Source organism: Dufourea novaeangliae, unplaced genomic scaffold (genome assembly GCF_001272555.1).
Source record: "Dufourea novaeangliae isolate 0120121106 unplaced genomic scaffold, ASM127255v1 scaffold199, whole genome shotgun sequence".
NCBI classification, from domain to species: Eukaryota; Metazoa; Arthropoda; class Insecta; order Hymenoptera; family Halictidae; genus Dufourea; species Dufourea novaeangliae.
This window is the reverse complement of record NW_015374073.1, coordinates 165,315-227,427: the sequence shown is the minus strand read 5'-3', so window position 1 is coordinate 227,427 and position 62,113 is coordinate 165,315. Positions and strand designations below refer to the sequence as shown.

The window sequence follows — 62,113 nt, the reverse complement described above, 5'->3', positions numbered from 1 at the left end:
CCCTGTCTGTCCTTGTTATTTTTTTAATATCCTCGAGGGCTGATTTCCGGGCACGTTCCAGGCAGGGGGCAAAGCAGGTTGCTACGTCATTTCCGGAAGTACTCGTTTCCACCTCGGCAATCAACGGGGGAACGTTGTAACCGCTTTTCTAACTGTTCATTTTATTCACCATAGACAGTTGTACATAATTTTACAAGATACTTTCGGATCGATTCAGATACGACTGCTTGGAATTTGTATTCCGATCGAGTTCATAATTTAGGCAGTTATTTTGCGAAGCTTCTGTTTTTTCCTAAAAGCAATAAGTGGTGTCGGGTGTATAGGCGTATGTTTCAGAGAAATCACCGATACCTGCCGCCGTTTTCCTTTTCAATTATTATACTCTACTATCAATTCTTCAAAGGAATTATAAGGTATCTATATAAGTTAACTATATGGTTTTTTAAAAATTGTATTAAGGCAGGTAAATATAAATAGATAATTACATGATGACTCCTAAGATTTTCATTCTTACATAATGAGTACTGTAATGGAGTTTGTGATGGCTTTTTAGCACCTGGACTGGTCCAATCGCGTCCAATATGTTTATTAGTAGATAGATTGTAATGATGTAGGTAGACTGATAGCATCAATTAACTATATTAATATCGATTTTAATAATTTACTTGGGTATTTCTTGTCACATTTTGCAATTTCTTTGTTGATACAGGTTTTCGTTTAATGTATTATTGATTATGAATGGTGCTATTTTCAAATAGAAGGTGACAAACCAAATGTCATAACTCGTAATAGTTCAGGAATAGCATTGTTTGATTACGATTTGTTCAAACATTGTAAAATTACTTATACAACAGAACATTTCAAATTTATAAAATTATTTTTAGCTCGAATCATGATATTTCTATAAGGATACGATCTACAAACACGTGGAGCCTTGAGACTACAAGAGAGAGTGTACTTATTGACTGACTAATTTAATTTTCACAAAAAAGTTATATTGATATCTAATATAAGAAAAACGCAAAAAATATTCTGTTGAAAACAATGTAATTGATTTATTCTGTTCTGGGCGTCAATAAAAATTTGTAAAGCAAATATTTCACAGCAAAAGATAAGGTCATCGTATAATTAATTTAAAAGAATGAGAGGTTTTATTTTTCATGCATCCGTACTGAATCGTCAGTATATCGATGCATGTATAATCGAGAATATAAAAGGTGCCGTTGCTTCGACGGTTCTTGTTTACAGATTTTAGTACACGCGTAGCTCAGACCGCGAAGAGGTATTTAGTGTACGGAGATATTTACGGTATTGACTACGTACGTTTGTAGAAATCTCGATTTCACGTCGATTTCTATTTTTCATCTATTAAAGGGGTTTACCATGTTACAAGTACTAATATGATAAACACTGTTGGGCTTGTTTGTTAATCTTTTTGCATATTCGTAGATTGCTTAAATTACATAAAATTCGTAACCTAATAATCAGCATTGCATCGTTGTGATTAATGTACACAAACAATTAATTTCAAGTAAATTTCAACCAATCTTTCATCTACTACAGAATTCATGATGATTTGGTACCATTGTAATTCGAAAATTTTGTTTCTAACAGAACTTAATGTACAATAAATTAAACTAGAGTGGTGTTCATTCTTCAGTGGGTACTCTAAGCAGTGATTAAATAAACGGAATTGTTAAGAATTTAATTACTATGTAATTTCATACTTTCACTGTTTTTTTATTTTTAATTTAACATTGTAATCCTTGGAGGGGTAGAATTTAACATGGAGACGGCAGTGGTGACAACTTCTTACTGGCAAACAGCTGTCTTCTATTCACTCGTTGCAATCACTACGATCTTGTTCAGCATTTATTTTTACATCGAAAGTTTACGAGTAGTTCGCATGGGAAATAAGTTACCAGGCACGTAATAATAATTTAATTTAATAAATCAAACAAAAGGCATAAAGTAGAATAATTGTTTTTCACAAGTGAACGTCCTTTGATACTTTTTTTGCAGGTCCGAAAACATTCCCAATACTAGGAAATGCTTTATTAACATTTGGTATCCATCCAAATCACGTTCTAGAAAAACTACTCGAATACGATGTGTTTGGACCTGTGGCTCGTGCATTTTTAGGAAACAAATTAGTGATTTTCATGTATCATCCTCGAGACGTTGAAATTATTCTTAGTAGTACGGTTCATATCGACAAATCGTCCGAATACAGGTAATTGGACACTGTGTAATGTGAAGTGATTTAAACCGATTGGTCACACAATGCCCTCGATATCAATAAAATATATTTATATTTATTGTAATAACGCTTTTTTTACGTGTATGCAAAAATATGTCGTGGAATTATTTCTTTGACAGAAAAATATCAGAAAGTTATAGGAAATAACGAAAACTACTAAAAAGCGGCAATTATTATTGTATAATACACTTAATAACTTGTTCGATAATTCTGTTGCTGTATAATGCAGGTTTTAATGATAAAACAGAGCATTTTTGTGCAAAAGACAGCGACAGACTAACAGATATATGAAATGCTATTATACAAAATAAGTGCTTAATATTTGAGATTAATGTTAAAGAATCAAATAAGAGAGACAAAAAAATACTCTTTCGCAGATTTATTTTTACTCGTTCTAGAATGTATCGTTTAAAATAATTATAGTACTTTAATCAGTTTGATTTTTCCATAAAATTGATACTGTTCATTATCATCTCCTAACACATACTAATTTCTACAGTTTTCAGGATATTTTGTACTGTACATACATACTTTCAACTGTATTTAATTTAGCTTAAACTAACTTAATTTTCTACTCTTTATTTTTGTACCTGCAATGAAAAATCAAATTACAGCGGTCACGTTACAGATACTTTAAACCGTGGCTGGGAAACGGATTGCTCATCAGCACAGGTGAAAAATGGAGAACACATAGAAAGATCATAGCGCCAACATTCCATCTTAACGTATTAAAAACTTTCGTTCCATTATTTTACGAAAACAGTAGAGATTTGGTAATACGGCTGCGTGATCAAGTGGGAAAAGAATTCGATTGCCACGATTACCTGTCCGCAGTGACTGTTGATATTTTATTGGAAACAGCGATGGGTCTGAGGGAATCCGAAAAACATGGAAATGGATACGAATACGCCATGGCTGTAATGGAGTAAGCTTTTCAATTCTACTAAGTTCATGTTTTTTTAAATTCTCTTTCTTCAAAATGAATATTTTGCAAATTGGTTTAGTAAATTTATATTTAATTTATATTTTATATTTATATTTAATTTATATTTAATTTATGTTTAATTTTATATTTAATTTATATTCACTGAAATTTTATGGAACTTTTCTTTTTCTAAAAGCTCCTACTTTAGAATATCACTTTTCTTTTACAGCAATATTTTCAAAATTTCTTTCATACATAAACAGATAAAAACAATTTTTATATTCTTTCCTGTATCTAAAATATCCGAGCATAATAATCGATGTTCTCTGAATTGTTTATCTCACAAATTTTCCTTAGACTAAATCGATACTTTTTTTAGAATTCTGTTGTTACGCATTCTGTTTAAATAAATAAGTAAATGTATTATCCATTCTAATTGAAGGATAATTCTCTGATTGAATATCTGAATTTTAATAAGATATCGATAAACCATTCGATGTACAATTGAATCGAACCAGTTTTTATAGTTTTGTGAAAAATAAAGGTTTGACATCAAAGATAAAGAATTCATATCCTATTTCTTGTTAATAGGAGAAAAATAATTCACTGATTGAGCGATTTGTAGCTGTCGTAAATTAAAGACCTTATACGTTTAACATTTGAATTTTTGTTCGTTAACAGTATGTGCGACATAATTCACCGACGCCAGTACAACGTAAATCTACGGTTCGATTTTCTCTTCAAGTTTTCGCGTTACGCAAAGAAACAAGAGAGGCTGCTCAATATCATTCACAGTTTAACGTCGAAAGTGATTCGAAAGAAGAAGGCAGAATCGTACAAGAATATCTGCTCAAATATTGGAGATGTAAGGAAGTCGAAGCAAGTGGCAGACTCGGTTCAGTCTGACGAAAGCAATGAATCCAGTAATAAAGAACGGGATGAAACCGCAAAAATGCATTATGTCAGAGACGATCTCGATGACATCGATGACAATGATGTCGGCGAGAAGAAGAGACTCGCCTTCTTGGATCTTTTATTGGAAATTTCGAAGAACGGCGCTCAACTTACCGATGAAGAAATCAAAGAGGAAGTTGACACTATAATGTTCGAGGTAAGTTAATTTCGATTAAGGAAGTAAAAATCGATTAATTCTAAACACGCACTAAAGAATCTTTGAGAAACATTGTTAACGCAATATTGATATGGGGAAAAATGTAACAGCTGTAGAATTTTATTTAACTCTCTCAATGCAGCGGGTGCTTATACAGGGTGTACGGCTACTCTGCCCTCCTTACTTAACCCTTTGCACTTCATTGTCCCTTCTCAGGGGATAAAATGTATGGGAAATTTGGAAATTCCGAGTGAAAACGGTTAAAATGTTCAATCTAACATATTATTGTTTTTCAAGATTTTTCGAAATATTTAAAGCCCCATATGCGTTTCACTTTTTAGTTAAAGCTAGAATATCCTGTGTGATTTTTAGGGCTCCAGAAAAAACCTAACTTATTTGGCCTAACTGGTTTTGAAAAGGTTCTACTAGTTTATATTGTTCTATCTAACATCTGCTAATTCAGATAGTTCTAAGTTCAAGATACATATAAAAAAATTATATAAATATGATTTGAACCGTTTCTTATATGAAAATAGCCTACAATGAAAAACAAAGATGACATAAAGAAAATGATAAAACCTCATTTTTATCGGATGTCCGAATAAATCAGTTAGGACAATTAAGGTAAGGAGGGCAGTACTGAGGTCTGATACTTTGAGGATGGAAAATTTCAATAAATATGTGCAACAGTCAATAAACAAGTTATAGATGCCGCCTAAAAAAAAATATGAACGAAGATAAAAGAAATTTCATTACCAATATAAACTGATAGCCAGCTACTACTTCTTAACATAAGAAGAAGGAGATAAATCAACTTGTTCGTAAAAGCTTTCATTTTGACTTTTAACAACAATTATCTTTTTAATACAAAAAATCACGTAACTTCGACATGGACGTAGCCATATCAAAATTATTCTTATTTAATTCACATTCAAAATCGATTTTTTAAAAATTTTATTCGATTACTGTGTAATTTATTAATGAAGGAGAGGAATTTGTTAATTATTGAGATATCTGCAAATATAAAAAACAAGCGACGAATTGAACCGTTATTACTGATGCATGCGGTCCTTCAATCAGAATGAATAATATATTCAACAAGAATTGAAATAATTTATTTCGTAGTACAGACGTTTTCTTGTTGCAAAATATTTGTGGAATTAGTTATACTAATTGTAGATATTTTAACATGAAATTTGATAGTTTAGCGTTAGGTCTAGCCTTGCAAATAGTGTGGTGTTATTCCCAACAATCAAATGTGATTAAATTTACTATGCATAATTGATTTGTTGATACTTAGGGACATGATACCACGGCTGCAGGTTCCAGTTTCGTTCTCTGTGTACTCGGTATTCATCAAGATATCCAGGTAAGTACAATAACCTATTCTTCCTTCTGTCAAATAGATAATATTTTCATACTATTTTATCACATTCACTTATATAAATTCGATTACCAACGAATATATACGCTTTAATGCACTTGGCATAGCAACAAACGCAAGTAACATTTAAAATTTTATACAATAATTGAATCATGCGAACTTACAGGTGAAAAACATACTCATTAGTTCTGAAAAAACAGTTTATTTACAAAATACATAAAGTACACTCTGAAAGTAATAGGACTCGCTGTAGAAAAATTTTTATTCAAGTCTCTTGTCGCACTAATTATTCTCTACATTGGAAATAAATAAACATATTTATTTTAAGTAGAGTTAATCCTTAGGTTTCGTGGCCTTTGTGTACATCATAAGTAGGCTACACTTTTATTATGTATCTAAATAAATTTATTACATCATAGTCATATCAATTATTGATTAAATACTTTCTGCCAAGAGTATTAATCAAAAGTTGACATTTTAATCTTATTATTCTAATGCTATAATATTACTATGTATTATTATTGTAATATATTTTCGACACTGTGCAAAATATTTCACATGAAAAATGCATTTATTTTAATGTTGATAAGTAAGCTATTATATCTTTCCGGGCTTCGGGTTTCTTAATGCCATTGAACACCATTCTTGTACCTGGTATATACTTCATAGGGTATTCCAAATATTCGTCTAATGTGTGCTCGTCCCATGTAATGCCTTTGGATTTCATAGAATCGGTGTACTTGAAACCGGGAGTAGCTAAAGTTATTAAAATGATTATTCTAGGATTAACTAAGCGATAGTTAGCTTCTTAAGAACATAATGTAATAGTTTCATAAGATACAGAACTCTTATTGAACTTATTTAACACCAACTTTTATAAATTATTTATCCACAAAAATCGATTTATTAGAAAATTGTACTACACGGGCTAATTTCATTGTGTGCAAAAAAATGGTGGAATTATAAAATTCATTGAGCTATTAGCATACTAATGTAATACTTCTAGAATTTTTCGATTGACCAAATGTTTCTGAAGACAATATTAGTTCTAATATTCATATAAAATTATTAATATTTTTGATATAATATGATTTATATATCGTTGATTAAGATTTGTTAAATACGTACTACCACAGGTTTTTCCAACAATTCCATACAGATTCGGGCCTACTTTGTGACTACCATCTTTGGTAATTGTATGACACATTGCGCACATTTTTACGAACAAATTTTTCCCATTAGCCGAGTCTCCCATTTTTGAAAAGTAATTCAATATTCCTAAAATCGAAGGTTATGTTAACTACATATTAGTACAATTTCAGCCATTCGATGCATATCGATTTCTACATTCATTGAAGTTTTTCGATAAACGATAACTTTTTTCGATCATGTTACTGTACTATACTCAGTAGTATATGTTTTACTAACGTTAACACAATTAATCACTGTTCATAAATGCCTAATTTCATTAAAATCATAATTAATTTATTATGTATGTAGTTATTTCTTTTCAATTAATTCACTTCAAAATTAATTCTATGTGAAATATTAATAATAAATTTGTTTTATTTCAATAAACATAGTTAATTATTACATAGTAGCGGCAAAGGCAAACTAATATGTCATCAATAACGTATTGGCTAGACAATTACTGATAATAGATATTAACAATACTTTTAAAACACATATATACATGTATACATTTAACACATGATATATTCACAATACCTCACTTGTTTCAATTCAACTGATTAAAGAAAATATTACATTGACATATGTACAGTGTTATAAATACCATAGAGTTGATGTTTAGACTGCAAGTTTTATATCTTTATACTGTAAGAGAATTAACTTACGGAAAGAAAATTTTGACTTCAATTTTAACCTAATAGAATTTCCAATGAAGGGAGTAAATATTTATTGTTTTATTTTATTTATGTAAAACGCGATACCTGTATTTTTATGAATCAGAAATAATGGAAATAATTCGTTTATTGGAAACTGTTCTAGTAATTCCAACAGAAAATTGTACATATATGAACATTTATACAATTTTGTCCTACAAAACATGAAATCCAACTTAATTACGACATTTGTACTTTAGGACCGGGTGTATCATACTTTACGACTTTTCCCGCCAGTGCCCGCCATTGCTAGGTTACTCAAAGAAGACGTCAAATTAGGTAAATTATAATATTGTAAAACATATAAAATAACTAAATAAGGTATTTACTAACTCAAATAGATACCACACTGATTATTGTTATTATTACTTGATTGGTGGGAACAAAATGGTAGTTTGAAACATGTCTATATAATTGTACAATATAAACTGATGCTTTCTGTAAATTTTCATAGAAAAACTAGATTTTGAAAAAGTTAATTAAGTGTAGAGAACGTTATTTTTACGTAATAATCTAATACTTAAGGATAGATAAATACAACCAGTTCATGCATAATCAGAGATTTGAGGCTTTCACGGCCCGGCATCCTACAGTTCTCACTGTACGGCTTACACCCGAAAGCCTCAACAGTCAGTTCGTGCATGTTTGTATTTTTGGGAAACATGAATGCGCAGAATGCGATATGATAAAAACTTCTATAAGCTTAAATTAGTTTGTATACTTCTTTTAAGTATCACATATAATGAGTAATAGAAGTGTTGCACTATTATCATTAGTATTATTTTTAGTATTCTATAAAACTGTAATTTTTATTTCTTAATGAATGGTACATATATTTTAGTTTACTATTATTATTATTAACTTCTTTTCAGCCACTAATGGTTACGTATTACCAAAAGGTTGTACAGTATTAATCGCACCGTTTAAGGTACACCGGTTAGAAGAATTCTATCCGAATCCCGAAGAATTCAATCCCGACAACTTTTTACCTGAACGAATGCAAAGTAGGCATTATTATTCCTTCATTCCCTTCAGTGCTGGACCGAGGTAAGTCTAAAAAAATATATAATTTTTTCTTGACTTCTTAGGATATAAAAAAAGGTCTAAGTAGTAATGGGTTCTGAAACGACTACTTTATGGAGCATTATTAAAAATGTGCAACATTTTGTTTTGCAAAAAAGTTTTTACTCCCCCATTATGGCCACTGAAGACGCCTGCAGGAGAGCAACCATCCTGCAGCGTTGCACTTCGTTCGGCCTAACTTCAACAACCGTCAAGACTTAAAATGTCTTTTCTCTTTTTTCCTCTGTATAAAACAATATAGCAGTACATAAAAGCTAAAATACAACATTATACAGCATCCCAGCAATGCAAAGACACATTAATATAAAAGAGAAAAGATAAAAATAGTCATATAATAAAAAAAGTAATATGTTATATTTAGCTAATCCAATAAATAGTCCAAATTTTAGGGCACCAATAAAATTGAATTCAAAGTAGCTTTCTGATATTATTTGAAAAAATTCTATAAAATATTACTTTATAAATTTCTCAATTTTTGCTTTCGGTCATGAAATAAATAAAACTTTTAATCATATGACAAAATAACAGGCAACATGAATGAGTAGACATATTTTCAAGTAATTGTTTAATCGAATATATATAATGATCCCCTCCTTAGACGTCCTGCTTAATAATCATTTGTATTCGAATTAAATTCTACTCATTTTTATTTACAATGACAGTGAATAATGTCGAAATAATAATGATAACCATGAAATTACCTCAAACCCACTGATGTTCCTTAATAACTATAAGACTATGTTAACATATTTAAAAACATATCACAAGACTTCTCATTTTATGTTCATCTTATTTATTCACTGATAACTCGTTAAATTTAAAGCAATCTGTTTTAGTAGATAAATTAATGATCAAACTGAACTCTAGAATATCTTCTGCAAAATAAACACGGAAACAAATGTAAACAAAAAGGCAAAAGAAAATAATAATAATTAAATTATTTTTTCGAACATACAAAATTGGATAACAAGAGTGCCATATGAAATGTACTAATATGAATGTTCAGTAACACAGAAATTACAATATCTACAACCTATTGTGAATTAAATATTTTATATTCATTTTATTGTACAAATTTGCTTTCTACAATTCTACTATGCATTTATGAACCATCGCGTGTAACAATATATTTTAAGGACATCAGTTTTATCAATGTTCAATTATTCTCCGTAAGCGGACACTCAAAAGTGTCTCCCTGTTTCAAAGTAGAATTTTACGAAGCTTAAGGCGATTAAATTCCGTCTTTTTTTTGTAGGTCTTGCGTGGGAAGGAAATACGCGATATTAAAGTTGAAGGTTTTATTGTCGACGATCCTGCGGAACTACAGGATCCTGTCGGATCTCACAGAAAAGGACTTCCGGCTGAAGGTTGATATTATTCTAAAGAGAGTGGACGGCTTCCGAATAAAAATCGAGCCGCGAAACAAAAGCAGTTCAGAAGTTTTTGTTTGAAATGGAGTTTTTGTAAGTGATACCTACGTTCGCAGATTGACTGCTACACGAATGTCCATAAATTTTCCCATCAAATACTTTGCATAACGATGTGGAAACCGTATGAATCAGGATTCACAGTTTCACTTACTTTTTATTGTATTATCGAGCTCTAGATGACCTAATTTTGTCCATTGAATATTTTTAAAAAGTACGTAAAAAATATTTTTCAATTAATATCTTTTGATATTACACTATCCGTGAGGGGTATAAAATATAGTATATATTTTTAAAACATATCTGTATAAATAGCTTCATATGCGTTACTTTCAGATTGTAGAACAAGTTGCAATTGTAATGTTCACAAAAACGAAATTAATAAAACTATTTAAAATATAAATTTTTGTGAGTTTATGAGTTCATGATAGACTTTTGAAAGATCATATGTCAGCTGTTAAATATTACTTCACATATTTATCGAAAGTTGCAGATTATTGGCTACAATCAATATGTAGCTTAGGTTAATTACATTTCACATCATTTCGTATTCTTTGTATCTTATTTTAATATACTTATTATTAAATTATGAAGCCTATGCATTTCCGTAATTCAATTAACTTTACACGGTATTTTATAAAAAAAATAGAAAAAGTTGAAAAGAAGAACGAATTTAAGAATTTTTTCAATTTTATCTGTAACCAAATGAGATCCTTGCATAGGCATCATCGTCTATTTAATTTCATTTTTTGTAAATTGATCTACAGAAGTGTTCAATTTGCATATGAATAAGAGTTAATAGTAAAAAATAAATCAAAATGTTCTACAATTTCCTGACATTGAACCATTCGAAGTAATAAAATACTTAACCACGTTCCATATCCATTCGTCTTTTTCTTTATTTTCACGTTTCACAGTCTATGACAATTCTGAAATAAAATATATATTTCCAATTTCATTCTTACATAATATCGGCCTAAGTGTACACCTACAACGAATTACAATATGTCACTGATAGTATCAACATAAATTAACAAAGTAACGACTTTAAAATATTTAGTCTCACAATCAGCAGAAGTCTTCTAAAGTATATTCTACAGGAAGGCTGTGTCAAATGAACTTGAAATCTAATAAAAAAGTCTTGTACGTTCTAAAATATCGCACAAATATTGTATAATATTACGGTTTGAAGGAATGTTTCTGTACAAAATCCTACTTTCCAGTAGACATTTCGTGTTTCACGCGTTTACGAGTTCTTTTTTTCTCCCCTGTTTCGCTGTATGTCTTCATTTGCATCATCAATTCGCCGAGAGACCGGAAGTTTCGGCAGCCACTTTGTCCGCTTGTTCCTTCCTCCTCTTTGGTAAGTCCACTGAAAGGAACTGTATTGCCCACGGAATAACGAACAGGACGTTCATTGCTATAAGCGCAAGCTGGCAGACCACGAAACTGTTGGTCCAGTCTTTCAGCAGCCCTAAAACCATTCATTAGCATCTGAAAATCCGGCCGAACATTAAGTCAACTACTATGTGGAATTCCTACATAGATTTACGTCAACAGTGTTGTTAGGTTGCAGATGTTTACACTAATTAAATTCGTATTTTCTAAGATTATTTTGTAAAAACTAGAATTACAGAATAATGAACTATTTATTAACTGCTTACTTTACACATTACCATAACGAGCTTAACCATTTTCTTAGGCTTTAATAAACAAATAATATAAATTTGTCATGTCTATGTGTTGATTTTAATTGTTTTCTGACCTTTTAGATTTCGTATAGAATGGAAATTTGATTAATTTTCTACACTTCTACAACTACTAATGCATAAATTCCGCAATCTAAGTATTAGACTTCAGATTTTATGCATTCATAACCTACAGGGCTCTGTGAAATACAATTAAAAAGAAAACTTTCATCAGAGGCAACGAATTTTCCATTTTGTTTTATCCCAATAAGATACCTAAGGGACGAAAGGAATTTCTATTTTTATTTTTGTCTTTATGAATTGCATTATAAAATGTTATTTTAAATACAAATCCACAGTCTACTAATTACGTACTACAATGAGACATCACATTACCAACATGGTATTCATATGCAGGGTGTCTATGAAAAAAGGATGGGATTAGATGTTCATATCTTCTACAATTCCGTTAGCACTATTAAAACCCATCCGCCACCATCATAGGAATCATATCATTAGGGACACCCTGTATAACTTGCGTAATATCTGCTCAATGAAAACTCACCAACAATTGGGCCAAATAGAATAGAAATGACACCGCTAATGGCGCCATAAATTCCATACGCAGACGCGAACTTTTCAATACTGATGTCTTCTATCACTACCAATGGCTGAGGAACTAACAACCATGATCTAACTACTCCGATCACTGCTATCATGATAAATGCACCACTTAACGTACTGCTGTAGAACAAGTAACCTGAAAACACCGATAAATATTCGCGTATGAATGCTAGACGACAAAATCAGGTGATTCTTCTTACATGTGTTCATTCATATATTAAATAAAACATATACAATGTGTTTTATATACAAAAAAAATGAAAACAGTTTATACAAATATGTGTCCAATTTGATTTTGTTCCAGAATTATTAATATTTTACAATGATAATCATTCTTACATTAACACGTTAAGTGTCGAGCTGATACAAGCAATGCTGTACTTGTGTACAAATATTAGAAAATTTTCAAATGCTAGAAACATTACTACAATTGTAATTGTAAAAAACAAGGTATCATTTTTTACTTTTCATACTGATTCATCACTCAATGGAAAATCTACTCTTGGTCTCCGATGAGCGACACGGCATTTAACGTGTTAATAATAACCTGAGCTATTATAATCGATTATACTAAGTAGCTAGTTATATGAAATGCCCAAAACACCTTCCTTTTAAGTTTTCGAAAGATCCTAGAACTCTCCATGACACAATTATGGCTACTTTTGTCCTGGAGTCAAAAAGTATCATTCTGTGCTTTTCCTGAAGGGGTAAGCTGCTGTACGTTACTGGTATATGTACCAAAGTAGCTATAACTCGAAGACAAAGTCAAATAGAACACAGCTTTATATAAATACGAAGTCTGTCACAAAAGTAACGGAACTGATAACGCAGAATTTTGTATGGTCAAGTTATTTACAAATCAACATTATCCCTTTCAAGATGGTTCCCTTGGAACGCTCCAAACCGCTAAAGACTGTTTCCAGTTGGTCTGTCACAATTTATTGGATGTAGTCCACAGTTCTAAGATGATGACCTCGAAGTTGGTGTTTCACTTTTGAGAAAAGAAAATAGTCACACGGATTCAGATCATGGGAATAAGGATTCTGTGCTACAAGAATATCCGTTTTGGTAAAAAATTCGTTTAAGGATAGTTTTCTTGGATGTTTTAAGATAACAACGCTTGTTGTCACACTCTTTGCGAACAAGTTTCTTGCCAATTAGGGTATTCATGTCGTCCCACAGCCCCTTACTCTCCTGATCTGAGACGGTCTGATTTCCTCCTGGTCCCAAAAATCAAAACCCACCTTGCGGGTCGTCATCTTAGAACTGTGGACAACGTCCAATAGATTGTGGCAGGCCAACTGAAAGCAGTTCAAGTTGCAGATTACCAACACTGTTTCAAAAACTGGGAACAACGTCTCCAGCGGTTTATGTGTTATCAAGAGAACCAGATTTCGAAGCAGATAATGTTGATTTCTAGATAATTTGACAAAACAAATTTCTACGCTATCGTACTTTTCTGACAGACCTCGTATATTTCCTTGTCTCTATGCTCCTTCTTCATTGCTGAAATGTGACACTTCATGAAGCACCCTGTAATTATCTATGCCCAGAAAAGAATTTCCGTGAAAATACATAACATACGATAGCATATAATACACAGATTCGTTGAACACAAAGTCAGAAGAGAAATAAATGACCAGTCAAAGAGAATGTTAATTTGAAAATGTTTACAAATTCATACTTTCACCCCTAAACGAAGAATAATTGTATTCGGGGGTATGTTTTATAAAATTGTTTATATAATGTCTGTATTACTAACCAAGTTTTGCAAACGCCATGGCAATCATAGCTGCGAAGAATATGTACCTCGATTTTACATCCACTACTAAAGTGAAAATCGCGAGCAGAATCTTGGACGCCAGTTCCGCGGAGGCGCTAATCGTAACTGCTAAGGAAGCCTGACTTTTCGAGAAGCCAGAATTCGTCATTATCAACGGTAGAAGGCAAGAGAACGTGAAGTCGCTCGAAAACATGAAACTCAGGCCCAGACACATGTTTAAGAAACAACAGTTCTTCAACAATGACATTTCCAGTAGATCGTCCAAGATTTCTCTGTAAGCATTGTCAATAACATTATTTTAAAAAGAATCTAGACACTGAAATATGATAAATACTTTATTACAGTTTGAAATAACACTTTGTACACACTAAAATTTTCTGACATTTATTTTCCTCTGATTACGTATCGAAATAATTTATTTTCATTATTTTTCGCTTGTGAAAAATATTTATGTATTTATTGAGGCAATAGATGTGACAGATGAATAGTGTAATATTGATCATTCACTTATAAGTTCATTATAAGAATAGTAAATGTTTCTATGCCTAAGTGATTCTTTAATTGATTGGTTGAAATTATATATAAATTTTTGAAACATCACTGATGTGACTATTAATAACAATAGTTTAATTTAATTACGTAAACACTTCTGTGTACGTTGTTCTAGTTTGCCTTATTAATTTGAAATCATAATTCATATATGTATACGAAAAAAGACAGCGAGTTCTTTCTAAACATTTTGCATAAACTGGAACTTTCTTACTTTTTTGTTACAAGGAATATTAAATTCCACGATCTTATTAATGTAAATTCTTAGTACTAATTGTAAGAAATATGAAGAGTTATCCATTTATTCTTACTTCTTGTAAAGTATTTATGTAAGCGGTTTTTTATATTAATGTAAATGTGTCGATATATATATATATATATATATATATATATATGTTTTTGTTTTACGGGCAGTCCTTTCAGTATTCAAATAAAAAACATCACCTTAGCTGAGGGTTCTACTGTTTCTGATTCTAAATAAATGTCGTTTGAAACGAGTAAACTATAATGCCGTTCATAAAGCATAATACGATTCTCAAATACATGAAACGTAAAAACAAACTTTTTTTTGTTAGAAGTTATATTTATATTATAACATCATAATCATAAGTGACAAAAAAATAAACTATGTACAAATTGGAATAAGAATTGCAAATATTCCGTATAAAGATATTTTTCAATGTACTGCTTTAACCTTTCGGAAAATAATGTGCACATAACATACTTAAATGCACCTTTCTCGATATTTTCGTCTCCAATGGAAACTTGGACTCCTTTCTCATTTTTCTTCTCCTTATTTTTCTCAAAATGCTTTATGTCTCCGGGGACTCCAATGCTTGTCACCAAGTTCGTCACACTAGATGACGAAAGCGTCGATATTCGCCTCGTCAACAGTTCACGCATCGACCCTGACTTCTTTTTGCAATAAATCTTACCCTCGAGCTCCGAAATCGAAGCCACTCTTTTTGCAGGCTCCTATGTCAACAAGAAGAAACAGTTAACATCTTAAAATCATAGTAAACCACTGATCATTGAGGACCTAAGGACACTCAAAAGACGTTTCGATCCTTCATGAACAAATATGAAATATGAAATATTCACTGAACTCGATTAGCCTGACGATATCATGATGAAAAGTAACTTTCTTCCTGGACATTAAAAACAATTTTTGTTGTTGCTCCATTTAAACCCTTATTACCGATGTTCACCAATATTAAAAAAAAGTATAATATTAAATATCTGTATTTAACTAGAAAGAAGGTCACATTTGCGAGCGCAGTAATTATATATTTGTGTCCGTCCATAAAGTATTAAACAACGTCTAAACTTACAAAATAGAATATTTTTAAGAAGTTCTGATTCAAAAGTACCGAGTCCAAGGACAGTCTTCTAGAGGATATTCTTAGGCTCTAATTCGCTTTATCATGCGACCTTCATGTATACGCATAATGGTCCCCATTTTGGTCGGTTAAATGATACACATTTCAACACATATTATGAGTTTACAATTCCTATTTACGATTACCAGTACATTTCGTGCTCAGTAAGCCGTCACTGTCTTACCAAGGGACAGACAGAATAAATCGTAAAGGAACTTACTTTTAATGTTTCTATTAAAAGCGGAATTTGTTTTCCGCCATCGCCCTTCAGACTCGTCAAGCTACTCCATCGTGTTTTCGTGGGCATAGCGAAATGGGCAATGTCGATGGAACGGCGATTCGTTGATGTTATTCCACACAATTTCCGTTCTTCCCTCTCGCGTGCTCTTTCCGCTCGAACATCTTCCGGTTTTCTTGTATGCCACTCGACTGGATGCATCATCGTCATTCCAACGATGCAATTTGTGCTCATGGCCCCTATTATTAATGCGGTACCTGCCGAAACGTAAGAATAACGTTTTGTGGGATACAGAAATAATTTAACGTTTGCATGCATTAGGTCATTGTATATGAAATAAGCGATTTTACTGATAGGTATATTTGACGTTACTCTTATGAATGAACATGATTAATATGGCTTCTTTCATTATTACAAAATTACACAGTGTACTTTGCACGTTTCAAAGTACTATAATATAACATAATAGTAAAAACAATTATGCTTAAACACTGAAGTTAGTTAAGGTAGAGAAACAGTCTCAGTTCAATTCGGCCATTTTTTCTACGTACATTAAAAGATGGGCACCGAAGCCAAATTCATAAATAAACCTTATTAAGATGTATGTAAGTTGCTCCTGAAACATACTATTTAGCGATGACAACATTCGGCGGAAAGATGGCAGTTATAAGTGTCTTTGAAGATTCAATCTTCAAAGTCAGTGTAATAATTATGTAATGAATATGACATGAATGTAGTTCAATGTAAAATGTGTATAGACTCCATTTAATCTTACTTTGTCTAACGAAGTTCGCATAATGTTCAATATAATGTTAAGTGTCGGTAACAAAAGTCATTTTATGTGCAACAGTCGTAAACGAAATAATATTAAAAATGTTATAGTTCAATCTTATGAAATATTCAATTTTATGTAGGTGGTATATATAAAGTATTACAATACGTTTGCTCAAGTTCGTTTTAATTATGCATCAATTGAATCAATGTATATTACTCCCGAAGGTAGCAAAGGTATCAAACTATACACAAGACAATACAGAAATTGTATGAACAGATAGAAATTACTGTACACAAATAATAATCTGTACGTATTAAATGCTGTAAGATATTAAAATGAACATGGAATTAGTTAAAAAAAATATGTACTTTCATGACTAGACTGCGAATTTTATACAATTATAGCCAATAGAACTCTGTCAAATACAATAAAAGACAAAACTTTCATTGGATACAAGGAGTTTTCTATTTTATTTCGAACTCAATAAAGTACTTAAGAGCAGAAAGAAATTCCTATGTTTGGTCTTATCTTTATAAATTACGTTAGAAAATGTCATTTTGCATAAAGATCCGCAGTCTATTCATGAGTATACGTATACGTTTTAAACAGTTATTTACTATTCCTTTTACATGATTTTGTGTCTTCCCATCAATTTTGCAATAATAAAGACGATTAAGTAACTTACCGCGAAATCCGTATATTTTCATTAATTTCTCGATGACTATTGGATACACGATACCACCTAAGCCAATGATAACTTGGGCCGCGCTCATTACCTGGAAGGCAAGAGTTTTTTCTAAAAAATTAAGAATATAAGTATCTCAGGGGGCGCAGGTCATTGGCCTCGCATTTACGTACTGGTGCTCGTTTCTTCACGAAGTAAGCGTTGAAATTCGTGTTACATATCGTGACGATTAAGCCGAGACCGACTCCTTGAAATAAATTCAGAAATGCCATTTCGTAGAAGTTTGTCACGAAAGCCATAGCGATGTTCAATATCGAGAAAAGGGCAGCACCGAAAACACCTACCGTCCTCATAGTACACCTCTTCAGCAACATGTTGGTCATTAAACCTGTTACAAATTTGTTAATCATTCATTTTTAATATTATATATTTTTGGTCGTATTTATCGAGCATACTGCTCTGTAACATACCGATTTACACGGATTTACTTTCGTGGAATAGGTATTATTGTATACAGGGTATTCATATTAGTATTAGCCAGCGTTTTCTCCGAAGTGGTAAGTATTAGACAAAAATTACGGAGGGAAATGTTTCGCAGCTTTCTATGGCCAACATTCATATTAATACTCAATTATTTATATTCGTAATATTTGTCGAGGAATAGAGGTGACCTTTAATTTTTTTAATGGAACGCTGCATATCTTTTTATGTCACATGAAAACGTGTGTCAAGACGAATTCAACCATGTGCTATAGTGACTTTCAAAGTCATACAAGGTCCGAAATGAAAGAAATATTTTATGAACACAAATATTGTGTCCACACGTAGGATAAGCCTATCTAATATCGCCTAGTACGTCATATCGTCACTCGTAATATCTCATGAAGAAAGTGCTGAAATCTATTGGTAATGAATTAAATTGGTGGTCAAGGCAGTGGTAGGAAAACATACTATGGCTGCAACGTCTCATGAGCAAAGTGTAGCAAATTAAGAAGTGTTTCAGTGAATCTTGATAGTTTCAAAATTTATCGAACAGTGACAATTTTACATCAGACTGGGTGAAGGCACGTTTAAAAATTCTATGAATGCATGAATATTTACTTGGAGTGTCTAATTAATGACATGCTTTAGCAATCTAATCGATTCCAACATTTTTGTTACCGGAAACAGCTTTTTTGTGTCTTGACCAGCGTGCAGTCTCTGATCATTACGGAGAATAGCAGTTTCAGTGTGCTATTTGTTACGAATGGGAACACGAAATTTGTAAAGCTGCACATGTGAACTTCGTTTACCCAGCATGTAAACGTGATCATCTCAAAAAATAATAAATAGTAATATAAATATTTGGAAATTATATTTTTTATTTTTATAAGAGACATTTTTTATAGAAACACAAAGTTCATAAATACACGAATTAATCGATATTATTCAAGCAGGCGATATTATGTGCACTTTTTCATTACCCTGATTTTTACTTGTCTTGCTTTTTTCCAGACGTGATTGAAAATCTTTTGATATTAATAGCTCTAACCTGTCATACACGAGACACGAACAATTTTTTTTTTATTTGAGCTTAACTGAATGCAAAAGTATCAATTACTCTTCAATTTAATAGAGTTTGAATTTGGGTAAACGTAATTAGATAGTTATTCTACATGTGTTTACCTGAATATCATATATTCGTATAACAATACTTCACAGTCGGCACAACAGAAGCACACCAACCATAAAAAAATATTATTGCGTATTGCAAGTATTGCAAGAAATCAGATAACATTTTTGCTATGTCACGTTATAACCTTTGAAAGAAATGTTTGTATATGTGTTTTTCCAAACCGAGACAGCACTGGTCTGTCATTCTTATCTGGCGCCCACGGATCTACGAGACATTCACACTAATATGTAACTATTCATGAATTAGTGCTGCGTTATCGGTAATCTTTCCGGCATCTGACAGTTGAAAATATGTATATGACTGTATCAGTCTGTGCAGTATTTGACTGCGTCTTGATTACGTCGGGAGTTGTAACATTGCTGAAGTGTTTGATCACATTACGATGACATCATTAAGCATTAACGGTTTTCAACGTGTAACTACTATCGAAATGTTAGCTTTTCATGTAAAATACTCAAAACCTCAGAAATGACTACTTACGTTTTACATTTTGAATGAAAAGTAATAGCTTCAAATTGTATCTTGAATTCACTTAATGAATGAAAGAGTAATTATTAAATGTTTGTAAAACTAAAAGCATCGAGTAGTTTTTGCTGGTTTTGTATTACATAATTATCAATTTCCTGTAATATTTATTAAACACAGAATAGGTGAAAAGTGTTACATGCTTTTTGCAAATACTTTGTTTATATTCTATGCATATATTTCATTCACAGATGTCTACTTTATTTATAATTGTTATTGGTAATATAATAATTATAAACCGTTTTTCAATAGAAGTGAAATCTAAAAGTTAAACCACAAAAAGGTATTCTCATCTCTGTGCCAATGTCGGCATAGCTATTAATATCGCTAAATGAAATCATTAAAAAGTGACTGTCTTCACTATCATTATCATCAAACACGTGTTATCAGTACTAAATGAGATGTACATACGGTAGCTTGTGCAAAGATGCACGAAAACGGCCAGGAACGTGGAATTAAATTATTCAATGGCACGTTAATGCTATTATAGTTGTCTTGAAGATATACGCAGACAAATATATACGTGATGTTTTATAATTACAACACAAAACCTTATCAGTATCTTGTCTGAGTGAAAATAAGTTGAGAAGTCGTAGCAATAAACTATTGAACTCGTATTTAATATTTTTGCATGTTTTACTACTTACAGATTGATATAAGTTAGACACACGACTTTAAACATTTATAATAGTAATGTAATTTTTAACAAACAAATTAGATAAATATCGTCGATCGTTTTGTGCATCCTGATATACCTACTATGAGTTTGTTATTGTCTGTACATTGAATACTTTTGTTATAACTTCTTAATAAAGTGTTTCCCAATTAAAATTTGTACAATACTTTCCTTTTTACTCTAAGAACATAGTGGCAAAATCTGAGATTGTTTAAGTGAAACATATCCTGTATAGTTACAACAGCAATGTAAAAGGTTAAAATTTGTACACAGATATGTATACATTTAATAGAATTAAGTAATGATCGACTTATTAATTTTAATTTTAATAGTTTTATATTTATTGATGTTTTTATTATGAATCCTTCAGTCGATTTCACGTTGATAAAGTACTTCTAAAATCAATTTCCACTAAAATCAACTATAAGCATCGCTAAGTTGCATACTTTCAAATGGTAAATATTGCCTATTATGCCAACATGATATCGATAATATTAGTTTTGATTAAGTGGCTGTCATATCAATAAAATTTGATAATTTTTGTTTCGGAAATTCAGTAGTCACCTTAAAAATATTAAATTTAGAGTAAACAAAAAAAACGTAATTCAGAGCTTGTTCTAAAAAAGGAAAAAGAGTGTCTATTTACCAGCAATGGAGTATGTAATCATAAAAATGGAATTAAACAGCGTCATGGCGGTACCAGCCTGACCAGTCGCTTCCAGGAAGTCGCCATATACAATTGCAAAGGACGAAGATGGCCCAAACGCTGTAACCTAAAAACATAATAATACAGAAATTTTAACAAAGTGTGTGTGTGAAAAAACAAAGACGGTATTTTATTTTGAATCTTTTTCATAACGTATTTTTTGTGTTATGAATTGCTACCGTAAGTTTATTGAATTGCAACATAAGATCAATTAGGGTCGTTAACTTATAAGCAATATCAGAAATCTATCCTACCAAACGAAGGAAAGTACTGATGGATTAAAAGATGGTCTGAAAGATAATCCTAAATATCTTCAAAATTTGCTTTAGGGATTAAAGTAGTAGGAAGACGAATCTGTTCCAAAACGCATTTTCTAATAATACAATCGACCTAGAAACACAGAACTTGCAAATGTGTAATAAAATAATGAACAAAAAAGAGATACACATTTATTTCTAAGACCTTTCGTGGGTAAATTGGGGGCACTTTCACTTCTTTCTATAAGTTTCCATACAATAATATTTAACTTTTCTTGCAATTCTAGTTCCATTTCTTTCATTTTGATGCCATTAATTAATATTAGATTAGGTTTATTTGTCGCCTGATATCTATACTCCAATGTTGTTTGTACTATTTACAACTAAAAGTTTCGTTAGTTATTTAATTAATTTAATCATTGTGAATACTAACGAATACTAATATCATGGCGAACATCACCATCCAGCCCCAGCCACCATCGGGAGCCAAATCTTCCAATGTAATCTCATCCTCTTCATTTTCTTTGTCTTCAGGAAGCAGTGAACTATTTTGAAGTTGCTTCTTCTCTTCGGTGACCGTCTCCTTCGTTGTTGTCATCGCTGTTGTGCCGTTCTTAGTTATCATCTTGTTTTTGTAGAGTCTACACACATTTCACAGAAACAATTTCATACAGGAATAGAATACTTGTTTTTATTTCTTGCTCGTTTTTATACAACAACTGCATTCAATTTCTTTCTGTAATATGAACGAACTTTGTAATCTAAACGAACAGATCATTCACTTCGTAATCACAGTGTCCCTGAATATCATACTTCTTACGATTTTTAACGTCAAATCAACAGTATCAAAACATCATAGTTCAAATTGTGTAAAGCGTTTCGAAAATTATTCAAAGAACTGAAAAAACTGAGTTGGTCAGCCATTTATAGTAATTAATCTTTGAAATATAAGCTTTTCAAAAAAGTACTAATTACTACCATACGCATATATGTATTCAGATTTCCTGCAGCATTCTTGCCCAGTATGACTGGTTCTGTTTCTTTTACATATTGAAAAGCTCACCTCAATATCACCTGTTATATCACCTGTTATACAAATCACTATCATTTGTGACACATCGTTGAACTTTTATGAATAAATCCGTTAATCACTGTAACTAATACGAAACTAAACTCTATTCAGGAGCAAGCGTGTGTAAGAATTTGTTACCTGCCTGTTTTACAAGTTTTGATCGGAAAATATGAAAATAATATATATTCTTTTTAAAATCTTACCGGTGTGAAACAAAACTGTAACGTGGTCGAAACAGTGCAGTAAGGTGGCCACTTTAATTAACTAATTCTCCATTGTGTACGACAGTCAGCTGGGTTGTTTTTGACTGAACAGAGGAAGACAGATACGAATTCGAAGACTCTCTTATCTATGTACACAATGTCAAGATCCTAAATGCTTGTCCTTAAGAAGAATGAAATATGGCTACGGTAGCATATGGAATTAGAAAATAAATGGAAAAAAGGAAGATTGGTTCGTACACAGAATTTTACAACCTTTCCATGAACCGCAACTTCGATACGTAAATGATATAAAGACTGAGAAACATTGAATATTTATTCAACACTACTGATTTGGTTCTTGTAATTACTTGGAAATTTCACAAAGTCTCTTTTCACTTCCTGTACGTATATGTGTTGATCTGAATTTTTCATTATTCATATTTACCATGAATTTTATATTTATATATCTTATGACATTTTTATTTTTACTCAATCCCGACCAGTAAACGTAACTATATAAATATACAAGATGTGTCATTTAATGACTTTAGGGAGAGAATAATTTAATCTGAATAATTTCTTTGTAGGTAAACATACAGAGGTAATACAAAGGTTAAATTTTTTTTTTATATGAAATCATATTTTGTGTTGTATTAGACGATATTGCTAGTCATACCCTAGGAAAATAGTGTTAAACTATTTATACTGAAAAACCATTTGTTTAGGAGATATTTTAATTTCAAAATTGCCCGCGATACTATTAATTAACTATGCGCAACATGTAAGGATTACTTCCGAACATTAACATTAACACAGTAAACATGGTATTATTTCTATAACTGCCCAATTTTAAAATAACATTTCTCCTAAAGTAATGGTTTTTCGAAATAACTTCAAAAAAAAGAATTTTCAACTTCACATGTCCTCTATGCGTACATTTCCAGAAAATCTACTTTCATCGAATTGTTTCCTCTCCGAAAACATTCAACTCTTATTTCAAACATTATTCGGCATGATCAACGATTTCAAAGATATTCGAGGGAATTGATTTAAATGACTCATCCGATATATCATCAAATTAAGGTTTCATTAAGTATTACACAAAAAATTTGTTGGTAAATAGATTAATTATAGAAGAAATAAGAAAGTATTTAAATATTTATGTTTCTGTGGATAAATATTCGAATGAACATCATATTACATAATATCTACGCCACGAGCGTTTATTTTGCCACAAAGTCGATAATTGAAAATTGTTATGTCTGTGTAGTTAATAGATATTATCACGGGTCATATCAAAACAAGAATCATGAAGATTCTACGAGTATCTATTAATAAAGCACGATAAGTTCTTAAACACACGTCGCTGTTTATATTGCCCCTGAAATATGCAACACTATATTCAGTTCAGTTGCGTGACTGCAGCTCTTAAGGCATGAATGCACTGGAAAGCCAAAAGCTTCTGAGATTGAAAATGTGCATTTATAAAAAAAGTTGTCGTTTGTAATCAGTGAATAGCCGTCCACGTTATCATTGTAGTAAATCAGTTTGATTTACTTTTAACTTTGAATTTTATTTTTTCCTTCCTGCTCAACTTTCATTATTACTTGCAAATGATTTGTATTTAATGTATACAGTTTTAAGTAGTTAAGTTAGTAAAATGTATTGTTTAGGGAAGGAAATTGTGGTTTACATATAATTTAAATAACAGTTAATTGTAAATTTCTATATTTAAAATGTGTGTAATTTATTTTAGAAGTTAATAGTTTCCTTTCTTTTTCATTCAATTTGCGTGTATCAAACTTAAAGGAATTGGAAAAAAAAATTAGAATAGTGCCAGTTTTACAAGTTAATAAATTTGACTAATATTATATCATTTTAATTTTCAGTTCGTATTAAATTTTATTTCTTTAAATACGATATCAATTCCTAAATAATAACAATAATATTTTGAAATATATCAGATTAATCAGTTAAACTAATTCATTAATACTCATAAAAAAATTGGATTTTAATTTGTAAATCAAGTACAAAGTTTTCAAAGCATCATCATTACTGAATTAATTGGTGTTTCAGGCCTTTCCTATTTCTTGAAATTTCACATTTAAACATCATACATGAAAATTATTTCATTGAAATGTAAATTTTAGCTGAATAATAAAGTTCTGTGTTATGCCGTTAATAAAACTGCATTTCTCGACGGTTTTAGCAATACAGTTCACGCGTTCTGAATACGTCTATCATGTTTCGATGTGATAAAATACAATACATATGACTCGAACACGTGATAAATCTCCTTTAGTGGAAATATAAATTGTTCATTGAAATTATTGAGCCGTTTATACGTTTACAAACAATTACTTTGCATTTTTCACATTGTAACAAATTAAGATTAAACGGTACTTGTAGTTTTCTTAGCTCGATAATTCGATTTATCAATGTTTTTGTGCCTCCTCGTGTTTTGGTTTCTTTTTGTGAATGCAATTAATTTTTCCACTTATCAAATAGACGTATGAATTTGCTTCTTTACGCGGCGGAAGTAATTCTTGAAGCAAATAATGAGTATGGTGTTATACCAGTTACTGTTGGTGCCACGGATCATTAAAATGCGTCTAGAAAATGGGTCTAGAATTACTGATTGTCATCAGAGTACATACATTCACGCGGCAAAAATAAATTTCCAAACCGCAGCTACTTCATACCGCAAGTAATTTAAACCATTAGTAACAAATATTCTCGGTGTTCGTGTTAATTTTCATGCAACAATCTAAACGCCGTTTTCTCGAAACCATGTGTTCTGAAGTGATCAAACAGATATCTTTTGAATAAATAAATTCTTGGACACGAATCCTTAACTTTTCAAAGTGTGAACACTTTTTGATTTGGAAGATGAATGACTTATTCTTTTATTCTGAACTGCAAGTGAACCTGCACTTCACTCAACTTTACGCAGAGGTTTGAAATTAAATTTTGTTTTATTTTATTAAATATATCTTATATTAATTTTAAACACTATTCTCATATTGAAAATGAATATCATTTTATAGAAACATTTAAAAGACGCTTTACTTTGCTTAATCGACTGGATTACTGTCAACACAGGAGTAAAAAAAATAATTTGATAGACATTATACGTATAGAATACATGTATTATATTGAGTTACGGTATTGAAGAAGTGCAACGTGTGCAGTGGGTTGTACATGATATGACATGATAAGAATAATAAATAAAAAAAGAGATAGCGAAGAAATTCTTGAAATTAGGTTAGTACTTTCATTCTTCCATATGGTGTAATAATATACATATACCTACTTTTTATGACATCAACGAAGAAAGTAGCGACTTTCAGAAGAAGAATATTACGTGATTATACTGTAACGTTCTATTTTTATTCACTAATATACTTTACAGAGTTATGCATTCGTTATTAAGTATCATTTATCTATGCAAAAGCTACCTTATGTAGAGAAGCAAGCCAATTATGTTGCAAAGTAAATAACGATATATGAATACTGGTTTCATTTTTTGTTTGACAATAATTTAGCATTTTATTATTAACACAGTTAACATGTATATTTAATATTGGTATGACATTTGGTTGCAAGATTACTCGATCACTAGATCATAATATACTGGTAACATCATATAAATTCTTAAACCGATTTAATCCATGCAGAAACGTACGCGTTTCGTTACATCACAAAACTTTCGACGAACACTTCGATTGTCACAAATATCAATAATCAAACTTTAACAATTGATAATAGATTTATGAGAATATTAGAACCGATTATATCTCATAATAATGGAAATTATCGTGTAAATTTAAACTCAGCAACAGAGTCAAACTTACTTCACTGAATCTCTGAAGACTGTCCGTTACAGACTCAAATTGAAGTAGTTCTAATAAAGAAGAGAAATTAGAGTAACACTGATAGCGGTAATAATGTCAACAACGAAGGTGATAACGGAATCTGTTATATTATAATTACTTAATTTCAGACTCCCACATTAATTACAATTTAATATTCACTATTTAAAATTGATCATTTCAACATTATCGAGCACCATGCAACGTCTACACTCGAAAATACATCAAACATTTTTCATCTTTCTCATTTCTTCTTATTAAACTTGAAACAAAAAAGTTACGAATTACTAACAAAACTCTTCTTCGTTCTCTCTCTTTCTTCTCATTTATATTAAAATAACGCCAAGAAAAGTGACCCATTTCATCTAAAAATTTGAACTCCAATTATTTCCTTTTACTTCTCATGCATGTCACGTGTAGAAAAATATAAAGAAACCGTAAATCATTACTAACAAAAGCATTGCCATCGTTACCTCGATGGAAAAGAGTGCAAAGTATCTCTTTATTTCATCCTCGATCGGTTCGGTTCTTGATCAATGTTTCTACGAGAGTGAACGACCGCCACGAACCGTCTATCCGTTAAACGAACATCGCAAAAACGCACATCGACATTGACACGAATGTTACCATCAGCCTTTGTCGTTGGCATTAACATATTATTATCACGGCGAGAATGTACGGGGCACACGGCGCGAATCGTTACCGAACCGCGTTCACTGTCACACAGAGGTACGGGAGAACATTGGCGACGAACGCATATGAATATCGGAAGTCCATAATAAAGTTACTAATTTCCAGAATGATCGATTGGCCGCGTTTCGGCAAGAAAACGATCGACGAACGGAAACTCGGCTTAAATCGGTCGCGTCCGCTCTCTCGGTATTAAACGCGCGCGACAATGGCGATCGCTGTCGAACCAGTGACCAGAGATATCGGCAATATCTGTCGTCTCTCGTTTTCAAGCTTTCCTTTCTTCCTTCTGGTCGAACGATTTTCCTACGGATAACAACAAACAGTTGCATTGCCATTTCCATGATTGACATTCAACCAGGGACTTCTACCGAAAGGTAAAATATCGGTATTATACCGGTATTTTCGGTTGTACCTTCGCCCTATATAACCCTATATAAGCCCTACCCTTGTAGAAAACGAAAAAATACCGGTATTTATTTCGGTTTTTGGTAATATATCGGTGTCGGTGTAGCTTTGATGACATAATACCGGTATCAAAATCATACCGGTTTCAGTCCCTGCATTCAACTATTCCGGTCAGCTGATTTCTTCTTTTCGCTGGAACATTTCAAAGATTGATGGTTTATATCGTTTTGTTACAAGTGTATTTAGACAGATTTCTTTTGTTTTGTTTCATTTTAAGTGGTAAGTCTTTTTGTCGTTTTGGAGTTGATTTAATGAAGGATCTAATGTAACTGCTACAAGTTGGTGTTTCTTTGTAAAATGGATCTTTGACCTTTACTTTGCTGGATCGGTAAGAAAATACGGAGAATACAAGTTTTCGAGAGGACGTCGACCTGTTCGTTAATCACTTTTTTTCAGAGTTTACATGAATATTTTCAGCAGAATGGCAGTGGACTGATAACCACAACGCTGATAGTGAAATATCGACTGGTTGCGGTAGTACGCAAGCTTTTTCGAAGTCGAGTGTGTAGTTACCGACGTAAAACCGGCCTGTGTTGATCGCTACCGTTACCAGTCATTGTAAGTAAACATCTGTGGACTTGCTTGACACGTCAAATTACAGTGGGTGATCGAATTATTAAAGCTACGGTAAGAGAAGTATATTTTTTTTGTGTTTGAGTAGAAATAAAATCGTAATATCAAGGTTTTTCCACGGGATAATGTTTAATTAACAATTGTCCATTAAACATTCACGAAGAATTAAACATAGCTCGTGTAATTATGAAAGATACAGGTAAGTTGCAAAATCGGTAATTTATACAAGTAGCGCTAATAATTTGATCACCCACTGTAGAACTTACAGTTACTCATAAAACTGTCCGCCCACTTTGTACGTACGTTAAATATGTTCTACATATTTAATCAACGTTAAACTTCGAAAAACTGTTAGTATTAGTATAAAACTTGGTTAATGTACTTTCGATTAGGATGGATTTAATTTAGAAATTACACTTAATTTCTAGAGAAAAGTAGGTATTGCTATCAATGGAAATAGCAAAAGAATACACACCAAGGTATGTGCGTAAAGTCAATATTTATTTTATGCAAATGTGTCCACAATAAATTAATTCTCTATCAGATATTCTTGTGATGTTTTTCCAAGTTTTAATCTGTTATACATATGTACATGGGACTATTTAGTGCTCTTGTGATCATCGGTATGTGCACTTTCCTGTAACTTTAAAAAATAATAATACATTTGTATACATATAAACTGTATATAATTTCTCAGTTGAATACACACTGGTCTAAACTGCGTTGATAAGGGTTTGTTTTAATATAAATAATAATTGTTAATTCTGACTTTAACATTAATTAAATGATTAAAGTATGTTATACTTATAGAGTGGGCGTATATGTATGAACTCTCGTGAATAACGGCATTTTAGTTTTTAAATTATTTTCCAACTTCAAAGGATAGAATTCGAAGATTTCATCGATGAATGTTTTAAAAGAAGAAATCGGATAATTAATTACAAAGATTTTTCTTGACAGCTATTATGATTAGTACAGAATAATCGTCTAAAATGTCCGTGAAAACAATATTCTTGTATTCATATTTCATTATCTAATATGATAAATATGATTCGCAATACAAGCAGTTAGTAGAAATACGCGTTAGACTGAGGCGTTGTTGAGACCGAAATAAAACAGAGTATGAAAATATTCGTTTTCATTTGTGCTTCTCTGTTTTCGTGTAGAACCACCCCCTTTGGGGTTAGGTATTTTATACTAATACAATGGCACGTTGTACATAGCAAGAGTATTAACTACTTAAAAACTTTTGCAATCTTGAGTCCAATATAAAATATGCGATTAATATAAATTTTGATCTGTATATTCATAGCAATAGGTGTATCAGAATTAAATAGAATTTTAAGATTAAAAATGTTGTATTTAGAAATGATTTTTTAATCTTATAAATACTGAAGATAAATGATTTGTATTCATCTTAGTAGTATTTATGTTAAATAATCAAAGATGAAACATGTTCTCTTAGACCTTACATGTTCAAACAATTAGCAAATTATTCATATTGTCAGCATTATAATCAGTAACCTTGAACTATCTCAAATTACTTTACAGTGCCGTACTACACTTAAATATTATCTGCCTATTATCTTAAGTTGGTACTTATCATCTCTGTACATTATGCTTGTTTACAAATTATACACCTGCAATACTTTGAAAACATACGAAATACTTGAAACTACACCTGTGTTGTCATTAGGCAGAAAACAGTACATTTTTCGGAATGTTTCATCCTTTTTTGTACATGTTTTAATGGCACAACAAGGAATTTTTATACAGAAAGCATTAACGAACTGATAAAAAGTTGAATTATTAGAAGAAGTGCAGCATATTTGAAATACCGATTTGTTTAATATAAATAAAAAATTACGTTAGAGGATGGGATCAAATAAAACTGCATGGTATCGTAAGGAAACTAATAAACTTTTATATTTCAAATTTCCAGTAATAATGAAAAACGAAAAGTAACTATAACTTTGGTCTAAGTAAAAAAATACATAAAGTAACGGTTTTGTTACGGTGCAGGTAATTTGGAATAGCGGTATTCCAATTTACCATCACTTTATAAAATTAATATCATAACATATCATCGAAACTTAAAATTTCATGCCACGTTTTGTATTCTCAAAATATTCGCAAAATTGACACGAAACCATAGAATTAACATGCAAATGAATAGATTAGATGATTTACCTCAAAGTTTTAATATATTTTAACCATGTTTATAACGATTGAATACTTGTTGAAATACTTTCGCCAATTGCCGTTTTACTCCTCTACAGATTGAGTCAAAAATGTTAAATTTTTGGTTTGTCTATGAATGTCATTAGTTAACACATCATCTGTTTGATATAGTTCCTATTATTTACAGTATTACAAATTAGTTGACATTAGTAGTTTTTTAGATACTTCGGTATTCCAAATTACTAACAGAATTGTAACTATTCTGCATTTTCTCTACTGATCGTTTTACCCCTTTAAGGCTTGAATTGTGATATCGTTAATTCTTGATGCAATTTTTGTTCCATATATTTCAAAACTGTTTAAATACGGTCTTTTTAATTTTTTTATTTATATAGATAAATGTGATGTCTCTGAGTGCCAGCACCATTTTAAAATATCTCAGAGGACTCCAAAGAAGTAGGTAGTAAATATTTAGAAGTGTTAACCGGGTTCTAGGCACATTTGTTCATGACAGCCTTTTATTGCAATACATATAAGTGGTAGTACGACGAACCGTTACGACATAAAGGGTTAAACAAGTGAATTAAAGAGACCGCAATAGATGACAGGATGTTCTAACGGTCTCAATGTCCTAATACGTTTTCAACAAATGCATCATGCAGTAATGATTTTATGCAAAATTGAATTATATAGAAAATATTGCTGGTCATATCCCACCTTTAATATTGATTTATTTATTCAACCAAGTCGAACTTCTTTTTGTACGAATAATAGAATGTAGTACAATGAGATGGTATACAGTCACGAATGTGATGTGAAAGTGCAAATATGTAATTTGATTGCAACTGAAGAATTGTTATTTGCAATTACATATTTTCGATAATGTTAATCCTCTTTAGTAAATTTAAGAAAATTGTATACCGCGGAGTGTTCTGGTTAGACAAACAATCAAATTACATGTCAGGTGAGATAGGTATGAAATTCTAATCTAAAATGTTATCAGCTTAGTCACGCCTCACAATGCGTACAGTTTTTTACGATATTACAGAATCTAAATATTAATCGTTAATGAAATATTTACTAAATGATATTACAGTATCAACGGTTCCTAAGAACTCATTATTACACAATATCAGATAAAAATTTCCAAATAATGATTATTTCAATAACGATACAAAATTATAGTGATTGCAAGAAAAAGTTAAAGAAAGCGAACGTAACTATTACTACATATTTAACGGTTACTTAATAGAAAAGAAGAATTTTAAACTTGCAATTTCCAAATGAACGTTTGGCCATCGATTTTTTTCAACCTTTCTTAAATTTATCTTACGCTTATGTGGCGTTACCAGATCGGTCATTTATGCTGATACAGGTTTTAGCTGCATGAGCTAATGAAAGAGCTATAAAGTCTCGTTTAACGTTCCATTTCGTTTTCTATCGTGAATAACATAGTAGTTATTATCTATTTGAGTCACGTGATTTGTAATGACCGATGGTTCATCGTGAAGTAAATTATATGTAACAGGTGTTTCATATTTTGCAGTATACTTCATTACTGAATGATAATGAACATAGAAATGCGTTCACACCATATCGCATATATCTGGATAAATTTGAAATAAATGTATTGAAAATATTACTCTAAATAATAGATGTTAATGTAATTGCCATGTAATATGATGAAAACGTGAGGTAAATCAACATGACTTTATTTTTATATTTCTTTTCTCTCATTCTTGTACGTCGTATGAACTAGAAAAGGTTATCCAAGATATTTGTTTGCATAATGAATTTCAGATATTTTAGATTGATTTATGATATATTCTTAGATTTGTATTCTTATATTTTTAGATTGATATTTTTAACGTCAAACTGATTTAAATGTGCAAATTATTTCATGAATATATAAATCTAGAAAGTAACAAATAAATAATTGAACTTTTATAAAAAACTTTTATAAATTGGGTTTATGTGAATTAATATCTATCTTAATATCTACTTTTTTTACCTTGTCACACATTGCTTTATCGAAAATGTGACGTCTTATTGTCAAAACTCTCGTGACAAATGACGTCTACTGATACAACTATTTACACGTGATAATTACGCACGATCGAAGCTATCATTGTGTCATTGTCAAGATCGAAATTTTTGCATGTTCCTGGCACGATAAATGGGATTAGTTTCTTCTTTTATCCTAATTGTTCTACCTTTTTTAATGATCTGTGGAAGTAACAACGTAGCACTTTTCCATTAATGAGAAGGATAACGAGTAATTCTAAGAAAGTTATTAATCTGAAAAACCGCAATGGAGGAAAGATTAAATTGCTACAGTTACACGAACAGTTATGAGTTTGCGAAACACTGATCATTCTAGTGTATCATTTGTTATCCGAAAATTTGCGAAATTCCTGCATTTGTTGATAACGGTCACTAGTAAGTGTTAAATATCAACAATTACTACTTAAGGCTCTCTTTGTAAACGTCTAACATTGCATTCTACGGTAATCTCCCGTTTACAAGAGCTAATAATATTCAATCTTACAATCTGTGGAGTATGTTACGCACTTTCAGTAAAAATCTACGAATGCTTGTAGAAACGAGACACGCAATCTTTTAAATTGATTGTTCGGATATTTACGTACGATTCTCTATCAAAAACGTGCTTCGGCTTAGTTGATAAGTGATATATCTCCTGATGATACCCTGCCTTTAGATATGTGAATCTTATATATTAATTTGAATATACGAATACATACCTAATATATGTATTTTATACTAGAAACAAATTGGAACGGACAAAATATAAAGTTCCAAATTTAAAACAATGTACTTGTCCACTGTGCATTAAAAAATTGTACAAATATTACGTTAGTCTGAAAGAAAATTGCATATGTAGCAATAGATATGAATTGAATGCATACAAACGAAGGAAAAAATGAGATATGTAGGCAGTATTCATAACATTGCAACTAAACACAATCAGCTTATAATTGCCCATGTGCGTTCTTGCTTAATGTTTTTAGTGTTTTACATAAACTTCGAATATGTTCGTAGAATCTAGATAATCTTTTGTTTCAAGACAGATGTATACTGAACATTATAGTAAATTGTTGCTACAAGCATTACACGTCGCGACTGAAAATGAAGGTATGAAAGACTGAATGTTACAAATATGATTGCAAGGCCTATACCAGAATCATATTGAAATATACAACATTTTTAGAACATATACGAAATAAAGAGTAAAGTAAAGGAGGCATGATAAAATGAAAACAAAAAAATGTTTTTCTTAAAATGTGCAGCTGATATGTTTAATTTTTTGCCGTGTACATTCAATTAAATAAAATGTTTTGTATAGCAGTTTATTCTGTAGATATAAAATATTATATTAAGAATTCTACAATCACTCCATATAATTTTAACCGAACATTTCAATTAGATCAACTTTCATTGTTCAATGGTCCATGATTTAAAAAAAGATCAAAATCACTGCTTTATTAAATCCTAAGATCAGACATGGACTCTTGATTTGAATAATGAACATCTGTAACATGTCGCATGATTGATTTAAAATAATTAATTATTCATGGAAACAATAAGTAACAAAATTATGCAGTCTGTATTTTATTTAGAAAAAATTCAAAATACTGTCCTACTTCGAATTGTCACACTTTAAAACTCTTCTTAATAATTAACGTTACTACAGTAATAATGTAACTTACTCTTTCAATGCAAGTCAAATTATTTTGCATCGTATTAACAATAAAGTAATCTAAATACTACAATTTTGTATATTCGGTAATAGTATTAAAAACAATTCATTAAATAATTCGCATATTAATTTCGCTAAATTTTAACGAAGGTAGAGCCTTTATTTTCGGAGCACACTGTACATTGCTACGCAACAGCATAAATATAAGGAAACATTCTTTCAGCGTTACATGGAGTGCCGAAAAGGACAAAACACGATGCATGTATTGTATTTCTTGAGCAAACAACATCTAATTCTTGTTCCTCGTTAACGCATTCCTTGCCAAGCCAGTTTTATGCGATTTATTCTCCATCCTTGACTCACCCAGTATGTTCATTATATTTGTTAAGTAAATTGTGTTCCATGATGGTTACAAAATTACAACAATCTTTGGTTCTTATTACAAATAAAATATCACACGGCCTGGACGGTAAGTCCCGGCGTAAGTCACCGGTGACCGATGCGGCACAGAATATTAAGCAAATATAATATATACAGCAATCGTCTGAATTAGATAGTCAGTGTTTATTAGTAAGAAGTAAAATAAAGTCACGTGGTTGCGATGTTTTCATTAAATCTGCATTTAAACGGAATATCCTCCTGTTCAGTCATTTAACATCAGAGAGCGAATTATGCTAATTTGAGTAAAGATTTCAAATCGAGGTCTGTTAAAAAAAAACGTTATCGTTACGTTGGTATCGAAAAGGCCTTTTTACACGAGCCATTGCAACGAAAGTCATTAGAAATCATAAAAATATGGCAAAAAACCTCTGATAAATTAACTGACAATTAAACTAATTGTACGCGATAAGATATACAGCATCATGCCGAAGCTGAAGTACCAAGATTGGATACCATTTTACCAATAAAATAATTATGAAAATTGCAGGGATTAAATGGTTTGTAAATAATTACAGCAGCGTAGTTTTCCATGGGCTCGAAGAGTAAAGAGGGGCAGGCGAAGAATGAATCGCTTCGTCGTTGATGTGACAGTGCTTCATCGACCAGAACCGAAGCAGGGAGCGAGGGAAGCCAAACCAGTCTATCGGAAATATGTATCGGTTCGTTAAGCAGTGAATGAAACGTTAGTAATTAAACTATATCTCGCGATATATGATAGCGATAGCGAAATACGTTCACGGACAGACAACTTCCCTCCTGAGGTTTCGATAAATCTTCGATCGTGCTCGATCGTATGTGGAACGTCAGTGTGAAAAAAGGATGACGAACGTGCGGGACGTTAAGAAGAAAGCACCTGACGGTGGCTGGGGATGGTTCGTTTGCCTTGGCAGCAGTTTAATATCGGTGATTATATTTTTCTTTAATGATCCTTTTTTTTTGTATTCAAACGACTGGTGTCATGGTCGTTTGGAAAATGTGTCTATAACTCATACACACTTTGGACATAACTACACCTCGAAAAACGTAGTCATACTCAATACAACTAGAAAACTTTTATTATTGGATAATGATTAGATTCTGAAATGAATATGAAAAAATAATCGTTATTTCGTTAATTGCAAATTTGTTGACAAATTTGAATTTTAAAGTAGCTATTCAATGTTAGACTTGCAACACAATAAACTTTATTTGTATCAGCTGACAAATATCAAATTTTATTCAATGGATAAGCATTTTCGTCTTCAATGCAATTGATTTGGAAATGTCCTGATTAAACCTGTACAAGAGGCAGGGTTTTTCAGAAACGACTTAAGTAAAGTAACTGGTTCTTATGTCAAAACAAAACAGATTATTTAAGAAATAATTCTTTATAGACGAATAATTATAATAATGAAAACATTGCTCGTTAAAATTTTTATTCTCTTGACTAAGAACCTTCTAAGCAGTGTATAAAATTTAATTTCAATATTATGAAAGTATAAATTACTTAAAAATATGAAGAAAAAAATAATATTTTCATTATTAATTATTTTAAATACGTTGTCTCATATGTTTAAACAAAACATACAAAAAGTAAGTTTATTTTTGGTTGTAGCAGAATGAATTATTTCAAAACAATTGTCCACTGAAAATATTACATGTACGAGAAAGAGTTCATGTGGTTTTGTACTACAAACTTTAGACAATTCTTTTGGTGACACCTGAAAGTAGCGTAAGGTCGATTATTATCGTTCAGTATCAGCATCCGTTCTCGATTACATAAAATCAGTTTAGTTTGTATCAGCTTTAATTACACTGTATCTATTTTCATACAATATACAGGTGATTCCACGTAGAAAAATAATTATGAAATGTTGAATAAATTTTTTTCATACGAATGTTTTTTCCAGCAAATTGAACACACAAAATTCGTCGAATACGCCAATATTTGAGTACCACTATAGGTTGTGTATCTGCTGATTATTAGTCATTTCTACTTTGGTTCGTGTTTATGAAGAATGAGAGTGGAATTTCACAATAACTCGATATATGTATATATTAACCCCTTGAATTGGAGTATCGCCTCCCTGGTGTTCGCATACTCTCAAAGACTATGATACAGATAGTATCGTATTCTTTGTATTGTTTGACTTGTTAAATCGTACTTGTGTCGCGAATAAAAACTGAAATTTCTTTTCCATTCAAAGTTATAGCTATAAACTCAATTAGAATAATATTTTTCGTTCAATACAAAAATGTACCTGTAAACACAATTACGATCATTTTATGCATTACCTTTAGCTTACACTAAGATCTCTGGATCCTTCGTTTGGTCTCCTTTTTCACGACCCTTTGATGGAGCTTGAAATAGATTCCACAGGAACGTCGTTGATAACGGGTATCCTCGATGCCATCGTCAATTTTTCAGGTATAACATCATGTTTCTTAACATTCTTGAGTCCAACGTTAAGGTTTCTATATCCTTTAGCGCTTTAGAAATTTGATGAAGTTATTCGATGTTCATTTATATCTGTATGTAAATACAAGTGAATCTGATGATAAATATAAATCTAATACATTTATATGTAAAAATAAATTTTATCAATAGCTTTTGATACTGATTGATATTTATACACGGAATTTCTAATGTTTTACTTAACATGGCACGTACAACGTGACTTACTTATGCTCACTACTTTGAATATAATTGAGCAAAAACTTTTCAATATTATCTCGATTAGTACAAAATATACGACGAGAAAGTTATCTGTGTTAGTACACAAGGTAAATTGTTTTATCCGCATATAAAGTACCTGTCAAATAAATTATTATTGTTGTCGCTTTACTAGGTAGTTTAACAGTCTACATAACATATTTGAATACAACGTTTTTTAACATCTGCATAAAAGGCGAGACATAGTTGTACAACTATTAATGAAAATTAATCTACACTTTAAATTCATATAATATATTAATATTAATATTTTCGTACGTGTATTTACATTACTCAGAATAAATGGAACACATTTTATAGAACTGTAAAACCACTTTTCCTTTCTAATCAACGTCACTATAAACATTTTGTTCAGACATTGCAATAGTTCTATCGTCCCAATTCATTCGCAGAAATTGTGTTTTAAACTAATGTCCTTTCTTCTTCGACGCAGGTCTTCTCATAGGACCTTTGTTGAAGAGATTTTCTTACAGAAAAGTGGCCTTCTTCGGGTCGCTTTTAAGTTGCATTGGATTGATACTCACATCGTTCGCCAACAGCATAATGCATATTATTTGCACTTACAGTATTTTAGGAGGTACGAAACAATAAATAAATATTTTAATTATGTACATTTATTACTTCAAATATGAAATTATCAATATAACGTTTCTATGAACTACGTTCTGTTTAATATCTACAATATGTTCTAATTAAAATGATCACTCAGAATACGTCTGTTGTATAAAAAAACTCTAGTAATTATGTACTTTAATTCATAACTTATTTGTACTCGACATACATAAGTCAATGGTCTTTGGCATTCAAGGGATGAAAAATTCTTTTACTGTTTACGTGCTGTCTTTAACACGCTGGCTGTTTAAATTTTTACTATTTGGACGCTACCGAGAAAAATACGTCTATTTAAGTTTTTCCTGTGAACAATATGAATATTTACATGCTGACTTGTGGACTCATTATTTTGATCGTTACTCTCTATTACTACTAATATTTACAAGACTGTCAATATTACTGTTCAGAAATAGAAAATCTTTTATAATTTAAAAGTATTAGCGCATATATTACCAGCATATTTTTCTCACCATAAATCTATTAAATGATTTAGTATCTATGAATAAGCAACGGAAATACATTAGGTAGCCGTATTAATTGAAACAAATATGTATCCGTAATACGTGTATATATGATGTATGTATATGTACATGTCATTTATCTTCGTATATTTTTATAGGTTTAGGAACTGGACTGTCGCTAGCGTCATCATTTGTCGCATTAAACACGTTTTTCGATAAAAAACGGGGTCAAGCAGTTGGCTTTTCCATGGCAGGGACAACATTAGCCATGATGCTAGTACCACAAGTATGAAATCAAATTCGAAAAACATCTATCAGTATCTATGAATATTCTTAAGATTCATATTAATATCATTATATTGTTAGTTCTACTTTTGTCTATGTTTTTGATTAATTTTGTATATTTCAAATTATGTTTAGTTATTTTAAAAAGATATTCTTCATTCATGCTTGTCATATATTTAAAAAACGATTCAATGACATTCATGCGTAATATTTAAATTTCTCAACAGTTCATACACGTTCTTCTGGATGCTTATGGATTCCGAGGAGCCATGTTAATCATTGGTGGATGGGCGCTCCATTCTGTAGTCGGTGCTTGTTTACTGAGACCACTAAAAACTGATAATACAAAAGTTACTGAAAAGGTGATTAGAACGAATGTTTGAATTTTTCCATAACACGATAAATAAACCTTACGTGTGATCAGAGTATTATAGACTAATCCTCATAAAACGGAAATCAAACCAAAAATGTATTCTGTATTAACGATTATATTATGTTAAAAATGCTACAATTTATTCACGACTTTATTTTATTGCAATTTATACATACTAACATAAGTATATAACATATGCTGTCTAGTGGCAAGTAACTTTATTAACTTGTTAGAAGAATTACGTTGAAAATTAATTATTGCAGACGCATTTTTTACAGAATCCTAATAAGACGACAGAAATCGAATCATTACTTCAGAAAGATAGCAACGGTGTGGCAAAAAAAATAGGAAATGCCACATTATGTTCAAAGGACAACGAATTGATGAAGGACGAAGCAAAAAAGCAACAAAATGATTCGTCATTTCTTGGAAAGATAATGGAAACCTTTGATTTGGACCTTCTGAAAAATGGTGTCTATGTAAATGTTATTATCGGTTTGAGTCTTTATTATGTTGCCGAATCAAACTTTAAACTAATGACTCCATTCTTCCTATCTTCTATAGGTAAGTAAAATTTCTTGATTGAAAAAATCAGTACCGTAGCGAAGGATATTAGTGAAATATAATGAGATTCTTACGAAATCCTAATAAAAGTGCTTAATTGTATTTATATCGGTGAAGAATAATAATTCTATACCGGGTATCTCCCTTCGCTGGACCAACATAAAAAGTAAATTGAAATATTAGTATTAAGTTGTCTGTATTGATATCAATAAATTTTTCTTGAGGATATCATAAGTAGACATGACAACTGAGAGATCCTGCATATTAGCATCAATTATGAACACTTATTTCCTTCTATTTATATGTTCATAATAACAGATAGATAAATAAAATATTTTCTATTCTATAATCAAGAAACTCATATCGTTCATCTGACAACCTCGCTACGGCACACAGTGGAACGAAACTCGAAAAAACGCGACAAAATGGTCAAAAATCGATTGTAAAATTTTCTTGTATAATCATCTAGTAATTTACACCTTCTTGTAGTATAAATTCTGCAATTAAAAGGCATATGGCGTGTATTTTATACATTCATCAGGTATGGAACATGTGATGAGAAATTTAACACTTTTCTAGAGCATTCCATTACATTAAAATGTTTTAACAGTTCGGTCAAACTAATATTATTGTGATAATATTAAAGAAATAGAAATGTTGAGGTTTCTTATTGTATAACATAATTATTAAACATCTCAGATTCCAATTTTAAGTTGAATCACACGCCAGATATTTCAAGCATTTTATAAAAAGCGGATTTATATTAAAATGTTACAAACTTTACTCCAGCGTTAAAAGTTGAAAAATTATTATAAATTCAGTAAAACCTGTTTTTATGCGGTAGATAGGGACCGCATAAAAGAAACCGCACAAAAAAATATTCGGAAATTTCATAAATACTACATATAATAAACAACTTTGTACGACATACTACAGAAATTTTTTTTTATGCGGCGGAGAGGGACCGCATAAAAAAAGTCGTACTTAGAATATACGTCAATTATTTACGAAATACATGAGAAAGTGCTTCCAAACAAAATAAATAATTAAATTACACATTATAAAAACATTTAATTTTTCATTGTATACACGGAGAAGTTTTCAAAATGCACATTACATAATTCACTGCTAGTCGTCGTAATCCCTAACGCGCATCTTCTTGTGATGAATTGGTTCACCATCTGCTAGTCTATTTAATATTAGATTTTTTGTTTCTAATGGAATTGTCTTTCTTTTCACTTTTTTTTGGCTACAATTATTCATTTTAAGGGAGTACATATGTTTAAAAATAAAATGAAAATCATAAAAACTATATACAAGTAGAAACGAAAGTAATTAATTTATTTACCTTTAATCTCACTATAAAATGTATCCTTAATCACGTGAGTCGTGGATAAAACTCGGAATACGAAGCGTATGCTGCTAGCGCGTCGAGCGAAAATAATTCAATGTACATTGTCGGGAAACTGTTTAAACCAAATGAACAGAGCGTCTTGAAGTGTATATTTATATATACACTGATAGAAAACATTACAGTAATGCCAACGCCGTTGAAATTCATATACCGCATAAAAAAATATCGCACAAAAATAAAATCGCACAAAACAAATCGCATAAAAATAAAATCGCATAAAAAAGGACCGCACAAAAACAGGTTTTACTGTAGTCTGTACAATAGAAAAGCAGGGAAACATCACGATATATTTATGTTACCGTCGATTTTCCGATTGTTTGTCGCGTTTTTTCGGGTTTCGTTCCACCGTGCGGCATTGTTTAGGATTTCGGTAGACACCACCAAGGAACTTAACCGTCGATAGGACTGACAAAGGTGGAAATTGCCTCTTGTTTATCGATAACCGCATTCACCGACATTATTGCCCGACTTCTACTTCCGACCATCTTCGACAGATTTGGATTCAAGAAGAGATCTGTCTTCTGGGTGTCCTGTATTCTGGTCGGAATTGGACGATCCAGTGAGTATTTTTTTATTTCACACTAAAAGATAACAGACACAATATTCAAAATTATAAAGGGAAATACCTTAACACTGGGGACTGTAAAAGAACGACTTTTCGAGCAGTTTTTTCTTATTACGGTTTTATATTTTTCATGTGGCAATATATTGGGTTGTTAGGAAATTTCGTAACGTTTCCAGAACAGTCTTCGTTAGCTACATATGTACTGGACGATGGCAAAATTGTTGAATTTGGTGAAACGGTACTATTTTTCAAGTTATCTTTTTTTTTCGGTCTTTTGTGTGGGATATATCAACGAAACGAATAAACAAACAGTAAGTCCATTTTCAATACGTTCTACCAAATTTGTAACAAAACTAGTCTATTTCGACTGGAAAATTTTAAAGCATCTACCAAATTAATTAGACTTTGCCCCATGATATGATTATTCTTTTGGATCGCTAGAATACTCATCTAACAGAAGGTTTAAAAGTTTCTTTTTAGCTGAATAGTCGAAGTTATATACAACCGGCACATTAAAATTAATTGAAAAATAGAAAGAAATTGTCAAAGAATGTAGTAAATATGAATTTGATATAAATTGAAGTATACATATAGTTTGTAAGCCTGCCTTTAAAATGGCTGCGAACTTTTCGACCAACCTTATACATCCTTTAAATAACAAAATTAATTACAATAGATTACAAGATTAAATGTAATAGAAATTCATCGACCAATTTTCGAAGCACTATATACGCATACTTTGTATGATTTTTGTCAATTGAATAGATATGAAACAATGTGAAACTCAGTTCTGTGGTTCTAATCAGTTCCCGCTATTTTTCCAGTTATGGCAGCCCAAACGAAAGGAATATGTTTGGTAGTGACTTTCATAGTAATCGGCTTCTTACGAGGTGCCACTTTAGTCAATTTGAATCTCAGCGTCTCTGAATGCTGTTCCTTGAAGAAATTGCCGAGTGCATTTGGAATGTTTATGGTGTTCAAGGGTATATTCGTTATAACAATGAGTCCTCTAATTGGTACGTTTATTCATCTAATAAAATTATATTATGCAATGATTAGTTTAATTTAAATCATAATGTATAGTACTAGTCAGTGTAGATTGGGGTTTTAATCATTGTAGATACTACATATTACGCTGATAAATAAGATAGAAAATAAATAATCGATTCTTATCTTTCGATTACCGCAATGCTATACAAAGTATTGAATTTATCTTGACTTCTTCAGAAAGAAATAAAAAATTTGATTATTAATATACATACCTACATAGATATCAATTATTCTTTCTGAAATTATTGATTCGTGATTATGTAATAATGTACACGTTTGACTCAGAAGTTTCCAAATGGAAATTAAGACAGCAATTTTTCTTACGATAATCAGGCTTATTTTCGGCAATTATTGAAAGTAGTTTCTTTCCTACGTGATATATACAATAATTAAAAAAACACTGGAACTAGATCGGATAATTCTTCTTCAAGATGGTGGAAAAAACTACAGTAAACAGTTGGCTTCACGAGTTTACTCAACATTATGGTCTCAAAAAGTGTCTCACACTTAAGATTATCCATCGTTCTATTCCGTGTCTATAATTATTGTGAACAGTATATCTCTATAAAAGAGAACAATTTTTAATATTTCATCATGAAAAGCATGATCATTTTACTGAAAAGACTGCTGCTTTAATTTCAATTCGCAAACGTTTGGAACAGACCGCGTAAACAGGATGTTATGTAACTGGTGGTACAACCGATTAGGGGGTAATTCTACGTGACAGAGTAAGACGAAACTGTAGAATAAAATTTTTCATTGGAGACTTCATTTTCGAGAAAGTCGACTTTATGTTTATTGCATTCCGTTTCTCCTTACTACTATGACGAATACACGCGCTTCAGATTAATTTTCAAAGTCGATTTACTCGAAAACGAAGTCTGAAATGAAAAAATTTCATTCTACATTTTTGACTTACTTTTTCACGTAGGATCACTGCCTACCCATCTGTTCCATCAGTTACATGACATTCTGTATACCTCCAGTGACAGTCAAAAGTGAGTATACACTTTGCAAGTATGGGATTCATTCATATTTATTTCTCTCAATTTAGAATCGAATATTTCACACAGATGTTCTGTTACATTGAGATCTGATGACTGTGGAGGAGGGCTTGAATGATCGAAATTATTTTCGAGCAAACAATGTTTAACCACATTTGCTTCTATACATATGTTGGGTCACGATCACTCTAAAAGACCCATGAACATATTTGCAGCTGAATCGCGATCAGCAGAGATTACTCTGTTGTTAGCAGTCCGATCGAAAATATTTTTATCAGGTATAGCATGGTTTCGAAAGAGCTTTAACGTGACTATAGCAAATTTTTTGTCAACTCTTTTTTTTCAAGGTCACCTTCAATTTTTTGTAAATACACCTATGATTTTTTTACGCGTAACAAATGTTATGTTATGATACTTACCGAATTCGTCTCGAAATCCTCTAACAGATAGGCGTGCAAAAATTATAATTAAAACATTTTCGATCGGACAGCTAATAACAGAGTAATCTCTGCCGATCACGATTCGTGGTTCACCCTGTATTGTACATGACAGACGACGCATATAAAATAGTAGTAAAGCAGGTAGATAATAAGTAATGAGTAATTTGTTTTAATAAATATCGTTCTTATTCAGGGTACATACGAGATGTCAGCCAAAGTTATACCCTTTGTATACATATTATGACACTGATGATAAGCGGAACGTTTTTTGCGTGGAGTTTCGAGTTCATCTTTGACATATATAAAAGAAGAGGCAAATCTTTTTTACCCTGCAAAAATGAAGTGACGACACAAGGGACATAAGTCAGACGTCTAAATAGTAAGGTGACGTTAAGTGTTTTGACTGCGTAATGAAATCATCCTCGTAATGACGCGTACCTGATACTTTACATACATGCGCTGGATGATCCGCAGTTGAACTATCAAATTTCGACTGTATACTCTGTAAATCGAGATAAGACAAAAATGTTATATTAACGTATGCGTGGAACTGCCTTATTAACACTTTGACTGCCACGTCACCCAAATATGGGTGACACGTACATTGCAAAGAAGCTGGATTATTTAAATGTCGTTATAAAATTTTTGCGTATAATTAAGATCGTAGTATAATTTAAAACAAGACCAACAGCCTCTATCAACTACACGCATATATTTTCGACGATTTATGACTTAAAAAACGAGATAAAGTGTGTCTGGCTACGTACGGTCATTTTCACTGTGGCAGTCAATGTGTTAAAGGTGTAATAAAGAGTATAAACGCGACAGCAAATGTTAAGACATTTAAGACGTTCTGATTGGATCACGTACACTGACATGCACACTTGACTTCCGCTAGGAGAAAAAATGGCGTAGAGGAAAGGCCTCATACCACTTGGTCTCGGGAATTACTGAAGTTTATTTTAAATTAACATTTGCTTCAACATTTATATCAGTACCTGAAATTTCACCAAGTGGTAAGAAGCCCATTTTTCTAAGCGACTTTTTCCCCTAGCAGAAGCTGAGTTTACTCGTGAGTGTACATTCGAAAGGATCGCTTAAATATTAATTTAATCACGTGTTTCCTCTGGTACGTAAAAAAAAAGCGAACCAGTCGGAGTACGTCAAAGATTTCAAGTAGTAGAACTAACTGGATAAACCAGACTAGTTAAATGTCATCGATTACTTTGTACATGACAATATATTAAGGTTATTATCACTCTCACATATAGTACATTTACTGTAAATGTTTGCTAAAGCGTTTCTAAATATACGTTTGACGAGGTGTAAATAAAAATGTGGGACACTTTTACATCCTGGATTCTACATACAGAACTAAGACAAAAATACAGAATAACGAAATTACGTTCAAGGTTTTGTTTTCGAGTTATTAACACGTTCAATGCTGACGAATTATTGCAATTCTAACCCCAGTGACGTTAATTCTTTCAATTTATTTGTTCGCTTAGGTTTACTTTGTCACAAGTGAAAAGATTTAAAGTGGTGGGAACTCGGTCAAAGGCCACTCGATACCTATACTGACCTCGCACTGAACGTATTAATTGTTCAAAGTATCGGCGAAATACCCGTAAAATACACCTGACACAACTGATTATTCGACTTTGATTGTTTCACGTGATGGTTTCATTCATTCGATTTTATTTCATTCATAAAGGACATCGATCGATCTCATGTATCAGCTGAAAATCGGCTGTTCAAGCAGTATAGTCCCACGGTGGCCTCTTCTAGACCCTTACTGTAGCTCCCGTATACTTACGCAATATTTTTTTATAAATTTGATACATAGTACAACATACACGTATGTAACATTTTTGTAAGTTTGCTGACTTTCTTATACAGTGTGATATTAGACACAAATTGTAAGCATAACTCACAAATTAATACCGTCCTAATAAAGGATGCGACTCTCGAGTATTTCTGATAAGTAGACTGCGGATTTTATGCATTTATAAGCCCTATAAAATACAGTAAAAGGCAAAACTTTCACCAGATACAGCGAGTTTTCTATTTCAGTTTAAACCAAATAGGATACTTAATAGGTGAACGAAATGCCTACATTTGCTCTCGTTTTTATGAATCACTTTATAAAATATTATTTTCCATAAAAATTCGCCGTCTACTGATAAGCGTTATATGGCTCCTATCCTGGCAAGGTTTGGCCACCATCGCGCCAGACGTATTTTCAACAATTAATAACTCAGAAAGGAAGCCTGGAACGCAATTTCATCATTCTTGGTTTTCGACGCATTAGTTTGGCATGTAGAATCCATCCTATGGATGTCCCACATTTTTATTAACACCCTGTATAATACTTTATTTATTTTTACTCATAATATATAGTGGCAAAGTTTGCTCGTACAACTGTGAACATTTTGAACTGTACTGAGTACTACAGATTACGCGTTAATAGAATTAAACAGTGAAGGAATGAAGTCTGGGATAAATTCACAGCCACTGATCGTTCCATCATTAAGGCAATCATATTCGTCGACATTTAAATTGTTACGACTCATAATTTATACTATAATTTCGAAAAATGTAAAATATATTACGGTACAGTACAGTGGATATATAAATTAATATTGCAATTTACATTACAAAATGTGAGAACAAAGATAATATTTGAAATTAATATTGTAATTTGCAACACGAAATTTAAGAACAAAAATAATGTTTGTCTAAATCTGAACACCAAAGTTAAAGTGTATTAAGTACACTTTCTTTTAAAAAAGTGACATTTTATGTCTTTCTTGCATTCAAATTTTACACTCTGTCCGATAGTAAAAATTATTTCGTTCTAAGTCGTTCAGTTTTTAATGTAATATTCTAAAAATTATATTAAATCCATATCTTATTAGTCATCCATTCTAATTAGAATTCTTTTTAATTTTAAATTCTTCAAAAAGTTCTTTACACATATTTTTTCATGAATGATCAGAGTTTATCCCCACCCTGTATGATATTATGTGCGACAAAAGATATAATATTATTTGACGAAAGATTTTTGCTATTTCCTTTTACACAAAGAAAGGCAAAGCCACTACTAATGAGTCAGTACAGTGTCCTACCTCATATCTAGACATGCGTAGTATAGATGTCTCTACCGCTCGGTACTTTTTAAGCATTTGTATTATCCCCAACGAAAATGATACGATAGAATTAAAAAGCTGCGAAGCGTAATCTCTTTTACCAATACTTATAGTGTATCTGCAATTGTTAAATATGAATATTATAATTTATATACAGTTTAGTACTCAGTTTTCTATAAGTTTGTACCTAGTTAGATAGTGGGAACGTGTTAAAAATAAAATCTTTGCAGGCTGATACGCTACATATCGCCTATTTTCTGCAACAATGGCAGAACTAAAAATTTGCAATTTTTGAGTAATAAGTATAGAAAAAATAGTTGTTACCTGTACTTTTTATAGATTGAAACCTGTAAGTGAGATTCTAAAAGTTACTACATCAGAACAGTCACTTTAATATGATGTTCGTACAAAATTATAGCAAACAAAGCATTCAAATTCGTTTCCTCTAAAATCACTGAGCGATATGTTTCCACCGCCCATTTGAAAAGCTTTAAGGGGTTTCTTTTGAACTGAATGGAACAAGTGTACACGGTAAGACACAAAAGTTTTGGAGTTAATACTAACCTAGCAACTTTTCATAACGTATCGATGGTCTTTAAGATTATAAAAATTGTGGAAACAGTTCTAATGTCTTCTTTAATGTAGCGAAGAAAATGGCCGTCGAAGCCTTGCAAACTTAAAAACTATATCAAATTGCTCTTATTTCGTGTTTGTTCCCATTTTTGGAGACAGGAAATAGTCTGGCAAGGGAATTTACTCAGATGTTAACTAGCTTTGGAAAAATAATGGTTTAAAATTATAGGACCCCGTCTCCTAAGAATTAAAATAAGTGTCACTCGCTCGGAAAATTCAGTATCGACCAGAAAAATGGCGTCAAAGTCCGTTATAAATACACTCGCAGCTTGGGCTCTCCTATAGTGGCAACCCTTTTCCGTCAGCTCCGCCATAATGAAAAGATTACGATGCGTGTAAGTGTAACCTCACCATAAAAATAAAAGAATGGACCTAAAAAATATAGTGTATTCTTTATTTCATTACGCAACTCAAATTACACGTGGTAATCGACGTTTATCATCAAATACGATAGTCCACTAAGAGGATACCTCTGAGAATATATTAATTGTCAGACGGCATACAACTCAGTCTTTGAACATTCTGTTAAAACATTGATGTTTAATGAACACATACATTTGTTTCGTCATCGCTAAGATTCTGCTTTTAATGTACTCCTAACAAATAACAACAAAAAATTATTACAGAACATTTATGTAGAGATATTAAATACTAACAGGGGGCAACATAATATATACAGATCGTTTAAATAAAGGTGTCATTTCGTGTATATGGACCCCAGAACCAGATTACATAGGTCCACTTTTTTGAAAAATGACATTTTACATGTTTCCCGCAACAAATTTTTCACTCCTTCCGATGGTAATAATTATTTCGTTCTAAGTCGTTTAGTTTTACATTTTTGTCAAAATGATATTAAGTCTATATTTTATTCCGAGCCAAACACTGTAAAATCCATCACATAGAGGACTTAATGCAATGTTCACCATTTCTACATATTCAGGCTTGTCTTTAATCCATTCAATTGTTCGAAGGTAGCGGTTGTTTCTCGTTGAATTTTTGTCGAAAACTTATAAGATTTATGGACCTGTGGTTTGCTCTCGTCTAAAGTTTGGTAAGTGTGACTTAATATACTCTGGCTCTAGGTCCAGATATGTAGACAGAAGACTTTAGGTACAAGAATCTGCACACACTTAAAACGGTCGTCTCACTCTTTCGCTGTTAACATTGAACACGATTGTTTACTATAAGTGTTGTACTTTTTAATGTTTATTACTATTCGTAGATGACAAAACATGATTCATCGAGTAATGGTTATATAGTACATACATGATAATTCCTCATTTTCTGTCCCTGAAGTCATGAATTTTAAATTCAACTGTTTCTAGAAATCAATTTACCAGTGATTCGTCGAATGATCGTGCTCAACACCCGCAATTTCGAAGCAACGACACACACTGAATTTGCGAATTAATAATTCGTGCAATACAAAAATATTTCTTACTCTTCGTTATTTCTGTATGAAACCATTATCGATAGATTACTGAAATGTTTCTAATAAATATGAGAAATTATTATCCTTTTAATAATATTAAACTGGAGGTTATTATCCCCTTGCTCAGTTTAGAAGACATTCCTCAACTGGCTTTTCACATTATATTTGTATCCTTCGTATTATTTATGCTGTCTATTTATATTTCTATTGTCCTTCGCAATAGTCTATAATATGGACACTTGAGAATTTCGTCTAGTTCTCAATTTGTCTAGCTCTTCACAATCATTTCATCTTTTTCATTCACGTCTGCGTTTTCTTCTATGTCTACGCGTTTTGTCGTCGGTGTCACGGTTAACTTCTGCATTTCTTGTCCTGCTTCCACATTGGGTTTCCCATAGGTATTCCACGGCTGTTCCTTTGACGTTCCAAGTAGCATGTATACGATACTACCTACGACCGAGTTCGCAGCAGCTATTATGAAGACTATCCGCCACTGAGATACAGTTTGCTGCAAAAGAACATTCTGGTAAATAATGAACGCAACGTAAGATATTACATAAGAATGCTATTTCTTATTGAATACGAGGGTGACTAGAGAAATTCAATGAAACAATTATTATGAACAATTATTATTTATTAGTATTGGTTACAGGATTATTGGTCAATAAAAATCAAGTAGTCAAACATTTCTGCCACGGCATGCAGTTATTTTTTCACTTACAAGGAAAGTACCTCAACCGTATCGCTTTGATTTTGTCGATCTTTTGTAGGATGATAGAATACATATTTCTAGCGATATGTGTGAAATATTAACCGTAGTTACTTAATAGTTTTAAAGGTATAATTAATTAAAGTTACATACCTCGTTATACATATAATGTACTATGAACATAAGTGACTGTGAAATCCACGATACCCAAGTGACTTATAGTTTTGTGACCTTTTGACTTTTTTTTCAACTTTTTTTATGGTTTCCAGATTTACAAGCCACGCAACAAGTCACTTCGCCATCGCGGATTTCACAGACATCTATATTCACAGTACATTATATGCATAACGAGGTATATAACTTTAATTAATTATACCTTAAAAACTATCAAGTAACTACGGCTAACATTTTACACATATTAGAAATGTGTATTCTATCATTTTACAAAAAATCGGTAAAATTAAAGTGGTGCAGTTGGAGTCCTTCCCTTCTCAGGTTCGTCAGACTTCTATGTCTCAAAACTTTTGCAGTATTTCACGTATCTTGGAAACTTTTTAAATTTCCAGAATACCTCAATTAGATTTTACGAGAATAAACATATATTACGACTGTAAAAAAAACTGTCGAAAACTAATGACTCAATGAAATGACTTTGAAAACTCGATTAATGAATTCATTAAGGAATGGGTAACACGTATACCCAAATGAAAAAATATAAGTCCACTTGAACAAACAAAGATCAATTTGAAATCTTGAGAGCACGTCCACCTACATAAGATCTGTGGTTGTCGTAAGATGTCTCCCTCCAAACAAAGTAAATTCTGCTTGAAATATTTTTTAGATTAACGAATATTTCGAGAGACAATTGCGTGTAAATGCTCAAATATGACACGCTCTATGAGTGCCATATATTCAGCTTTAATTCATAATAAATAAACCAACTAATTTTCTAACGAATTCAATGTTTTCTGTGTAGATAAAGAAATCTCGCCTTAATGAAAGACTCGTATTTCGGTATACGTTCCGAAATGAATTCACTTGTGCTTGTATACATAGTTTCTCAAATATTATGTTGACAAAAAGAAAACGGAGGTTTGTTACTCACATTGTTGTTCGTTAGAAGTCCAACCACTGCCGGCGAAATGAAGCCACACCATATTACCACCATTCCACAGAAACCAAGGAGAACGCTGGCGTAATTCGGGCTCAAATCAACGAAATTCGCCAAAGTCGAAGCGGAAATTGCTCCGTTCACGGCTGTGCCGGCCATCATAAAGATCACTGCGAACGTTGGATGACATCCACTGAATCCCAAAATCAGAATAAACAGGCCTTGCACGCCAGTACACACAAACGTGGCCAGTTTTCTAACGTTTGTCAAGCTCATCTTCTTGGTGCGTATCAACCAGTCGCTCATTATAGAGAAGTAATAAGAGAAGATCATTCTGAGTAGGTGAGGAGCTCCGGAGAGAAGACCAGTCTGCGAACAGAAGAAATAAAACAACATAAACTGTCAATAGCCCCTTTTATTTTTTAGGTTTTATTAAGGTACTAAGAATTCATTTAAAGGTGATAATTGATAGAAATTTGATATAAAGGATGATTTGAAACTAATATCAGAAAATTTACAGGCATTCACCTCATAACTGTTAAACTATTATTTGTTCGAATTATCAAATGGCACGGGAACAGCAATGAATATTCAGATATGAAAACTTTCAGGTTACAGACAAGTTTGCGTAACCATCAATCCCAAAACTATACTTAGAGGGTGTATTTTTTTCAAACTATGACAATCTATGTGTCGGCACTGTCGTGCCCTACGTTTACTGCTACGCAGATTGCTCGGTTTCAGGCGTCTCTAATCCGAGTTTTTAACTTTCAATAACTAGAAAATATAGTCTCGAACGTAATTTTGTCTTTTGATTTTGGTTTTGTAACATTTTTACATGTAAAATTATTCGTTAAAGTTTCTGACACGAAAGTCATTGAAAAGCTATTACGTCCTCACTTAATACTAGATCTACCGTAACAGTTAATATTACAGATTCTGAAACTCGTATAAAAATGATTAGAATATTATAATTTCAACAGTTTTTATTTTTACCGCATTGATGTTCCACCCGTGAATGAAGTTGAAGTAAGACGGGGCTTGTGTCATCAGAGTAAGAAAACCCCAACCTCCACCCCAGTGGGCAGCAATGGTGATCCAAACTGGACGCGATGATAAAATAGACTTCCATGGTATTTTAGTTTCCTCTTTGACGACAGAGCTACTGATGTTGTCCAAAATATATTTCTTTTCGTCCTCAGAAATCCGTGGATGTTGTTGAGGAGAGTCGTGTATCAGGAACAACCAGAAACCGTACCTTTAGGAGAAACTTCACGTGACTGTCCAAGTCAAAAATATGTGCAGTGTGTCTAATTGTAAGTCAACTGAGAACGGTTGAATATTACTTAAACGAGTGAAGATGCTGAGGTGACATGCATTCTGGCAATGCCGTTCCTGCAATGCTAGAGGCAACATCTTTATGTTAATTTCAGGATTTCGTAAGCTGATGTACCTAAATTTCAAAATGTTTGTATAAATTTTTCCGCAACAGAGCCAAAACCAGTCAGATCAGTTTTGCGTCAATAGCACGTTCAAGCAGGCTTTACCTAGCAAGAGAGTGAAGAGTCGCTTTGATCTAAATCCTTAGAGCTCTGTTAATGTACGACCTTCGATGGGATTGAACTACATCATGTTACACTTATTTGAATTCATCTTGAAAAACGCTATCATATAATAAATAAAAAGGTATGGCATTCTATTTAAAAGAAAGTTGATCAAATCTTGAAATTTTCCCCACCACTGCATCTACAAAAAAAACTATATACACTGTAATGTTCCCCTCTGTGCCAAAAAATATATATTTTTTTTAAATATAAATTAAATTTATATTTTTTCATATCTTCACTCGCTTACGAAATATTTAACACAAATACACTGTACAGTCTTCATGAGAGTTGAATTTGAAATTTTCGATAAAGCGTCAAAGTGTCACTCATTATGGAGAAATGATTACCAAATCACGCCAAGCAGAGATGTCACATAAAACGCTGCACTCCAACCGAAACTGCTGCTGACAGCTGCGCATAGCGGATAAGTTATGGCGGCTCCTACGGAACTGCCTATAAAAATACGCAGTTATAAGGATGTTTGTCAAAATTTATATCTTTAGACATTAATTTATGAACTATTATTTCATAAATTATTTATGAATTATTATCGGAAATTATGCAGAAGAGAATAAAGAAAATTATTTTTTCTTCTCTTTCATGCTTCGAAAAGACAGAGAAACAAGCACAAAAAAAAAACAAACTAGACCTTAATGTAATTTCCTTTCCTAATGCATGAAATAAATTAAATGAAACAAAATTTTTATAATACATAAAATATATTATTGATTTATATAACAAATGAAATAAATATTTAGGATGAAAAGTATTTTTGCTAATAAGTAACAAACAAGTAACAGATGCATCCACGTTTATGTACAGAAAAACAAAATTCGATGACCTGAACACGTCTGTTTCAATGAATAAAATTTAAAATGAAAAAATAATCTGATTACTTTCTTAATAATCAGAAGAAAAATTTGATATAGTATGAATGAATCGTTTTACACAATATTAAAAATGTTTCAAACAAGTGTTAACAACACATCTTACCCAAATAGGAGCTGACAAATCTACTCCTCTCATTCGGAGGGATCCATTTAGCCGTCATATCGTGCATCGAAGGCCATATGACACCCTAAGTAAACAATATTTCTATAAATATTGCTTGAAATATTTCACCCTCTATATTCCATTAGATAAACTCGACGTTTCCATATGCAAGATAACACTGTCTCTTGAATAAGCGACGCTTATGAATGAATGTTAATTATCATCGAAATGTGTGTTTGAGTAGTCTTTCATCAAGTTACCGATGAAATATTCATCAGGTATTTAGGATACCATTACTGTTTCATCAATTCTTAATTGTGTTGACTCACTGCAGCCAGGCCCTGAACAACCCGCAGGAAAATAAGCGCGTACAGATGATAGCGTGTCATAAACGGTATTAGAAAACCGAGAACCGCTGTCAGGAAGTTTCCTAAGCCGTAAACAAGCTTCGTTCCGTAACGTCTCGCTAGAAGCCCTCCGGGAAGCTGCGATAACCAGTGCAACCAGTAATAAGCTCCTAGAGCCAAACCTTGCTGATACTCGTTCCAAGTGAAGCGATCGTGGTACTGGAAACAGCATCGAAGGGGGTATGATAAGATCGAATCGAGGATTCCAGCACGAATGTAATAAAATTTGGTTCTTCCACAATTACTCGAGGAGTAGAGACCAGTATCTCGTAAGTATTTGCCCAGACGTATTTAGATTCATTTTACTAAAAAATATGCCAAATTTTTCAGAAAAATCACAATCAGCGTTATATAGCAAAAAAAGTTCATGATTGAAGATTCCTCACGTAACATGTAAAACTAAAACGAGAGAACAAACACTTATTAGTGGTAGTGTACATGAATTTTTTTATGGACACTATACCGATAGCATGATAGTATACGAATAGCGGCTGAGATAGTGGTACAAGCGCAAAGTAAGTAATTCCTTATAAGGAAATAAATCAAAAGTACAGAATAAAATTTGCTCCAGGTAATCAATTTTGAATATCTGTTGAACATACACGTGATTGCATTGTATTATTAACGTGTCGTTCTATTATTTATTGTGTCTATTAGGTTGTTGCATCTGAAATGACAGAATAATCATTTGACGAAGAAAAGTTTGATAAAAACAAAAACTTCTACCCAAAGAGGTGGTAGAAAATTTTTTATATGCTTAATATACATATAGCGTAACAGAAAGTTTTCTAGTAAAGAGGCAACGGAAACACAGCGTCCGAAATGCTGCGAACTTTCCGAACAAGCGAATACTAACTACATGTTAAAACTTCAGTAAAATGTTATTTAAATTCAATAGGTTAACTCAAGTTTTAATGTGAGTATTTTTTATTAGATATGTAGCAACATTAAATTCTCCTCGTTATAAAATTACCATTGTCCCATTTTTTTAATTAAAACGCCTGTTTAATTATCCTTTTACTCTTTACTACTATTTCGTCTTACACAATTAAACGATATATTCAAAATACCATTAAGAATCTCATAAAAACTGGAAATTTAATTCGTTTTGGAATCGTAAAACGCAATAATAGTAACACGTAAGCTACGTTAACTTGCATGGAAAAGTTTCATGGCACTCTTACATAATTTTCCTGTACACAACACACCGAATATTGTATACACGAAAATCACATGTAAGGCAAGATAGCCGTATGTAGAATCACAGATATATTGCCATCTACGCACAGTGCGGCTAGATAAGAGAATTTGGAAGAAAACTCAAAAATTCAATCAGAAATACCAAAATCTTACAGTTTATTTACAGAAAAATCAAATTAGTAACTAAAATTTGACAAATTTTGTAAAATTATTTACTGCTTTCTGATTCAATATCGCTTATTTGCATGTTATTACAAATATCGAGCTACAACTGAGCTTCTTCAAAAATGGTCGACATTAATCTATTTCTATTTCTGTAAGAGGAATTATCTTCTAATATTTCAATAAGGTTTGATACTGTGGTATGAATATTTTGGTTTTTCATTGTGCGACAGCCCAAACAATCTGACATTTCGCTCCTATGCAGTCCTGTTTCAGGTCTTATATAAAATGTTTGAACAAAACTTTAAAGGTACGTTTCTTACGCCATATACTTTTAAAAAGTTGAGAGAAAAAATGTTTTCAATTTCAACAAATAGTTAGGCCTAAAATTCTGTTTACGTTAAGTCATTTTTTATGATTGTATTTATCATTATATTCAACGTGGATATTCATAATCTTTGTATACTTATCGTTGCATTCACTAGACAATTTTAGAAAAGTTAAAGAATCTGAAACTGACTCATGTCAAATACGCAATATGACCTCACTTTCCTTTTCATCCACGGCAATCATATTGGATATCTTGTCGTTCAATTCAATTAAAAAACTGATAATGTACACTGAAAATAAATGTAGATGAACAATATTTGCATTATTTATTAATGACGTAAACGTTCAAAATATTAAAAAGTGGCATCCGATAATGAATGACATCAATACATAAAATTCATCGAATTTCTTGATTATTTTCAACGAATCGATGATAAGAACATAATTTTTTCAAACTTCCTTTGTTTGCATCCAACTTTATATCCACGATTCTCTATTTCTTAAGAGAAAAAATCAATATCCAATCACTTTACTTCAAAAGTGTTATTTTCAAGGTAAAAAATTTCGTCATCATTTATATATTATACATTTTTACAGGTAAGTTTACAGGAATATTAATTTATCTGTCATATCAAAGGATTTACGAGGTAAAAGGTGAAGTAAAAATCTCTTCAAACTTATGGTGGTTTGTGATGTTTATATTTAAACAAATTTTTTAAACCCTTGTTGTATACTAAAAACAAAAGTGTTTTAAAAATGAAAACTTACGAGGGTAAATTAGTAGTTATTTTATTATTTATCATTACATACCGTGACGTTCTCCGGTGTGGATACAACGGAAGTCGCCACTGTAAAGGTGTCATTGTTTCCCTGCATTCTATTGAGATTCAACGGTGTATTATCGGAATTGCATTGAGCAGCTGCAGCATGCTTCGCATGAGGCAACACCATCGCCACTATCGTTAGGTTCAAATTGATTCTCAACATGTAGTTGATTGCGAAACCGCAGAAGACCAGGTACCACAACACGTCCCGGCATGATAACATTTCTTTTGTTTTCAGTACTCCTGTCGGGCAGGAATCAAAATAAAATTTTAATTAGATTCCAGACGCAATGCACTAATATTGGTCCGTTTCGACACTTGCGCTGAATATGACCCAATTGTTTACACACCTGAAGACACAATACTGTGTGCATACAGAGTAGATAAAAGATATATTTTCACAATCTGTTGCCTGACAATAAATTATAGCAAAGAAAGCATATTATAATTGAAGATAACTTGAACTTTTATTTTATTATAGAAACTTCATTTTATCGTTCGAGCTTTTATTACTTGCATGACCACTTTATAGGTCTAGAAATATAGTGTCTCATGAAAACACGAACATCTAAATATCTCCGTTGCGATGCTAGAAAATGTTTAAGAGCTAAGTTGAATGGTCTCGGAAAAGAAGTAAGATGTAAGATAACATTCTTTTAGATAGACATTATTTTTGGTGAGGTGACCTTGAATTACCAAAAAGGTGATTAAATTCCAAAATAGTGTTAAAATGGTACGTGAACTTTCATGGAACCAACTTTGTGGAAAAATGATGAAACATTCTTTAGACAAGTAATATTTTTTTATGAAGCATTTCTCACCAATCATGGCCAGATAAATCGTGGAAATTTTTATCCTATTTAATTTTATTTCTATATAATTTTATTATAGAAGTATTCCAGAACCGTAGACAGTAAATGCTTGGTACGACATTTTAAATAACGAGACTATTCGACCTTTTTTTAGTAACGGGGCACTAAATGAACAAAGGTACGCAATGTTTTTATCGAATTATCTGGCTGTATTGTTCGAAGATGTACCATCAAGTGTTCATCAGACTATATGGTACCAGTACAATGGTTGCCCAGCTCATTATTCACGGGCAGCTACTGAAGTACTCAATGCAAAATTCACAAAACGTTGGATTGGACCTAATGGGCCAACATGTAACTCGGAACTAACGTTATAAGACTTTTTTTGATGAAAGCTAAGAAGAGGTGTCTACTGACAGCAACCTATCACTCGGAAAGATATGATGAATCGAAAAACTAGAGCTCATGCTACTATTATGTCAATAATAATTAAAAGAGCATCACAATCCGTCATTGCTGTTTTAGACAATCTATGGTGACTTCACGTTAAGCATTTATTGTCGTAAACAGTAAATTCACATACGATTTTAACACTTTCTTGAATTTTGATCACCTTTTTAGTGTTCAAGGTTACCTTAAGGTCATAACTCAGGCATACTAGAATATATATTAACATCCATTAAAAAATACAGTAGGAAAAATATATGCTGTTCTGTAAAAAATACCGGTGACATTGAAGATTCGGAAAATCATAATTTTGGAAAAAAATTTCTTGCACCAAGTACCTCGTTCAAAAATATTCGGTTTATATCTTAAACATTTTCTAATATCATTAAAAACAAATGGGATATTTAAGTGTTTTTATTTTTCTGAGATATCCCGTATATCAATGTGGAATTGTTTTTAATACGAATTAAATGTTTTTAAATTCATAAGTATTTGAATTTACTTTATCTTGAGATAAATCTGAAATAATTTTCAAACGTTATTAAGCTAACTAAGAAACCTTATAGTATAAATATTACGATGCAAAAGTATGGTTCCCACGGGAATATAGTCATATTAATACTATTATTACTATTATCATTCAATATTAAAGAATTGACATTACAAGTAGAGATCACTTAATTAACTTTCTGACGTCTTAGTTCTTTTTCAATAATTTCTTGATTCTTTCAAAGATATTCCGACTGCCTGTCTGGAGATATCGATTCATAAACAAAACGAAAATCTTATCGATATGAATCATTTCAGTTAATTGATAGCTAATTTCTTCTTGCGTCCTAGTTTTACCGAGTTAAATCGTATTCGTCATCACGTTCCATTGAATATACAAAATTAACTTTGTATTTTCATTTCACCTCCGCATTTGTATTTAAATTTGACAATTACATTTTAAATTTGAATTTAGAAAAAATTGCGTCATAACAAGTGAATACTTTAATAAATACAGATAATTTCCTTAAACACCACACAATTACATTTAATTGCCAGAAATGAAATTTCATTTTGATTATTGAAATTTCATTTTTTAATTTTAAAATGGTCTTCCTCATTTAAACTTAAATTTTCAATAAAATTTTACACAACCAATAAACAAATACACATAACTGGCTTAAAAATAAAATTCGTATTTGTAAATTCTAATTTTTAACGGCCAAGATGTTAATACTATCTATGGCAATCATTCGTTTATATTATTATTATATACCCGCATTCTTTAAAAATCGAATACATTTTGGAAGAAAGTGTGGTATAGCACCTCAAGTGCCGTAATTAAACGATAAACTCTCTATTTGTAATGTTCCATAACATCGATCATAATTTTCAAATCTATCTCGATACAGATTCTACATATATAATTGATCGTTGTATCAACATTACTTTGCACATACACTGTATGCACATGTGTTTCCCAGGAATCAGGTAACATGTCAGAGCACAGACTAATTTGTCAGTCCAAGTTCCTATCTTCTTTGGAAATTCCACTATGAAAAACGGTTCTACTTACTTTTGCTCATTGTTTCGATTTTCGCTCGTTCTATTAAGAAGCGCTACACGCTCGTCAACCAGACACGTTTTCACCGCTGAAGTATATCGCACATGTGCCAATATACGTCGTGAGATCTCTGAAACGGTGAATCGACGGAAACGCGTCCAATTTCGGACTGCTTTTATTTTAAATGTTTCATAGGTGCACCATTCCTGGAGAACTCCTGTGACAATTATCGTTCGATGTCGACGTACTTCACGTCAACATTTTTCGTTGACAGATCTCGTTCGTGGTGCGGTAATCAGTTAATGTCGCGGAGAACACTGCATGCCTGTTCTTCAGTTACAACCGCGCGAACCCTGAGGAATCTTTCCACGAGCCTCCAACCGTACAGAAATAGTCCTGATAACAATGATTATTCGTTCGCTACGTTTCCACGGAAATCAAATTCTTTCTTCTATGCAAATGACTTGTGTCCAGTGATCTGTTACCCGATGCTGATTAATCCATCGGCAATAAATTAATTATTTGACGCGTTTAATTCGGTCACGCGTCTAGTGATTGGAATACACATCGGGCTGACGGAAATATTCAGAGACCTATACTCCGGGGTATGTGCCGATGATTACGAATATAGCTCAGAATTGGACACATCTTAATGTTGTATAAAGCAATAATCAATAATTCCCCCTAAAATGGAATTAAGATTTACTTTATGAAATTGTAAAGTATTTATACCATAGTTACAAGTTTTACTGCTAAATGAACGGAACAGGACCATTAGAATGGAATATTTATTAACTGTATATCGAAAATTGTAATTGCATTAGGAACTCAATTGAACTGAAATATAATAGTTAGCAATCCTGATTGTAATAGAAGCAATAATTGTATTCAGAGACTTACATATTGTAAATCTAAAATAATAGGTATGAATTTTGTAAATTCTTTTTTAATATCACAGGCGAGATATATGTATAGACCTATCATATAATGCACCTTCATGGTCAGATTTTGTGGGGTTTTTGGACCCCATAACTACTTTAAAGTGACTACCCGACATTACCGATAATGCATAAATTCTGAGTATTATTAGCACAAATGGAGCATTATATATACCATTCATATGGTCGGTATTCAATAATTTACAATAATATACATATAAAGATAAATGTTTAAAAGCTTTTACCAAATATATAACATACACATAATAATAGAATGCAATTTTCCCTTAGTGTTATTTATTTATTAATATATAATGTATACATTTATAGATTTAGTTCATACTTTTTATTACTTAATTTATTTATAATTTTGTTTCTTTTATTTGTTGCATTAAATTAAATTTGTTACGTTTTCATTTGAATTTTTACAACATAAAGGAAAGTATCATGTCAAATGAATGCTTTTAGATTTTCATCAATTTCAATACTTTTTTTCACGTGAACGCTTTCTTAGAACGACTTGTCTGGAAGAAGAAGTTCTACTCTATCGATTGAATGTACTTTTCTGTCAATCTATATTATTTTAATACATAAAAAGTCTTCGTAACCGTAATCTTCGCCTTAAATGTCCAACCATTAAGATATTTACCTTATACCTCGTCTGTGTTATAATACAGTAGCCACTCGATAATTGATCATCTTGGGCCTGTAGACTGTAGATGGCCAAATTTCCAGAAACTGATGAACTAACGAGCGCCAATTACCCGCTGTTCCGTGGTCGTATCAGGTATATGTATAGATTCTTCAAGGAGCTTTTTAAGCGGTACATTCCTCTTTTCAACTGGGTTAGTGCCTATGTTTATTCCCGCCAAGTCGTATTAGTCGGGGATCTACTGGTCTGACCAATCAACTACTCGCGACCCCCCGAAGACGAACCGCTCGGGATTGGCCGAATATAACCGAAGTGTCATTCGTCTCGAAAAAGTTGACGCGACAAGACGTAGAAGCCGTTTGATCGTGCCAAAGTGAGTGTTTGGCAATTAACTTTCATCTTTATTCATATATATTAATTGCTGGTACGTTCATTAACTATCTACCGTTACCGTCCTTTAATATTTATCCAATTTAGACTAAACAATTTCAAATTAATTCGATACCATAGGGATTGGTTTACTCTTCGGTTTCACTGTGTATCAATTAATACAATATTTACGTATTTCTGATTCAATTTGCAATCTTTGTGACACACCACAAGTCCAATAATTGTTAATTTGTAACATAACTATCCTTAACGTAGTGCGATTACTTAAAATTCATATTTATTTTCTGTTTCGAAGTTTCGGGTTAGAAGTACACACTACCGCCCTGAGTATTGTTCACTCCCTTCAAACGGAATTCGGCGGGAAATTGGTCTACTCTGGTAATTAATTAGAATTTTTATTAATACGAAG

At 31.9% G+C, this 62,113-nt stretch overlaps 5 protein-coding genes across 5 annotated transcripts in view; 2 read left to right on the top strand and 3 right to left on the bottom strand.

The window, feature by feature from the left end:
• Window positions 1–1,906: 1,906 nt before the first annotated feature.
• On the top strand, window positions 1,907–10,118 carry LOC107190415 (cytochrome P450 4g15-like). The gene is made up of 9 exons (XM_015579213.1): window positions 1,907–1,925; window positions 2,023–2,233; window positions 2,889–3,185; window positions 3,867–4,019; window positions 4,056–4,296; window positions 5,597–5,665; window positions 7,785–7,863; window positions 8,457–8,631; window positions 9,923–10,118. Exons 1-9 carry the CDS (start codon window positions 1,907–1,909, stop codon window positions 10,116–10,118), a joined length of 1,440 nt encoding a protein of 479 aa, XP_015434699.1.
• LOC107190433 (cytochrome c iso-1/iso-2-like) lies at window positions 6,252–6,935 on the bottom strand. Its single transcript, XM_015579231.1, has 2 exons — window positions 6,809–6,935; window positions 6,252–6,436 (listed from the first exon to the last, which is right to left on the bottom strand). Exons 1-2 carry the CDS (start codon window positions 6,933–6,935, stop codon window positions 6,252–6,254), a joined length of 312 nt encoding a protein of 103 aa, XP_015434717.1.
• A 1,247-nt stretch (window positions 10,119–11,365) lies between the features above and the next one.
• LOC107190414 (monocarboxylate transporter 9) lies at window positions 11,366–22,279 on the bottom strand. The gene is made up of 9 exons (XM_015579212.1): window positions 22,088–22,279; window positions 21,338–21,464; window positions 17,989–18,203; window positions 17,816–17,906; window positions 16,338–16,612; window positions 15,463–15,713; window positions 14,169–14,461; window positions 12,348–12,542; window positions 11,366–11,568 (listed from the first exon to the last, which is right to left on the bottom strand). The coding sequence occupies exons 1-9, from the start codon at window positions 22,277–22,279 to the stop codon at window positions 11,393–11,395; spliced, it is 1,815 nt and encodes a 604-aa protein (XP_015434698.1). The 3' UTR covers window positions 11,366–11,392.
• Window positions 22,280–35,691: 13,412 nt separating this feature from the next.
• Window positions 35,692–44,716, top strand: LOC107190413 (monocarboxylate transporter 2-like). Its single transcript, XM_015579211.1, has 9 exons — window positions 35,692–35,775; window positions 37,153–37,279; window positions 38,019–38,162; window positions 38,817–38,944; window positions 39,171–39,305; window positions 39,595–39,880; window positions 41,698–41,853; window positions 42,684–42,875; window positions 44,547–44,716. Exons 1-9 carry the CDS (start codon window positions 35,692–35,694, stop codon window positions 44,714–44,716), a joined length of 1,422 nt encoding a protein of 473 aa, XP_015434697.1.
• Window positions 44,717–49,838: 5,122 nt separating this feature from the next.
• LOC107190412 (putative inorganic phosphate cotransporter) overlaps window positions 49,839–62,113 on the bottom strand; it is an 18,600-nt gene continuing 6,325 nt past the window's right edge. The window contains exons 3-9 of the mRNA XM_015579210.1: window positions 56,900–57,156; window positions 54,320–54,556; window positions 53,991–54,075; window positions 53,345–53,450; window positions 52,387–52,648; window positions 51,385–51,759; window positions 49,839–50,078 (exon numbers count right to left, since the gene is read on the bottom strand). Coding sequence (XP_015434696.1) covers window positions 49,839–50,078; window positions 51,385–51,759; window positions 52,387–52,648; window positions 53,345–53,450; window positions 53,991–54,075; window positions 54,320–54,556; window positions 56,900–57,156 — 1,562 coding nt within the window. The remainder of the gene's footprint in view (window positions 50,079–51,384; window positions 51,760–52,386; window positions 52,649–53,344; window positions 53,451–53,990; window positions 54,076–54,319; window positions 54,557–56,899; window positions 57,157–62,113) is intronic.

Coding starts and splice junctions, on each gene's coding strand:
- LOC107190413 (XM_015579211.1), top strand. CDS start 35,692: ATGACGAACGTGCGGGACGTTAAGAAGAAAGCACCTGACGGTGGCTGG. Junction 38,163..38,816: donor CACTTACAGTATTTTAGGAG/GTACGAAACAAT, acceptor ATATTTTTATAG/GTTTAGGAACTGGACTGTCG. Junction 41,854..42,683: donor GGTCGGAATTGGACGATCCA/GTGAGTATTTTT, acceptor CTATTTTTCCAG/TTATGGCAGCCCAAACGAAA.
- LOC107190414 (XM_015579212.1), bottom strand. CDS start 22,279: ATGATAACTAAGAACGGCACAACAGCGATGACAACAACGAAGGAGACG. Junction 15,714..16,337: donor TTTTAATAGAAACATTAAAA/GTAAGTTCCTTT, acceptor TTGTTGACATAG/GAGCCTGCAAAAAGAGTGGC. Junction 14,462..15,462: donor ATCGAGAAAGGTGCATTTAA/GTATGTTATGTG, acceptor CAATGCTTACAG/AGAAATCTTGGACGATCTAC.
- LOC107190415 (XM_015579213.1), top strand. Junction 3,186..3,866: donor TACGCCATGGCTGTAATGGA/GTAAGCTTTTCA, acceptor GTTCGTTAACAG/TATGTGCGACATAATTCACC. Junction 7,864..8,456: donor CAAAGAAGACGTCAAATTAG/GTAAATTATAAT, acceptor ACTTCTTTTCAG/CCACTAATGGTTACGTATTA.
- LOC107190433 (XM_015579231.1), bottom strand. CDS start 6,935: ATGGGAGACTCGGCTAATGGGAAAAATTTGTTCGTAAAAATGTGCGCA. Junction 6,437..6,808: donor TGTTGGAAAAACCTGTGGTA/GTACGTATTTAA, acceptor TAATAACTTTAG/CTACTCCCGGTTTCAAGTAC.